The sequence below is a fragment of the Mixophyes fleayi genome, chromosome 2 (assembly GCF_038048845.1).
Source record: "Mixophyes fleayi isolate aMixFle1 chromosome 2, aMixFle1.hap1, whole genome shotgun sequence".
Taxonomy (NCBI): Eukaryota; Metazoa; Chordata; class Amphibia; order Anura; family Limnodynastidae; genus Mixophyes; species Mixophyes fleayi.
Window position 1 is genome coordinate 1797945 of NC_134403.1, and position 72089 is coordinate 1870033.

Genomic DNA, 72089 nt, shown 5'->3' on the forward strand with positions numbered 1-72089 from the left:
CGTTTGGTAACAAATCAGGCCCTGGTTGTTCTCCTCCTTCTTGATTTCTTCCCATGCTCCAAAAACATATTGGTGGTGTGAAAGTGTGGACTTCCTATGCCACTCTGTCTGTGGTGTTGCTGGGGTCCAACTGGGCTTGCCTTCCACCATCCCCTTTTCTTTCTCACAAATGTGCCCTCGAACCGCAGTAGGAGGGTACCTGGGCTGGTACCCCTGCCCTCTCCTTCAGATCAGGGTTGCTGTTAATGGTTCCCCCTGGCCTATCACACTGGCCAGAGCTGCAGGGTAGCGGGTAGAACCTTGGTACTGGATGCTGGGTCCTAACCACAGAACAGTCGGATAATGAATTAGATTGGTCTAATCTGTAGGTCACAGTAATTACAGCAGGTAAGTAGGTGTCGAAGCAGGATCTTGAATCAGTGATATTTTTTAGCTCAGGAAGTCTTAAAATGGAGAGTTCCACACTCACTAGTTTGAGGTACTAGTGATATCCACAAAGTACAGATGGAATAATACTGATATATGGTCAGACAGTCCGCTTTTTATACAGAGTTACACAGATACCCTGGCAGGAGGTAATCTAGCCTCCTGCCCCTCTAACCGATCCAGGTGCTACATGCAGCCTGTCCATAAATCAGTCTGGAGGGGTTTAACATTGGGATTTTTACATTGCTGCTAGTGGCACCATTACACCTGAGGTTTTATATTGAATGTTTACCATCAGGATATAACATTTCTAAAATCTTGCTTTGAAAGCAATTTAACTTGCAAAACTCACATTTATCTGTGATCACTTGCACAGGGAGTCTACCACAAGTATAATTACCTCCTCTTGTCTTTCAGGTTCAACAGATGTTTTGGTCACTAAACGATGAAAAGGTCTAATTAACATGAGATTACCTGTCTCCAGACAGTTGCAAGACCCAAATATGACATACTGTCTCAGAAGTCAATACATTTCCACACATACCAATATAAAAGGATACGTACATTTGCAAAGATATACAGAGGTGCACTGCACTCCAAACTAAAATAAATATCTACAATAAGTTATTTCTACGTGATCCAGCCACAAATAAGCTATTTATAAGTGATCCAGCCTCAGGTAGGTTATCTGGCTGCTGACAAAATGATCCCTCTGTGTGTATGGTAGGAAATATAGATTGTCAGCTCCGCTGTGACAGTGATCATGTAGATGATTAAATATTTTCTGTAAGTTCTGCGTAATACATAGGCGCTATATACATAACAGATAATAATAATGATAAAAATAAAGTAACCCTTCTCTTAGTTCACCTAGACATTGCTGTTTGCCACCGATGAAGTATTATTTGTCATATAACAGGATCTAGGCCCATTGAAAGACAGCACAGTTTAGGTATAGCTCCCAACTGTCCTGCTTATGATCGAACAGTCCCGAATCTCCGACTTCGAAACAGGCTTCTGAGAAGCCAGGTGGGGTTTCACCTAAATTGGGGTGCCTTCCCCAAGCACTTACAATTTACAGTGGGAAGGGGTGTTGTATACATGGATCGCAGACATAGGCAGGCCCACCAGAAGGAACTATCTGGTGGAGCAGGTCCCCCTCTATCAGCCCTCATCACTCCTGGACGTATACTAACATATTTCACAGTCTCGGAACAGCTATTTCTGATCCGTGATTACACACATTTCTGAAACTCCGTTATACACGTTGTTTCCCTGACAGCAGAAGATTGGTGCTTCCATCCATGATCAGCGAGAGGGTCACATATATGATGCCGCATGGACTGCTCATGTGACCAGTGGGTACCCCCGGGGTCTGGTTGTAAATCCATGTGCATCAGAGCTGAGCAAAACAATGTATCACATTTTTTAAATTTGGCACAATTTGTCCAATTCCGTTTTCAAGAAATGTTTTATGTAAAAGAGATATGTGGAGTGAGGCTTAGGGTAAGAGTGTGGATCATTTCTGGGTTCCCTAATATTGTAAATCTGATCCTGGCAGTATTGTGGCTTCTTGTGGCTCTACAATATGCTGGTCATTCAGTGCTGGCCACATAAGTCTGTGTAATATGCTGGTCGTCGCTGCATAGCCAAATATGTCACTATGGTATGATGGACAAGGGCTTGAGGATCAAAAGTTGTTTAACAGCAAAAAGCCATAAGGAGGCCACCAGAAGACCAAATCCAGTTGTAGACAACTTAAACCATCACACATCATTAGATATAAACAGTACTAACATGTTCTCTATTGTCATGATCTGCCTGCAGCTTGCTGCTTTGTATTAGCAGCTCCTGTCTCCAGGACTATTAGACTTTATTATTTGTGTTTCTTTTTATGTGTTGCAGCAGTACCTTTATTCACCAGAGGTGCTGCTATTGTGCCTGCTTCTAGTCCCTTAGGAGATAACCCTGCTGCACTAATTATCCCTGGCACCTGGGTGTTCCCTATGTATACCTGTCTCTCCCAGCATTCATTGCTGGTTATTGATGTTACACTCTGTGGTCACATCCTGTTATTCTTTGTTGTTACTACCTCCTGCTGTGGTCCAGGGTTTATGCTGCTTGGGATCTCTACATACATTCTGCTTACCTGTATCATCTGTGAACCTGGTAATTACCACTGCATTTCCCTGCTCTTGCTGCCTGGAATCTTTCCATACCTCCTGTTTACCTGCAACTGCCGTATACCTGGTAATTCTGCAAAGCTCATTATTACATCTTCTGTTCATACTCTTCAGCAAATAAACATTGAATGTTTTTCACCTTATTCATGGCTCCTTAGCTGTATTCCTGCATTGATTTGTGACAGTATAACCAGCCCACAAAACAGCTTGGGAGTCAGGTGAAAGTTTTTATTCTGGGACCTTTTGTTCTGCAATTCATTTTCATTTTGGAACATGTCTGCTTTACCAGCCTTTGAATTGCCACAACTACGAGCTTTACAGATGAATATAATCCTGCTACGCTCCCAGCTGGCTAAATTGTCTACCTTGCTTATGGACCCACTCAGGAGACTGTCAGGCTCTGTCTCTCCTAATGCAGAAGCAGGTGATTTGTCTCCACCAACCTTCCCTGCTGTGGAATCTGTGCAAACAGCACCTCTTGTGCTCCTACAAATTTGCAGCTTACTAAGAACTATGGTGTAACTAATTTCCGGTTCACAGGTGGTCCACACCCCCATCTCTCCAAAGAGGAACGGCGGCACAGAATAACAAACAAATTGTGTCTCTACTGTGCCAGCAATGTATACTTCTTACAGGACTGTCCTCTCCGCAGACCACGACAGTCTACTGATCCATCCTCTGTTGTTTCCTCTCTGCATTCCGAATTTGTTTACGCTCCACCATTTCTGTTCTCTGGGATGAGACCCAATCTGCCAGCTCTAGCCGCCTGTCGTGAGGCGCCAGCTCCAGCTGCCTGTCCTGAGGCGCCAGCTCCAGCCGCCTGTCCTGAGGCGCAAGCTCCAGCCGCGTGTCCTGAGGTGCCAGCTCCAGCCGCCTGTCCTGTGGCGCCAGCTCCAGCCTCTGTCTCCTGGTCCGAGCTCCCAGCCTGTCTCCTGTTCCGAGCTCCCAGCTTCTGCCTCCTGTTCCGAGGTCCCAACCTCTGCCTTCTGTTCCAAGGTTCCAGCCTCTGCCTCCAGTTTCGATGTCCCAGCCTCTGCCTCCTGTTCCGAGGTCCCAGCCTCTGCCTCCTGTTCCGAGGTGTCATCATCTGCCTCCAGCTCTGAGGTGTCATCATCTGCCTTCAGCTTGGGGTCTCTTGCCACCGTGTCCGGTCCCGAGTCTGCTGCCACCGTGTCCTTCCCGAGTCTGCTGCCACCGTGTCCGGTCCCGAGTCTGCTGCCACCGTGTCCAGTCCAGAGTCTGCTGCCACCGTGTCTGGTCCCGATCCTGCTGCCACCGTGTCCGGTCCTGAGTCTGCTGCCCAGCCTGCCGCCCAGTCCGGGCCTGCTGCCAGGTCGTCTGCCAAATCCGAACCATCCGTTACTGAGGATGCCAAGTCCGAACCGTCACCTTTCTTTGAGGGGCATCCTTCCCAATTTAATGCCCTTCTGAGGTTTTTTGCTTTACAGATCCCCTCCATACCAAGCCTTGTTAGTAGCCCTAAGAGACAGGTACTCATCCTAATATCCCATTTTAGGGGAGAGGCTTTGGAATGGGCAAACCCATTTATTGAGACAGGTCATCCCATCTTATCGGACTTACAATCCTTTACTGAGGCAGTAATCAACAAGTTTGTAACACCTCCTGCTATGCCATCTTGCGGGGCCTCTGCATTATCAGCAGTACCATCCATCTCACCTGGCCAAGAGATACCTTTGTGCTCCTCCCAGTTGGCGCAGGTCCGAACTCCCAGGAAGTCCCGTAAAAGGGGAGGTCGTAAAAAGAAAGGAGGTTCTGCAGTGCTTCAACTTCCATCTGGCATAGTCTCCTTTGCCTCTCTGCCCATAGACAAGGACTTTTCTGCCGGGCCCCCCATTCTGGACTATGATTCCGATGAATTCAGACATTTTTGGTAAATTGGGCGTCTGGAATACGCCCTTAAGGGAGGGGATACTGTCACGATCTGCCTGCAGCTTGCTGCTTTGTATTAGCAGCTCCTGCATCCAGGACTATTAGACTTTATTATTTGTGTTTCTTTTTATGTGTTGCAGCAGTACCTTTACTCACCAGAGGTGCTGCTATTGTGCCTGCTTCTAGTCCCTTAGGAGATAACCCTGCTGCACTAATTATCTCTGGCACCTGGGTGTTCCCTATGTATACCTGTCTCTCCCAGCATTCATTGCTGGTTATTGATGTTACACTCTGTGGTCACATCCTGTTATTCTTTGTTGTTACTACCTCCTGCTGTGCACCAGGGTTTATGTTGCTTGGGATCTCTACATACATTCTGCTTACCTGTATCATCTGTGAACCTGGTAATTATCTCTGCATTTCCCTGTACTTTCTACCTGGAATCTTTCCATACTCCTGTTTACCTGCAACTGCCGTATACCTGGTAATTCTGCAAAGCCCATTATTACATCTTCTGTTCATACTCTTCAGCAAATAAACATTGAATGTTTTTCACCTTATTTGTGGCTCCTTAGCTGTATTCCTGCATTGATTCGTGACATCTATATTGTAAAATTGTTTAGCCTTATGTTTGCCCCCTTTTATACTGGAGCAACACGATCAAATGTGCAAAATGCAATATACAGCACATGTACTTTACTTGTAATTATTCTTCTATCCAATTCCAGGTGGTTCATCCTAACCAGGCATCTGAAACTAAGCTGTATCCCTGGTAGTCTGTTGGCTTAAGAAGGTCCAATATTTGCGGTTCGCTTTTGGAATAATTCATATTTCATCTGGCAGCTTTATTGTTAATCCATTGCCCTCCCAAGATTTCTGTACATTTATTCTAGCACTATAATTCGGGAATTTGTCACTTTGAAGAGTCCGGTTTTAAGGATCACTGAATCCCGAACAGTTTCTGAAAAACAAATGGGACATCCCAAGTACTGTGAGTTCAACTGAAAGACAGATGATTGGAGATTGATTATAATGTTGGTCGGCAGTCAGAGGGGGGAGTTCAATTCCCCTCCTGAAGTACAGCCGCGCTAAAACTATTACTGCTTTTACGATAGTTTTAACCTGGCATTCTTGTCAAGGCCAGCGTCAGAACTACCGTAATAACGGTAATTACGTGCACTATTATCATAATGACGGTAATAATGTGCAGGCCACGTTAACTTTAACAGTAACACGGTCTATTGAATTCCCCCCAGAGTGTCTATATATGAATTCTATGTTCCCTTACATGGCCTAATAGAAGTGGAACTGGTTAATCTCCGAAGTGTACATGCAAAACAACTTTGTCCATATTTCAGTTAGGAGGATATTGTTGACCTTGTTTTCCTGTGTTTTGGAACATCTTTGATTTTGTAGCTTTATTACTATACAGGAGGTTGTGTGCTACTATATTATTTATCAGTTATTTATATGTATACGTATTGTGATGCTGACACCTGGCAGATGACAGACACAACAACTTCTTTCTAGGATAACTATGTTTTTATTGTTCACATTACAAATAACACAGTACAGTTTTTGGATGACACCAGGCGACCCAAGCTCTAGCTAGACAAAGACTTCCTGCATAGTCACCGGCCAACTAACTGAAAATAGTTGCACTGTAGCATGAAATAATACAGGTTTAAATTAAATAAACCTTTCCCTTGAGTCTAATTACTTCATTAGTCACTGTCCTCCACATGTGTATGTTCCACCTAGGAGTGTATATCTGCAAGGATTTAACCCTGTCTTCAGCCTGTACCTGGAGACCCAGCCGGGTGGAGGTTTTTCACCTGTGTCTGAGGGTCTACCAGACCCGAGAGTACTGTGCAGGAGCAGAAATACACTAGGCCTGATGGCATCTCTCAAAGCCAGCCTGCCCTTACACCAGAGCATTTTAACCCTTGTTATGCCAGGAGTCAATTGAACCCGCCTTGGTACACAATGCTCAGTTTTAATTTAAAGATTTAATTTTATTACTTACTTTAATAGGTTGGCTTACATTTTACCTACTATCTTTATCTGTATAACTTCAATTAAATAAAATCCTTGTACCAGATATTACATATAAGTATAAAACCAAAACAAGGGGTGTAGAAAGAGAGATTATAATCTAAAGGATACAGAGATGAGCGAGTCTCCTACAGTTCACTTTTTATCTGCAATATTATCTCAGTAATATTTTTACTGATCCAAACGAAAACAGTTACTGAAAAAGCTGTTTATAGATATCACATGAGAGGCGTAAGAGATGGTTTAACTATGTAGAAATACAGCTCAGATCATTCCTTACCAGGCAGGTTTCATCCCAAATAGACAGATTTCGGACTAAATGAATAAGGAAAAGGGGCCTGATTCATTAAGGATCTTAACTTAAGAAACTTCTTATTTCAGTCTCCTGGACAAAACCATGTTACAGTGCAAGGGGTGCAAATTAGTATTCTTTTTTGCACATAAGTACTGATTGACATGAGAATTGACCAATGAAATGAATGACATCTCGCAATTCTAATATTTACAATTTCTAATAGTTACTGATATACAAAATGAGTGCTAATCGGTAATGATCCTTCACAAATGCTACGGGATTTTGGAGATTAGATGTATAGTGATCTCATTATATACAGAGATTAGGTTTAAAGTAAGAATAGATGTATTTCTCTGAGCGGCTCCAAATCGTTAAGATAAAGAATCCTCATCAATACCTTATTATCTTAAGTAGTTTTTTATATATAAAAGGATCATTACCGATTAGCACTCGTTTTGTATATCAGTAACTATTAGAAATTGTAAATATTAGAATTGCGAGATGTCATTCATTTCATTGGTCAATTCTCATGTCAATCAGTACTTTATAACACTCTGTTTGGCTTTGAATATCACATGTGATAGATCTACAAACACCAATCCCTTGATTGGTATAGAATATCACATGACCTAACACACCTATAAACCAGCACTATATAAGAGCTGTCATTTGTTCCCCGTATTTAGCCTTGAAAAAGCAGCCCAGCGAAACGCGCGTTGGCGTTTCAGGGCTCCTACATCCATCTCCTGCTTTGGGTCAATCTGGATCTTTATTCCCCTGATCGCTCCCCAGTTACTATAGGCAGGGAACTTATCACAAAATCCCGCGATCAGAGGATAAGTACTACCGACCTCACCAAACTCGTGGCATTTGTTTGCCATTTGCAGTGTCAGTTTCTCATTATAATTGAGACAGTTATACTTAGCGCTCCATACTACTATTTGGATCTAAGGATTTTGGCACTACTTATAGGCTATATTTTTGGAGGTCTCTCCTTATATCCAGATCATTTATATGCAGGAGTACACCTGTTTTATTACAGGTTTATTATGACCATAGTGGCACTTTAAACTTATTTAAGTTCTTGTGCATATAGCTGAGTGTTGTTAATTGAGTGTAGGAGCTCTTGCAAACATAGTTTGCATTTTTAACTTGTATTGTATGACTGTATGTTACATATCTGTTCTTTTATTATTTCGCTTATTTTTCTACCCTTATTTTAATGTACACTAATAAAGGTTAATTTTTAAATGATCTCATTGGAGTGCCCCAATTACACCCCTTCTCTCTATTCTATTTGTACAATTGTTATTGTGTAGGGTGCACCCCCTGGTTTGGTATTTTTATATCCCAGGTTTGTTATTCAACACTTATTTACTATTGGAGGAGATAAGTTGATAGATTACATCTTATGATATCTTGTGCGGTGGTAAACCCTTTTTTGTTCATTTTCTGAGTGTCACGTACTTTTATTATTAATCATCTTATATGGTTACAGTCTGCGATTCCCGATGTCATACTTCATGTTGTGATGTCAGTGATCACTAATGTTATAATGGTTGCCCTGTTCTATGTGATGTTATCAGTGTTGTTATTATTTATGTGCTCTTCTGACTGATGTTGTATCACGTTAGCAGCTGAGCTTACCCCAATATAGCTATATTCTGACACATAGAGATTTACACTTGTCTGTTGCAGAGCCGGACTACCTTGTGTCTACACATACACAGCGTTCTTAGTTGTCCTGGCTGCACTTTCTCTTGTACACATATTTCATCCATTAAAGGAGCTCACTTTGGTTTCACTGTATATACGTTATTATACAGTATATATATATATATGGAACAATTACAAACTATGAAAGGCCCACGCTGGTTTGGGGCTAGGACAGTAGTAGACTTTGTGCCGGCTGATGGTAGCTGGATCTGTGTTGTGGACAAGAGCCGACCAGAATTAGTCCTGACATGAGGTCAGGGAAGCCATTCGCAGCCAAGCGATGCTGTCGCTGTTCCGCCATCTGTGTGGCGTGCTGGGCTTAGACGATGCCCGTGGATAACTCACTTTGACTTACAGAACACATCAGTCTGTAATGACTCTACCCCCTGCCGTACTGGCTGATGCCTCATCCAGAGACGACAAATGTAAACCACCTGTCGGTAACACCGGTGTTAGATGTCTCGCTCCAAATTCTTACACTTTTCATGTCTGTTTATTTGATGAAATAATAAATGAATCTTTCTGTACAAACGCCTCTTCTACTGAAATAAAACACCCACTGCCAGGCCACTTTCTGGAATATTTTTCCATTAAACAAGTAGAATAGCTATAAAGAGTTTGTTTTACAAATGTAGCTACAATCCAATTTCTAACTAGTAATTAGATACACTCCCAGCAACATTTATTTATTAGACGCCAAAACGTTCTGCAGCAGCAGAGAGTCGGTATAACAGATCACACAACAGAACGTGGACCTACTGGTATGATGGAGAAGGTGCAGAAATGAGGCACAGGTACAACTTGCACCAATATATGTATATTTATAGAGGATAACATATGCTCCAGCACCTATATGTATAGAGGACTGCATATGACCAGTGCCTTTATATGTAGATGACTGACATACACCCGTAGTTGATATATGAAGAGCCCTATATGTGTGTGTATATATATATATATATATATATATATATATATATATATATATATATATAGCAGAAAACAAGCATGGAAGGACGGCACCTTCAGGTGTACAACAAATATATAGATAATATAGATGATATATGTACAGTCAATAGGCATAGGACAGTCCAGAGGATATTGATGAATATGTGGAACACCTATAGTCAGTTCAAAAGGTGTCAATAATACAGGTAGATCATATACCCCATGTGCGGGATGTATGTAGATAAATCAGCATATAACAGCGTATCAAAAATCAGTGTATAAAAAAGGTCAACATGTATCCTAATATGAGACACCGTGCAGAATAGAGATAGGATGGTGTGCGTACCACAAATAAATAATATAATAGCTTATCTGTACAATAGCCCCTCGGTCAACCTAAGTGGTGGTTTTCCTCGATCGCAGATATACGAAGTAAAATTAGTATGTTCTAATAATTACAGATGCATCATCACTCTCAGCCGCCAAATGTATTCGCAGGAGAAATGTTTAGCTTTTAACCATGGATGATCCGGCTCTCCGCTCTCTCCAGCCGCACTGACCTGACTGAGCCGCAGCCACGCCCCCTTGAGAGAGCGCAGAGCCGGATCTGAACGGGAATTTATCAGAGAAAATGACTTTACCCCAGTCCTCAGCAGTCCAATCCCTGTACCTTCTGCAGAATATCAGTCTGTCCCTGATGTTTTTCCTGGAGAGAAGTGGCTTCTTTGCTGGCCTTCTTGACACCAGGTCATCCTCCAAATGTCTTCACCTCACTGTGCATGCAGATGCACTCACACCTGCCTGCTGCCATTCCTGAGCAAGCTCTGCACTGGTGGTGCATGATCCAGCAGCTAAATCAACTTTAGGAGACAGTCCTGTGGCGCTTGCTACACGTTCTTGGGTGCCCTGAAGCCTTCTTCACAACTATTGAACCTCTCTCCTAGAATTTCTTGATGATCCAATAAATGGTTGATTTAGGTGCAATGTTACTAGCAGCAATATGCTTGCCTGTGAAGCCCTTTTTGTACAAAGCAATGATGTGTTTCCTTGCAGGTAACCATGGTTAACAGAGGGAGAACAATGATTTCAAGCACCACCCTCCTTTTAAAGCTTCCAGTCTGTAATTCTAACTCAATCAGCATGACTGAGTGATCTCCAGCCTTGTCCTCGTCAACACTCTCACCTGTGTTAACGAGAGAATCACTGACCTGATGTCAGCTGGTCCTTTTGTGGCAGGGCTGAAATGCAGTGGAAATGTTTTTGGGATAAAGTTCATTGTCATGGCAAAGAGGGACTTTGAAATTAATTGCAATTCATCTGATCACTCTTCATGACATTCTGAAGTATATGCAAATTGCCATCATAAAAACTGAGACAGCAGACTTTGAAAAATATTTGTCATTTTCAAAACTTTTGGCCATGACTGTATTAGGCACAATATATTTGCAGATTAGGCTACTTTTATGCTTTCAATTAACAGTCATTTTGTAATTTGTACTAATAGTTATGAGAAAGCAGTCTATTAATTAACTAACACTAGTGGAATCACCAGGGCTGCCATCAGAAATTGTGGGGTCCAGTACAAATGTAACAGGAAGGGTCCCCTCATCCTTGACCCATCATCAACCCACTCCCCCATTCCCTCCACCTCGGGGCTGGCAGATGCAGGGGTACCATGGAGCCATAGCACCCAGAACTACCACATGCCCGTTGTCTGTCTCACAAACCTCCCTAAGTGCCCATTATACGCCTCACATGCCCCTTACATGCCAGCCCCCAAACTTCTCCAAATGCAAATTAAATAGATTGAGCCACATTCATTGGTGAGGACAAGAGTTCTGATGCAGCCTGAGATTAATGGTGGCAGAACAGCGTCAGCAGAAAGATGGCTGTAACTGCTGCTTACCGCACTGTGGGCAGAGCAGCTTTATCCAGCCGGGAGCAGGTGAAAATAAGCATTCCATCCATACATTAGTACCCCCTGTACCCTTGATGGTGGCCCTGGGCATCACTATATATGGGATAAGGTTTGGTCAATTGTAACCCTGACAGGGAGAAGAGGGGTTCATACATGGGCATCTCATTGTATCCTGCACCCCACATGGTCATACTGAGACCATCATGGCTATAATTCTGCCCCTATAAGAAGTGTCAGCTTGTACTGAGCAGAGTGTTCTATATATGACAAATGTTATTGTACTTTACGTGTACCATGGAGCACGCCCTCATTCTGATGTTTCATTGTGTGAATATTAGGCCCATGCATGAGATGTTGGCATCTGCCTCTTTATTTAAACATTTCCCACATCTTCCTAAAATACCCTCCTCTCACTGGTGTATTACACCCCCCCACGGCAGTAAGGAAACGTGAGAACATGAAGAGTTTAGTTTATATGCATCTAAACTGAGCAGAAGATGCCACATTGAAATAGTGACCGTGTGGGACAAGAGTGGGGTTACATAAATATAATAACGATTAAGCCTCCCTGGGACCCCCTCGTCAGAAAGATTCCATTGCCCCCCCCCCCCCAGGTTTCTTTAATGTGCCCTGTGTATGACATCGTATCAGGACCAGCAGTGTCCATAGATCTCTATGGAGCGTGCGGCTGATGGTTATGACAGATTAAGAGCACAGATCTGACGGTAACTCTTGTAAGACCTGTATAGTGTGTACACAGGGATCAATATGCTAATTGGGGCTTCTTTTTTTATCAGTCATTGGTAAAATCGTTAAGGATATGGCACAGCGAGAAGTGTGTACCCAGCCTTAAATCTACCCTGGGGTGGTCCCTTCTACAAGGATGTTCTCTAGCCAGGCTGGACCCCTCCGAAACCGGAAACATCTCCCAGTAACTTCCACTAATTTATCAATATCTCACCACACCGAATTCTAGTGTTTGCATCAGGGCATAAAACCTGGCGCTGTATTGCGGTTAGTCTACAATCTGCCTGGAATACCCCCCTTCAGCCACTTCCACTCATTACAATGAGCAAGAATTTGCACCTTCCACAATCATTTTGATTTTTCCAACCCCAGAGTCATGAACTTGGCAATTGAGAAATTAACTACTTGTGGTTATTTTGGGAGGAGGAAAATCAAGACCGACGTTGATCCTCATGCAATAGACGCCATCTTTCCTCGCATCTCTGAAAAATTGGGAGCAATGCAGCAAAAATAGGTGCACATCAAACAGTACTTTGCACCCGCACAAGTCATCTGCAAATGACCTACTAAGGCTGAAGTACTTGTGTTATTTAATATTGACGTCCATTACATTTGAAAGATCAGTTGGTTCTCCTCAGTTCATCAAATATCGTCTTTCACTGATGCCCAAACAGATGAACTTTTTAAGACATTTCTGAAATCAGGGAACATTCTTCTAAAGTAAATTTTATTATATGAGAAAATAGCTGAAAGATACGGAAACAGATTTTAAAGGAAAGTTCCTTGTCTCATAAAGCAGTGACAACCCCATGCTGGGCCGTCTTCTGTTCTAGGAAGCAGTAATCTTCCTATTCCCATCTCGCCGTGCAGCAGAAGATCGGTATTTATGGTACGGTTTTTCCAAACAATAATGGAGAAGACATTGGGGAAATATAACCACTCTGGGATTATTTGGTTCCAGGGAGAATTTTCATTTTTGACAAACAATAAATCTCTCCGTTATTTTTTCTATTTAACATTATCAGTTGGGTCCAATAATTTTTCCAACCCCTGAGTCATGAACTTGGCAATTGAGAAATTAACTACTTGTGGTTCTTTTGGGAGGAGGAAAATCAAGGATGACGTTGATCCTTAGGATTTGAACGGTGGAGTCACAGACAATGGTTTAATGTACGGCAGTCAAGTTTTGGTTGATAAAATCACCATTTCTCATTGAGATCCTGCAACCTGAATCCCACTAAAGTTCTATCATTTCCATTTAAATCTCATTAGCTCAACAGCTAGGAAGATATTACAAGGGTCTATTCAGGGTCCTGCATGCGGTGGTAATCGTTGAAATGATTATCATTAATCCGACAAAGAGGACGCCTAAGAAAAAATTCAGATTTTACAAAAAACGATTGCAATCCATTCAGACATCGCTCCAAACCGACCTCGCAGATCTCCGATCGCACCATCGTGCCGACTCATACGAATACACAGGTGTCCGGCGGGACACTTAATGTCACTGCGACCTCCATCAATGTTAATTTAAAGCAGCAACGTCAGGACCCCACAGGTTAAGTCTTAGACCTAAATATTTGTAATGACAAATCGCTTGACATGAAATGAAGTTATGTATTAATAATGTTTTTAATGTAAATCGTGAGGACAACCAGCTGCCCATTCACATCACATTGTCACTAACACAATAGGTCATGGAGAAGTAGCGTTGGTCTCGCTGCGGTAATAAGATTCGCCTGGTGAAAGCTTCCCCACATAACGCTACCAGTATCACTGAAATCCTACTTCTGGCACCAGGACTGCAATAACACAGGATTCTTTTCTTTTAATGGGGGCTCACACAGAGTGCAGCCAAAAAGTAACAGGACACACGAGGGAGTCAGACAGACGTGGGACAATAAGTAGAGAGGACCCTGCCCACAAGAGCTTACATTCTAAAGGGAGGGGTCGTGAGAGACAGTAGGACCAGCTGGGAGAAAATGGAGATGGCGGGCGAGGAAGAGGAGGTATAGATATAATGGTCTTAGGATCGGTAAGCGTCTGAAGTATTGTAGGTTGGCGGAGAGGCGTGAGGTAGAGCAGGGGTTCCAGCACGGCGGTCATACATATCAGTGTTACAGAGGTCCTATCACTCTCTGTATAACTGTGGAAGCAGCGATGAACCATTATCAGGGTCTTACACACCCTCCCCATCTCTTTAGGGTAATGTATATTGGTTGAAAACTCCAGGAGACACAAGGCTCACTGAGGGTATTATTGGTACCTCCTGACAACATGAACGGTAGCTTTGTCCTTTGTCTAACTACAAATTACAAATTACAATTCAGTAACATGAGCTCAACTGCAACCAATTAATATGTAAAAATGTACTGGAAGTCATCAAAGATTTAACAACCTTCCCATACTCGGGACTGTGCAGGTGATGGGACCTCTTCTGGAAGGACCATGAAAGACGATTCACACCCAACATAAAGAGTTCTACACCATTTGTCTCCTTATAACCCCCGTTTTCCGCAGATATTAGTTAGGTGAAGGTCCATGCAGCTCACTTATCCCATCTCAATCTAGACCTGCTGGTTCCTCTTCCCCGGTGATGTGCTGAACGATGGCACCAAGATGACAGATAATGAGTTTATAGAGGTACCAGGTATAAAGCGGGCACCAGACTTCAGACTCACTGCACTGTGACAGAGATTTAGAAGAGATTAAGGGGGATGGTTCCAGGACTGATGTCACAACGAGTACATGTAAGATAGATGGTCTCAGGCCATCTTACATGAGACAAATGTTAGGAGGTGAATAAATTGATGTGGACTTAACAGACTGATGTAAGTGATGAAACCATCTCTGTACAACGCTGCATAATATGTTAGCACTATATAAATGTTAGGCATTTGACGGAATCAGATTCATGGATAAAACCAGTATCACACATTACATATGGAAGGAATAAGTGTGGATCATGCAGGAACACACATAAATGACCATCATGTATGTAATAAGCATGACTATAATTCTCAGCTACAGTAGGCAAATATTTAATTCACTATATCCAGAACTGTAATACACACGTTTCTTCATTGTCAGCATGATGATTGTTTCTGCAGGACCACAGGAGACATCAGCTGGGGGGGGCCCTGTATTACTCTGTATCATTATCTTAATTATGAAGTGGAAACTCTGACGCAAATCACATACAATGACCTGACACAGACCATAGCTTTGTCCTAATGAGTTTACAAAGAGGTGCGGGGAACACTGGATACATAAAGTAGCGGAACAGCAATTGCAGCTTGCAGTGGGGAAAGTGGGTGTGTCTACTGTAAGGCAGCAGCGGGAGCAGCCGCCAATCATAAAGCCGCCATTGGGGACTGGCGCTTGTGCGCAGCTCTACTCTCATTTACAGGCAGATTCCTTCCAGCTTCTCCACCCAGGAAGCGCATACGTGGTAGGAAGGGCTCAGTTACCATATGACTGTTAACGTGGAACATTGATCCCGTCACGCTATTACAGAGCTCAGAGCCGGATTATCAATAGGGCTAAAGGGGCTACAGCCCAGGAGCCTCGGACAGCTGGGGGGCCCGCCAGCATTCATCGGTTCGGGGACGTCCCCGCACCCAGCCCCGACTCACCTGTTCAAGAATGGCAGGCAGCTAACAGCAAATGTTATGCTGTTAGCTGCCTGCTGTCATTGTAGTACTTACGCGGTGCGCAGTAATCTCCTTACTGAGGAGATCTTGTGAGAGTGAGACTATGAGTCATAGGCTCACTCACACGAGATCTCCTCAGTAAGGAGATTACTGCGCACCGCGTAAGTGCTACAGGGAGTGGTACAACGGAAGGAGGTAAGCTCACGAGGGGGGGAGCCCTCAAGGCTGGGGGGGCCTTCACAGTACCCTTAGCCCAGGGGCCCCCCTTCCCTTAATCCAGCTCTGTCAGAGCTACGTGCAGTCATCTCACTGTACAATGCCCTGGTGTGAACCACGTTCCTCATCCAGTCACTATACACGGACAGAGCGTAATTTCGGCTTAAGAACGCTGCCCTTACTTAGTGCCTTAACGTCACCTACTGTGGGCAGAGCATTTATCCACAAGGATCCAACCGATCAATGCCCCAGGCACCGTCTTCATCTCACTGGTTCTTATCAATATAGGCGGATATTCTGCCCACATATTACGGCCTCCATTGAAAAGTTTCATTGTGCAGATTTATTTCTATCCTTGCAGGACATATTAATCCCATTCAGTTCCTATTCTGTGCCTGTAATGTTCCGTATGGAACAAATGACACCTACACACAGCTCCATTGCTTAACTGGCTCCGGGAATCATACAATAATTGGAGCATGAAATAATCTTTGTGTAACTACTAAGAACTTGTATATTATATAGGATTACCATGAAATAAGAGATCCTGACAAAGACAAGGTTACTCCATCACTGTCTTTAGTGATACAGCTAAAATAAGACTCAGACACTGAGGCAGCCGAGTGTGTATTGTAGATCTCTATGTACACTGACATGGGCTTCTACTGCCCTCTAGGGGACACAGAAGGCATGACAAAACAGAGTTTAAAAAAAGGGAAGAAATGTGGTATAAAACTCCATGTGAATAGATATTACACCCAGCCAAGACCTATAATAAACCTGTGATAGGATGGACCTCCTATGCCAGCCTGTCGTGGTGCTGGGGACCGGCTGGGCTTGCCTTCTCACCGTCCATTTCTTTTTCCCAATTCCGCCTTTAAACACTATAGGAGGAGATCTGCTGCCACCACCAGACTCCTTCACCTAGAACCGCATCCTTCTGGGTAACTCTCACTGCTAGTGCACCCCCTCACTGGGCACCTGGCTAGTGTACCCCCTCACTGGGCACCTGGCTAGTGTACCCCCTCACTGGGCACCTGGCTAGTGCACCCCCTCACTGGGCACCTGGCTAGTGTACCCCTTACTGGGCACCTGGCTAGTGTACCCCCTCACTGGGCACCTGGCTAGTGTACCCCCTCACTGGGCACCTGGCTAGTGTACCCCCTCACTGGGCACCTGGCTAGTGCACCCCCTCACTGGGCACCTGGCTAGTGCACCCCCTCACTGGGCACCTGACTACTGTACCCCCTCACTGGGCACCTGGCTAGTGTACCCCTCACTGGGCACCTGGGCTGGTACCCCTGATCCCTTCCTATAGATCAGGGCTGCTGTGGATGGTTCCCCCTGGCCTATCACAGGGTAGTGGGCAGAACGTTGTTATTAGACACTGGGTCTGAACCACAGAACAGCTGGAGCTGCTAATTGCTCACAAATGCTCCTTATTAGACCGTCACCCACTACTTGAAGGTACTAGCGATGATCCAGAAGCTCAGATTTTATAGACCACCTTACATGGTCACAGGGCTCTTTTTATAGTTTTACAGATCTAACCAGGCTGTAATCCAGCATCCTGCCCCTTTAACCAGTCCAGGCCGATGCGTGCACACTGCACGTGAATCAGCCGGAGGGGTATCACCTTCTTACATTGACGCTAGCGGCAGGGGGAATGTACATCTGCCTTGTCTACGAGCTGCCAGGGAGAGGGGGGCTCAGCCTCCTCCCCTCTCCTGGAGGCAGAAGGTCTAGGGCGGGATATTTATCTTTAAATCTTCCTCCTAATATACTTCCAGGGACCTGGTTCACCCCTCCGGCCAAAAAGAGTACCAGGGCGAAGGCAGCCAGATCCCAGGGCAGTAGGCCCTGGCCTGCCGCTCTCCGAAGCATGCGAGATTCCCCGGCACAGCGTGGCTCCTAGACTACCTTGAATCCAGAAGGTGCAGCTACAGGATCCCTCACCTGCTGGTGGAGCTGCTGGATCACCTTCATCCAGGGATTGCTCTTGGAATCCAGGGGCAGGTAGGAGGAGAGGATAATAATGGACTTTGTCACCAGTAGTGGGGCAGAAAGCAGTGGTAGCTGGAGGGCTGTGAGGGTGGAGTAATACGGGCGGTGATTTGTCCGATTGCCTCCTTCTGTCTAAGTCAGTGACAGTGAGGGAGGAAAAAGGACTGTGATGATAGGAGGAAAAAGGACTGTGATGATAGGCGGAAAAAGGACTGTGATGATAGGCGGAAAAAGGTGTCGGGGATTGGAGACCAGTGGAGATGAGACGTGAAGGATTGTTTAGTGAGGGATAGGGCGGAACTGTAGGATGAGAGGATCCCCTGCAGGGGTATTATATGTGCAGCTGTGAATTAACTAGGCAAATCTGGAGAGTTGTGAAGGTGGACAGAAGAGGTGGGGGAAGCAGAGCCAAGAGTGGTGGTGAGAGGGTGGATGTAGAAAGAGGGCACCTGGTTGGGGCAGGACACGGTGGATAGAGGAGAGATTCAAGCAAAGAAGCAAAAATAAAGGATGAAGAGCATCAAGACTGTGTCTAGAAAGGGGGGGGGGGGGGAGACATCCATTGTGAGAGGCCAAAAGAGGAAGAAAGGGCAAGAAGTTTATCAGAAATTGGGAAGTGGGAACAGGGGGGGCAGTAGGGGGCCGAGTCATGGAGATGGTTGGGGTGGAAAACAAGGAATAACTGACCTTCAACAGAGAAGAAAGGAGATCTCAGGGGAGATGAGACAAAAGGTATAATTGGGGGGGAGGATGCCCATCCCACCCCCTCGGGCATCAGCTCTGAAGTGGGTGAAGAAGGAGCCACTAATAGGAGAGTGCAGCGTGGAAGCCATATCTGTGATGGCTCGAAGGTTACAAGAGTTAGACAAGAAGTCAGGAATAGAGCAGTTTGTTGCAGTTGGATCTACAGGAGAAAGGAATCGAGAGAGGTGGAGATATTGATAGTGGGGGGGGAGGGGTGGGCTGGTCTTGGACGGGAGCAGGGACACGGTGATGGACTAAGAGAGTAGGAACAGGATGGACTATGAAATGAGTAGGCGAAGGGGGCAGGGGTACTAGGAAGAGAATCAGGGGCAGAGAGGACAACGTGTATGTAACAGACTGACATGTACATACTGACTGACAAACATGTACATTGTGACCGTTAGAACCTGCTTGTGAACAGGTCCATAACAGACTCCAAATTCTTTATTTGCCAGGTCCAGGTGATGGGCTGAAAGGTATCTCAAGAAGTGCAGGAGTCTCTGGTTAGATCCGGGCACACAAGCTGCCGCTTGCTGCGGGTAGACAGGGGGTTTATACCTCAACACCAGGATCTACTGCCTGCAGGTGCCCAACGTGATATATTTATATATACAGGGCTCACAATAGTCCGTACCTCTCAAATCAAATACTTTATTAGATGCCCTCTGCAGGATGTGAATATAAAGGGTTTGTAACATCCGTATTACAAGTAGTAACTGTCAGTACTGTGACCCATTATAAGTGAGGACAATGTGACTGTACAGACCACAAGAAACACGTCACCCAACGATACTTCCATATAGCTTCATACATAACAGACACGGAACATCAAACTGTGGACAATCAGTGACCGTCAGCGTTGGTCATTCACACCATGGTTTATACAACAAATAATGACGTACAATGTTGGTTTATAACATTCTGTGATGTGCATCAGTGATTGAGTGGTCGGCCTACGTGTCGGACCCGTCCACAGATGAGACGTCACTGGACCAAACATTCAGAACCCCACACTGTAAACTTGGCTCTTCCTCTCTCACTTATCGTTCAGCCAAAACTAACTTTATGGAAACGCAACAAGCGCCATCGTAACGTCTGGCAGATAAAGAATTCAGGGCGCTCACTGGACACATATCACTCTGTGTAGTGCTCACTTCTTCTGGAAAAAGCCCATTATGGACGGCTGCTTGGTTCCTTTGCTGGCTGCAGACACCTTCTTTGAGGTTTTAGTCTCTGCTTTCGGCTCGGGTTTGGCGGCTGTGGATGTTGCCGGCTTTGCCGTTGTCTGTCTGGCAGCTGTAAACTCCTCGCCGCTGTCGGTGCAGGATTCACTCTCATACACTTTCTCGGTCACTAAAGAACACGGACAAAAAGGTCAACATACAACACGAGATCTCCAGCAGAACCAGCACAGAACAGGGCAGCATACAACATACAACACGAGATCTCCAGTAGAACCAGCACAGAACAGGGCAGCATACAACATACAACACGAGATCTCCAGCAGAACCAGCACAGAACAGGGCAGCATACAACATACAACACGAGATCTCCAGCAGAACCAGCACAGAACAGGGCATCATACAACATACAACACGAGATCTCCAGCAGAACCAGCACAGAACAGGGCATCATACAACATACAACACAAGATCTCCAGCAGAACCAGCACAGAACAGGGCAGCATACAACATACAACACGAGATCTCCAGCAGAACCAGCACAGAACAGGGCAGCATACAACATACAACATACAACACAAGATCTCCAGCAGAACCAGCACAGAACAGGGCAGCATACAACATACAACACGAGATCTCCAGCAGAACCAGCACAGAACAGGGCAGCATACAACATACAACACGAGATCTCCAGCAGAACCAGCACAGAACAGGGCAGCATACAACATACAACACGAGATCTCCAGCAGAACCAGCACAGAACAGGGCAGCATACAACATACAACACGAGATCTCCAGTAGAACCAGCACAGAACATGGCAACATACAACATACAACACGAGATCTCCAGCAGAACCAGCACAGAACAGGGCAGCATACAACATACAACATACAACACGAGATCTCCAGCAGAACCAGCACAGAACAGGGCATCATACAACATACAACACGAGATCTCCAGCAGAACCAGCACAGAACAGGGCATCATACAACATACAACACAAGATCTCCAGCAGAACCAGCACAGAACAGGGCAGCATACAACATACAACACGAGATCTCCAGCAGAACCAGCACAGAACAGGGCAGCATACAACATACAACACGAGATCTCCAGCAGAACCAGCACAGAACAGGGCAGCATACAACATACAACACGAGATCTCCAGTAGAACCAGCACAGAACAGGGCAGCATACAACATACAACACGAGATCTCCAGTAGAACCAGCACAGAACAGGGCAGCATACAACATACAACACGAGATCTCCAGCAGAACCAGCACAGAACAGGGCAGCATACAACATACAACACGAGATCTCCAGTAGAACCAGCACAGAACATGGCAACATACAACATACAACACGAGATCTCCAGCAGAACCAGCACAGAACAGGGCAGCATACAACATACAACATACAACACGAGATCTCCAGTAGAATCAGCACAGAACAGGGCAGCATACAACATACAACATACAACACGAGTTCTCCAGCAGAACCAGCACAGAACAGGGCAGCATACAACATACAACACGAGATCTCCAGTAGAATCAGCACAGAACAGGGCAGCATACAACATACAACACGAGATCTCCAGTAGAACCAGCACAGAACAGGGCAGCATACAACATACAACACGAGATCTCCAGTAGAACCAGCACAGAACATGGCAACATACAACATACAACACGAGATCTCCAGCAGAACCAGCACAGAACAGGGCAGCATACAACATACAACACGAGATCTCCAGTAGAATCAGCACAGAACAGGGCAGCATACAACATACAACATACAACACGAGTTCTCCAGCAGAACCAGCACAGAACAGGGCAGCATACAACATACAACACGAGATCTCCAGTAGAATCAGCACAGAACAGGGCAGCATACAACATACAACATACAACACGAGTTCTCCAGCAGAACCAGCACAGAACAGGGCAGCATACAACATACAACACGAGATCTCCAGTAGAATCAGCACAGAACAGGGCAGCATACAACATACAACATACAACACGAGATCTCCAGCAGAACCAGCACAGAACAGGGCAGCATACAACATACAACACGAGTTCTCCAGTAGAACCAGCACAGAACAGGGCAGCATACAACATACAACACGAGATCTCCAGCAGAACCAGCACAGAACAGGGCAGCATACAACATACAACATACAACACGAGTTCTCCAGCAGAACCAGCACAGAACAGGGCAGCATACAACATACAACACGAGATCTCCAGTAGAATCAGCACAGAACAGGGCAGCATACAACATACAACATACAACACGAGATCTCCAGCAGAACCAGCACAGAACAGGGCAGCATACAACATACAACACGAGTTCTCCAGCAGAACCAGCACAGAACAGGGCAGCATACAACATACAACACGAGTTCTCCAGCAGAACCAGCACAGAACAGGGCAGCATACAACATACAACACGAGATCTCCAGTAGAACCAGCACAGAACAGGGCAGCATACAACATACAACATACAACATACAACACGAGTTCTCCAGCAGAACCAGCACAGAACAGGGCAGCATACAACATACAACACGAGATCTCCAGTAGAACCAGCACAGAACAGGGCAACATACAACATACAACACAAGATCTCCAGTAGAACCAGCACAGAACAGGGCAGCATACAACATACAACACGAGATCTCCAGCAGAACCAGCACAGAACAGGGCAGCATACAACATACAACATACAACACGAGATCTCCAGCAGAACCAGCACAGAACAGGGCAGCATACAACATACAACACGAGATCTCCAGTAGAACCAGCACAGAACAGGGCAGCAGTCTGGAACCATACAATCCAAAGATGGTGAATGGATAAGATCTCGGTTACAGGATATAAAACAGAGTTATAGTATATGGAGAACATTCACAGGGGGTAAAGGTCACCAGTGGAGGACCCCAAGGATCTGTACTTGGACCAGTGCTTCTTAATATCTTTATTGGTGACAATGATATTGAATGGAAAGTATTTTGCAGATGACACAAATATATGCAACAGGGCAGACACCCCAGGAGGGGTAAAACAAATGATTGATGATCTAGGTAGACGAGAGGAATGGCCAAGTGCGTGGCAACTACAGTTTAATGCCAAAAAATGCAAAGTCATGCACTTGGGTCTCAAAAAGAAAAAGGGTAAATATAGTATTAATGTCACTATAATGGAAACTACTGAGGAGGAATGGGATCTAGGAGTCACTATCTCAGGTGATGTAAAGGCAGGTAAGTAATGTAACAATGCAATGAGGAAGGTAAGTCAGATGCTTGGTTGTATAGGGAGAGGAATCAGTAGCAGAAGGAAGTTATAATGTCACTGTATAGGTCATTGGTACGGCCTCATCTAGATACTGTGTTCAGTTCTGGAGGCCATATCTCCTGAAGGGTATAAATATATTACAGACTGCACAAAGAAGGACAACTAAAATGGTGCATGGTCTACAGCACAAAACTTACCAGGAGAGACTAAAAGATCTTAATATGTATAGTTTGGAGCAGAGAAGGAAACAGGGGACATGAGAGAAACTTTCAAATATATCAGGGTTATAACAAGGTGCAGGAGGGAAACATTCTACAAAGAGAGAAGTACTAGAACACGAGGACATGTACTGACACTGGAGGGAAGAGAAGTATTAGCACACGAGGACATGTACTGACACTGGGGGGAAGAGAAGTACTAGAACACGAGGACATGTACTGACACTGGGGGGAAGAGAAGTATTAGAACACGAGGACATGTACTGACACTGGGGGGAAGAGAAGTATTAGAACACGAGGACATGTACTGACACTGGGGGGAAGAGAAGTATTAGAACACGAGGACATGTACTGACACTGGGGGGAAGAGAAGTATTAGAACACGAGGACATGCACTGACACTGGGGGGAAGAGAAGTATTAGAACACAAGGACATGTACTGACACTGGGGGGAAGAGAAGTATTAGAACACAAGGACATGTACTGACACTGGGGGGGGAGAGAAGTATTAGAACACGAGGACATGCACTGACACTGGGGGGAAGAGAAGTATTAGAACACGAGGACATGTACGGACACTGGGGGAAGAGAAGTATTAGAACACGAGGACATGTAATGACACTGGGGGGAAGAGAAGTATTAGAACACGAGGACATGCACTGACACTGGGGGGAAGAGAAGTATTAGAACACGAGGACATGTACTGACACTGGGGGGAAGAGAAGTATTAGAACACAAGGACATGTACTGACACTGGGGGGAAGAGAAGTATTAGCACACGAGGACATGTACTGACACTGGGGGGAAGAGAAGTACTAGAACACGAGGACATGCACTGACACTGGGGGGAAGAGAAGTATTAGAACACGAGGACATGTACTGACACTGGGGGGAAGAGAAGTATTAGAACACGAGGACATGCACTGACACTGGGGGGAAGAGAAGTATTAGAACACAAGGACATGTACTGACACTGGGGGGGAAGAGGAGTATTAGAACACAAGGACATGTACTGACACTGGGGGGGGAAGAGAAGTATTAGAACACGAGGACATGTACTGACACTGGGGGGAAGAGAAGTACTAGAGCACGAGGACATGTACTGACACTGGGGGGAAGAGAAGTATTAGAACAGGAGGACATGTACTGACACTGGGGGGAAGAGAAGTATTAGAACAGGAGGACATGTACTGACACTGGGGGGAAGAGAAGTATTAGAACACAAGGACATGTACTGACACTGGGGGGGAGAGAAGTATTAGAACACGAGGACATGTACTGACACTGGGGGGAAGAGAAGTACTAGAGCACGAGGACATGTACTGACACTGGGGGGGAAGAGAAGTATTAGAACAGGAGGACATGCACTGACACTGGGGGGAAGAGAAGTATTAGAACAGGAGGACATGCACTGACACTGGGGGGAAGAGAAGTATTAGAACACAAGGACATGCACTGACACTGGGGGGAAGAGAAGTATTAGAACACATGTACTGACACTGGGGGGAAGAGAAGTATTAGAACACGAGGACATGTACTGACACTGGGGGGAAGAGAAGTACTAGAACACGAGGACATGTACTGACACTGATGGGAAGAGAAGTATTAGAACACGAGGACATGTACTGACACTGGAGGGAAGAGAAGTATTAGAACACAAGGACATGTACTGACACTGAGGGGAAGAGAAGTATTAGAACACGAGGACATGTACTGACACTGGGGGGAAGAGAAGTATTAGAACACGAGGACATGTAATGACACTGGGGGGAAGAGAAGTACTAGAACACGAGGACATGTACTGACACTGGAGGGAAGAGAAGTATTAGAACACGAGGACATGTACTGACACTGGGGGGAAGAGAAGTACTAGAACACGAGGACATGTACTGACACTGATGGGAAGAGAAGTATTAGAACACGAGGACATGTACTGACACTGGGGGGAAGAGAAGTACTAGAACACGAGGACATGTAATGACACTGAAGGGAAGAGAAGGATTAGAACACGAGGACATGTACTGACACTGGGGGGAAGAGAAGTATTAGAACACGAGGACATGTACTGACACTGGGGGGAAGAGAAGTACTAGAACACGAGGACATGTACTGACACTGGGGGGAAGAGAAGTACTAGAACACGAGGACATGTACTGACACTGATGGGAAGAGAAGTATTAGAACACGAGGACATGTAATGACACTGGGGGGAAGAGAAGTATTAGAACACGAGGACATGTACTGACACTGGGGGGAAGAGAAGTATTAGAACACGAGGACATGTACTGACACTGGGGGGAAGAGAAGTACTAGAACACGAGGACATGTACTGACACTGGGGGGAAGAGAAGTACTAGAACACGAGGACATGTACTGACACTGGGGGGAAGAGAAGTACTAGAACACGAGGACATGTACTGACACTGGGGGGAAGAGAAGTACTAGAACACGAGGACATGTACTGACACTGGGGGGAAGAGAAGTACTAGAACACGAGGACATGTACTGACACTGGGGGGAAGAGAAGTACTAGAACACGAGGACATGTACTGACACTGGGGGGAAGAGAAGTATTAGAACACGAGGACATGCACTGACACTGGGGGGAAGAGAAGTACTAGAACACGAGGACATGTACTGACACTGGGGGGAAGAGAAGTATTAGAACACGAGGACATGCACTGACACTGGGGGGAAGAGAAGTACTAGAACACGAGGACATGTACTGACACTGGGGGGAAGAGAAGTACTAGAACACGAGGACATGTACTGACACTGATGGGAAGAGAAGTATTAGAACACGAGGACATGTACTGACACTGGGGGGAAGAGAAGTATTAGAACACGAGGACATGCACTGACACTGGGGGGAAGAGAAGTACTAGAACACGAGGACATGTACTGACACTGGGGGGAAGAGAAGTATTAGAACACGAGGACATGCACTGACACTGGGGGGAAGAGAAGTACTAGAACACGAGGACATGTACTGACACTGGGGGGAAGAGAAGTACTAGAACACGAGGACATGTACTGACACTGATGGGAAGAGAAGTATTAGAACACGAGGACATGTACTGACACTGGGGGGAAGAGAAGTACTAGAACACGAGGACATGTAATGACACTGAAGGGAAGAGAAGGATTAGAACACGAGGACATGTACTGACACTGGGGGGAAGAGAAGTATTAGAACACGAGGACATGTACTGACACTGGGGGGAAGAGAAGTACTAGAACACGAGGACATGTACTGACACTGGGGGGAAGAGAAGTACTAGAACACGAGGACATGTACTGACACTGATGGGAAGAGAAGTATTAGAACACGAGGACATGTAATGACACTGGGGGAAGAGAAGTATTAGAACACGAGGACATGTACTGACACTGGGGGGAAGAGAAGTATTAGAACACGAGGACATGTACTGACACTGGGGGGAAGAGAAGTACTAGAACACGAGGACATGTACTGACACTGGGGGGAAGAGAAGTACTAGAACACGAGGACATGTACTGACACTGGGGGGAAGAGAAGTACTAGAACACGAGGACATGTACTGACACTGGGGGGAAGAGAAGTACTAGAACACGAGGACATGTACTGACACTGGGGGGAAGAGAAGTACTAGAACACGAGGACATGTACTGACACTGGGGGGAAGAGAAGTACTAGAACACGAGGACATGTACTGACACTGGGGGGAAGAGAAGTATTAGAACACGAGGACATGCACTGACACTGGGGGGAAGAGAAGTACTAGAACACGAGGACATGTACTGACACTGGGGGGAAGAGAAGTATTAGAACACGAGGACATGCACTGACACTGGGGGGAAGAGAAGTACTAGAACACGAGGACATGTACTGACACTGGGGGGAAGAGAAGTACTAGAACACGAGGACATGCACTGACACTGGGGGGAAGAGAAGTACTAGAACACGAGGACATGTACTGACACTGGGGGGAAGAGAAGTATTAGAACACGAGGACATGCACTGACACTGGGGGGAAGAGAAGTACTAGAACACGAGGACATGTACTGACACTGGGGGGAAGTGTGAGGAAAAACTACTTCACAGAAAGGGTAGTGGATAAGTGGAATAGCCTCCATCAGAGGTGGTAGAGGCTAATACAGAAAAGCAATTTGAACATGCCTGGGATAGACATAAGAATATCCTTATAGAAGAATAAGGTTTGAGGTCACCATAGGTTAATAAAACAATGGGCAGACTAGATGGGCCAAGCGGTTCTTATCTGCCGTTGAATTCTATGTTTCTATGTAACATACGATGTCACTAGGCTGGAGCCGCTATATAACTATATATAAGCTGTATTCTACAGAATGGGCCCCTGACCGCGTAGAGCAGGGAGGAGCAATGTGTGACTTCTGTGGCTCTCACTAGGTTACCGCTTTCTGTGCCTTACCCATACAGTCGTCTTCATCCAGGAAAGTTCTGGATTTCAGGACCCGTTTCCTCTTCCTCCTCTTTTCTCCAGACTGCGTCTAATGACAATGAATGAAGGGAGATGAACTCTACCATCAAAATCAATCTGAGATTCTGAGAATTCATTCTGAGGACTCATCCGATAATCTACACAGTGAAAATCTCAGAGAGGACCGCCATCTAGTGGGGCAGATGAGGTATTGCACAAAATTAACTCTTTAAATAATCTATAACCTAGAACCAAAAATCTTGAAAAAAAACAAATACATCCATATATTACAGAGGGTGATACCCTGTAGTGTTAAATAACAATTAGCATTAACCTTGCCATCTATGAGCGTGACTGTACCCAAACCATGCCAGGAAAATGCCCCCACATTACGGAATCACTAGGAACACCAGTGTTGGTAGTGAGCACCCAATAGGCCGGCAGCACAAATACTGGGGAATATATCCCCGTCCTCCACTGAACTCACCGCGACCCTATTACATCCTGTGGTGTGCTCGCTGCCGATCACTTCTAGTGTACACACACCCTGACCTGTGGTGTGCTCGCTGCTGATCACTTCTAATGTACAGACATCCTGACCTGTGGTGTGCTCGCTGCTGATCACTTCTAGTGTACACACATCCTGACCTGTGGTGTGCTCGCTGCCGATCACTTCTAATGTACACACATCCTGACCTGTGGTGTGCTCGCTGCCGATCACTTCTAATGTACAGACATCCTGACCTGTGGTGTGCTCGCTGCCGATCACTTCTAATGTACACACATCCTGACCTGTGGTGTGCTCGCTGCCGATCACTTCTAATGTACACACATCCTGACCTGTGGTGTGCTCGCTGCTGATCACTTCTAGTGTACACACACCCTGACCTGTGGTGTGCTCGCTGCTGATCACTTCTAATGTACACACATCCTGACCTGTGGTGTGCTCGCTGCTGATCACTTCTAATGTACAGACATCCTGACCTGTGGTGTGCTCGCTGCTGATCACTTCTAATGTACACACATCCTGACCTGTGGTGTGCTCGCTGCTGATCACTTCTAGTGTACACACATCCTGACCTGTGGTGTGCTCGCTGCCGATCACTTCTAATGTACACACATCCTGACCTGTGGTGTGCTCGCTGCTGATCACTTCTAATGTACACACACCCTGACCTGTGGTGTGCTCGCTGCCGATCACTTCTAGTGTACACACACGCTGACCTGTGGTGTGCTCGCTGCCGATCACTTCTAATGTACACACATCCTGACCTGTGGTGTGCTCGCTGCCGATCACTTCTAGTGTACACACATCCTGACCTGTGGTGTGCTCGCTGCCGATCACTTCTAATGTACAGACATCCTGACCTGTGGTGTGCTCGCTGCCGATCACTTCTAATGTACACACATCCTGACCTGTGGTGTGCTCGCTGCCGATCACTTCTAATGTACACACATCCTGACCTGTGGTGTGCTCGCTGCCGATCACTTCTAATGTACACACATCCTGACCTGTGGTGTGCTCGCTGCCGATCACTTCTTATGTACACACATCCTGACCTGTGGTGTGCTCGCTGCTGATCACTTCTAATGTACACACATCCTGACCTGTGGTGTGCTCGCTGCCGATCACTTCTAATGTACACACATCCTGACCTGTGGTGTGCTCGCTGCCGATCACTTCTTATGTACACACATCCTGACCTGTGGTGTGCTCGCTGCTGATCACTTCTAATGTACACACATCCTGACCTGTGGTGTGCTCGCTGTTGATCACTTCTAATGTACACACATCCTGACCTGTGGTGTGCTCGCTGCCGATCACTTCTAATGTACACACATCCTGACCTGTGGTGTGCTCGCTGCCGATCACTTCTAGTGTACACACATCCTGACCTGTGGTGTGCTCGCTGCTGATCACTTCTAATGTACACACATCCTGACCTGTGGTGTGCTCGCTGCCGATCACTTCTAGTGTACACACATCCTGACCTGTGGTGTGCTCGCTGCCGATCACTTCTAATGTACACACATCCTGACCTGTGGTGTGCTCGCTGCCGATCACTTCTAATGTACACACATCCTGACCTGTGGTGTGCTCGCTGCCGATCACTTCTAATGTACACACATCCTGACCTGTGGTGTGCTCGCTGCCGATCACTTCTAATGTACACACATCCTGACCTGTGGTGTGCTCGCTGCCGATCACTTCTAATGTACACACATCCTGACCTGTGGTGTGCTCGCTGCCGATCACTTCTAATGTACACACATCCTGACCTGTGGTGTGCTCGCTGCCGATCACTTCTAATGTACACACATCCTGACCTGTGGTGTGCTCGCTGCCGATCACTTCTAATGTACACACATCCTGACCTGTGGTGTGCTCGCTGCTGATCACTTCTAATGTACACACATCCTGACCCCACCTTTGATGTTTCCCTCGGTGTTCCACCACCATAGACAGTTATTCCCTGTCCCAATCACCCTCTTTGACGAGTCCCTGCAGTCTCCTTAGGGCAGTCCAGCACCTCTAATCCCGACCCTGACTATACGGACATTAGCACATGAGCCTCGCCTTTGCTTTCAATACGCTTGCTGTCCCTCCTACACCCAGAGATTTCCATTTCTTTGTTCACAATCTATCACCAGCTCAGGATAACAGGGAAACATGCGGTTAAACCACAGCACCGCTCAGCATGCGGGACAAACATTTCCATTATATCAGGGAGGTAAATAAAGACTTTATACATATTAATGATAAATTGGGGGGGGGGGGGTATTCTGCTTACCTGTAGTTCTGGTTCAGTCTCCATCTTCACAACAGGCTCCTGAGGAGGGGGTGACGGGGTCTTCACTTCCCGCGGGAAGGGAACAGCTGTAGGTAACATTATACGTCATGTAGACCGTATATATTGTTATACATCACCCTGGAATAGTCTTAATAGCGCAGAGGTCACATCTAAGCCTAGGACACCACGCCCAGCCCACTAGCAGTGCCCATAATGTGACACCAGGTCTGGACTAGTAAAGACACCAGTGTGAGGACAGAGAAACTGGCGCCTTACAGGCAGCACAGGCAGATTATACATGAACAGTCACGTTTTGTTTCACTGCTCCTAAAACTTATAATCAAAGAAATGACATGACTAAAAACAGCCAATATCAGGGTACTTGTCAGCCATGATCTAGCAATGACCGACGGGGGCGGCTGCAGGCGCTGTGCACAGAGAAAACCATTTATTTTTTGTTGCTTTCATGAAGCCAAATTGGAGTTGGGACACCCGGTATTATAGATCCATATGGGACAGCCCAGGACAGGACAATATACAGGTGTAACCATAGAACAGGCAGCTAAGCAGCAGATATATAGCCTGTCCCGGTCTGCCCACGAGCAGTGCAAGGTGAGCCAAGCATATAACTCAGGGCAGCCTCAATAAAGACATCTACACCGATATACCAGAGTCTATACTGTATGAATACATATAGGCAACACGGAATACATACATGTATCACGCTGTATAACACACAACCACCAGCTACTTGTTCTGTGGATGTTTAATTCTCAGATGTTTCTTCTCTGACTCCCTCTATTGTATCCGAGGTGAACGATGGAGACGTAGAACAGGACGGTTATATCGCCTACATATGTTATAAGCCACCATCTGTCCCTCACACTCCTCGTGTAATATGTTATAATCTCCCATAGTAAGATATAGGAGAAGGAATATCCTTAGTACGTCATCCGCGCCGAGAGAGAATCACAGACGATATAACACTTCTCTCTCCACGGTTAGTGTCTATATAACATACTGTTACTATAAGGTTATATATCCCCGCGGGACGGGTCTCTCATGACATGTAGTAGGTAGATTAACCCCTGCTGCGCTGTATATCACATTATATACACAAGTAGGGAGCAGAATCTGCAGGGGGAGGGGGACAACAATACAGACATCCTCTATAATCAATGTGTTACCAGCCACAGGTAGGGATCACTGGTCTCTGCTGTGTACCAGTCCCTACAGAAGGCTGAGTACATTATATTACAGCTGTACATAGCAGTCAGACTCTCTGGCTCCAACGAACATTTCCAGCAAACCCCTTGTGACAAGCTGTGAGGCAATGACCTTATCCAGCTTAGTAACAAGTGACACGCCGACACCAAGGTAAATGTTAAGGGGGAGAGCCGTTGGCCCCAGAGCTCTGCCCAATACAGCCCTATGTACCTGCTGCCAAGGACTCCAGCCGTCTCTAAATACCAGCGCTCAGCAGGACAGCGAGGAAAGCAAACAGGCATCAAACGTGAGCTGCTGCGCGGACCTCTCCCGGGCGACAGAACACTGCGTGGTGCCCTGACGTGCAGTAACAGCCACTTACTCTGATGGGATGAATGTCTGTGTTGTGGCAGACGGCGCAGCGGGCAATGTGTGTGTAATGCTTACCGCCCTCCTCATCGCTGCTGTCAGGACGCGGCTGTCTGATCCTCCTCCGCTTCTTCGCCAGCTTGTCCTGCTCGTCATCAGACATTTCCACCCTCTTATTTCTGCTGGAAAACATGAAGAATGATCATTTATATAGCACCACCATACTATGCAGCTCTGTACAGATAATAGGTCATCATTCACGTCAGTCCCTACCCCACAGAAGCTTACAATCTAAATTCCCTACAAGACACAAACACTCATTAGGGTCCATTGTTATCAGCCTCCAATCAACTTAGTAGTATATTTCTGGAGTGTGAGAGGAAACACGAGGAGAGCAAACTCCACATAGATAAGACCTGGTTGGGACAGAACCCATTGCCCAGCAATGTTAACCACTGTGCCACCCTATACATCCTGCTACTCATCTGCATATAAATACTGTGGCCCCATTACGGAGAACACGTCATTAGTAATAATTACAGGACTGGACGGGTAGTATATAAGATGGTTAACCATGAATAATACCGAGCCCAGGAGGTCCAGGGCTCTGCTAGAAGACACCTCGCGGGGCCATCGGCCGTCACATAAACAGTCACCTTTTCTTCTCTTTAACAGCCGCTTTGGGGGGGTCACTTTCTTTGACTTCTTTCACCGGGGGAGACGCCTCAGTCGGCGGCTGTGCTGGGGTCTCTTTGACGGGCTCACTGGTGGGAGCGGTCTCTCTCAGTTTATCTGGAAGTCACCACAGTACATACATATATATTATACATACTGTACATTACAGAGGATCAAAGAGGCGGAAACACAACTCTATAGACCCATCAAATCCATTACTGAGCGACGTGTCAGACGCAATTCGTACAGGCCTGAGACTTAGGAGCTAGCAATCAAACGTAGGGTTACAGGGCTTGGCTAGGAAAGATATTATGTGATATTATGTATGAGGTGTAAGCCTGATTTTCTTTTACATGAACATTTACTGCAATGAATACAAACATAGCATATAACAACAACTACATATACACAGCTGAAGTGACCCGTCATTACCACCCAACATCCTGCCCACAGAGCACCATGAGCCAGTATCACCCAACATCCTGCCCACAGAGCACCATGAGCCAGTATCACCCAACATCCTGCCACAGAGCACCATGAGCCAGTATCACCCAACATCCTGCCCACAGAGCACCATGAGCCAGTATCACCCAACATCCTGCCCACAGAGCACCATGAGCCAGTATCACCCAACATCCTGCCCACAGAGCACCATGAGCCAGTATCACCCAACATCCTGCCCACAGAGCACCATGAGCCAGTATCACCCAACATCCTGCCCACAGAGCACCATGAGCCAGTATCACCCAACATCCTGCCCACAGAGCACCATGAGCCAGTATCACCCAACATCCTGCCCACAGAGCACCATGAGCCAGTATCACCCAACATCCTGCCCACAGAGCACCATGAGCCAGTATCACCCAACATCCTGCCCACAGAGCACCATGAGCCAGTATCACCCAACATCCTGCCCACAGAGCACCATGAGCCAGTATCACCCAACATCCTGCCCACAGAGCACCATGAGCCAGTATCACCCAACATCCTGCCCACAGAGCACCATGAGCCAGTATCACCCAACATCCTGCCCACAGAGCACCATGAGCCAGTATCACCCAACATCCTGCCCACAGAGCACCATGAGCCAGTATCACCCAACATCCTGCCACAGAGCACCATGAGCCAGTATCACCCAACATCCTGCCCACAGAGCACCATGAGCCAGTATCACCCAACATCCTGCCCACAGAGCACCATGAGCCAGTACCACCCAACATCCTGCCCACAGAGCACCATGAGCCAGTATCACCCAACATCCTGCCCACAGAGCACCATGAGCCAGTATCACCCAACATCCTGCCCACAGAGCACCATGAGCCAGTATCACCCAACATCCTGCCCACAGAGCACCATGAGCCAGTATCACCCAACATCCTGCCCACAGAGCACCATGAGCCAGTATCACCCAACATCCTGCCCACAGAGCACCATGAGCCAGTATCACCCAACATCCTGCCCACAGAGCACCATGAGCCAGTATCACCCAACATCCTGCCCACAGAGCACCATGAGCCAGTATCACCCAACATCCTGCCCACAGAGCACCATGAGCCAGTATCACCCAACATCCTGCCCACAGAGCACCATGAGCCAGTATCACCCAACATCCTGCCCACAGAGCACCATGAGCCAGTATCACCCAACATCCTGCCCACAGAGCACCATGAGCCAGTATCACCCAACATCCTGCCCACAGAGCACCATGAGCCAGTATCACCCAACATCCTGCCCACAGAGCACCATGAGCCAGTATCACCCAACATCCTGCCCACAGAGCACCATGAGCCAGTATCACCCAACATCCTGCCCACAGAGCACCATGAGCCAGTATCACCCAACATCCTGCCCACAGAGCACCATGAGCCAGTATCACCCAACATCCTGCCCACAGAGCACCATGAGCCAGTATCACCCAACATCCTGCCCACAGAGCACCATGAGCCAGTATCACCAAACATCCTGCCCACAGAGCATCATGAGCCAGTATCACCCAACATCCTGCCCACAGAGCATCATGAGCCAGTATCACCCAACATCCTGCCCACAGAGCACCATGAGCCAGTATCACCCAACATCCTGCCCACAGAGCACCATGAGCCAGTATCACCCAACATCCTGCCCACAGAGCATCATGAGCCAGTAGTACCAACAAAGACATCGATTGTTGGATCCTTGTGATCAATAAATGTTCTCATATATATATATATAGCACTTTGTTACTTACTCAGAGAAGCCTTCCCAAAGAAATTGTCCATGGCATTGGGTTTAGCAGAGGACTTATTGCTCGTGTCTGGAGCCTGAAGAAAGAGGAAACAGAGGATGGCATGAAGGACATCTTGTTAGTGACCAGACACGGTGTAGCGCTCAGTGATGGTACGAGTCACAACTAGAACAGAACTAGAGACCACTGTGCTCTCTGAAGGTAATTGCACATTACAGCATCTCAGCAATCCCCCCCCCCCCCCCCCCCGTCCCCCCACCCTGACTACAGGCCGGTTAACTGGCACCTTCCCATTATTGGGGTACAACTCCCCTATGAACAGATCCGCAGAGCTATAACCTGGTGGGATTTATAGTTGGGGCCAACATGAATACACAATGCCACTTACCGCAGCTTCTTCAGGCTGAGCCATCGCGGTCTTTTGTACTTCCTGTGGCTTGGAGGCCGAACGTGAAAACATTCCCATGATGCCCCTGGACTGCTGGGACGCAGCTTTGCCGGCTGGCTGTAAGCCCCCATTGACTCTTGGTTTACTAGGAATGGTCACTTCCTCGGCTTCCTGGCAATTCCTTCTGTGGAGCTGAGCAATCTCGTCAGGGGATCTCTGCACAGCGGCCGCACACTGAATGGCGCTAAACCTACAATTCCACCATGCAGAAAGGTCTTGGTTAGAAGCCATCAGCCCCTTAGTCTCTCCATGCATTACCCCACTCTCCAGGCACAGCCTGCTTGGGGTACCTCTTGGTAAGTTGGCTCTCAATTTAAAAACACATAATTATGACCACCCTATTAACATACGACCTGCTATGAACCTATAAATTGATTGAGCAACTTCCATTTCTGTACAGCCTGACCGTGCCTGGGGCCGACGTCTGGTCCCAACTTACTTGCTGCAGTTCTGGAGGTTGTTCTTGATGATGTCATAGTCTGTACTGAAGAGGGGAGCGCTGTCCTTTAATGTGGCTTTTTGGATGCTGTAAACGTGGACATTTGCCACCAACACAAGCTTGGATTTGGCAGCTACAAGTCAGAGGGAGAGAAATGTTATATAGCAGCAGACAGAGCGGAACTCAGGACATGACAACGATCAGGGTCTGTACCTTCCAGCTGCTCCTCTCTCACTACTGCCACCTTGTGGTACTGAAATGACAGATATTACAGAATATTGAAACCTGTGGAAATCTGTTTATGATGCAAGTTGAGTTTCCTGGATATAGGACAAGACCAGCACTGGAGGGGTTAAGACTACTCCTTATAGTTGGTCCAGAGCACGTTAGATCTCTGCTATGCACACAGAACACGCTAACACTGCCAGGGAAACAGATTAGCACATAGATCCATGTACCACGTATGTCACAGCTTTGTGTTGGTATAAAGATAAATACTCAGCTATTTGTTCCACTTAGGAGGCAGCGAGGACCCCATCTGGTGGGGAGACCTTACCGGATGATCCTCGAGCATAGAACAGCCTGTTCTTACTGATCTGTAGACTTGAGCCAGCAATCATCATCATCATTTATTTATATATCGTCACTGATTCCGCAGCGCTGTACAGAGAACTCTCTCACATCAGTCCCTGCCCCATTGAGCTAACAGTCTAAATTCCCTCACATACACACAGAGACTATGGTCAATTTTGATAGCAGCTAATTAACCTACCAATATGTTTTTGAAGTGTGGGAGGAAACCGGAGCACCTGGAGGAAACCCACGCAAACACTGGGAGAACTTACAAACTCCTCACATATAAGGCCATGGTCGGGAATTGAACTCATGACCCCAGTGCTGTAAGGCAGAAGTGCTAAGCACTAGGCCACTGTGCTTATAAAGCTAGATTATTCTTATGTACTGAAGTGTGACTGCATGTTATAGTACATGGTGCTACCTGAAACAGGAGCCACCTTTTAAAAATGATCGACTTCAAAAATATCCTGCATAGCCCGTACGAGTGGAAGCACAGGATCGGGGGGCCACAGAGCTGGCTCCTACGCTGCCAGGGGACTCACGTCTGGTGTTGTAGCGTCAGTAATACCACGTCTGTTAGCGGTACAGCTCACAACTTACTGCTGCGCTCCACACGTTAGACCCTTCTGCTCATATTACACACAACCATCATGCACAGAGCTCATTACTTCTTTCAGGCACATTGTGAGCAAAACCTAAACACTTACTGTACCATAAACCAGAGATATGGATTTAGAACTGGTGTCATTCAGAAATTATCACTGTGCACTCACAGCACACATGGAAGGGCAGGAAGATACGGCTGAGGGAATCTTTATTCCCAATATTCAGCCAAAGGCAGCGTGAACCCTGGATCCTATGACGTATACTTACTGGATAGCCGTCCTGCAGACACTTCCCCGTCACCAGGTAGGTGACATGCACCTGAGCGCTAACATTCTCCTTCCTCTTCCGGGTGACGTAATCATACAGCATCCTGCAAGGACACAACTGTCAGTAATATATATATCTCTATAGATAGACATTACACTGGGGGGAGCGACAGGACCAGAGACTGTCATACAGATCAGTCTTCTTCATGCACACTGTTAACGCTTGATGTTCCTTGTACAAAATCATTTTACTCATTATCAGGACGCAACTAAGGGGCTGTCAGTGTTCTCTTCCTGGATCATTCACTGTAAGCAGCAGTTACTGTGCGCACAGCCGTCATGTCTGTACAGCAGTAAGCGGTGTACTACCAGAGCGGCACCTCCTGATCATACTTCATGTTACTCACTGTTTAGCCTGATTGACGTGGACTCCCAGCGTGTGGCTCAGCCATTTGTAAGTCACCTGTAGAGGCACATTAATAGAATGTACATAAATACACACACACACACATATATACAGACATCTATATATACACACACATTATATATATATATATATATATATATATATATATACATACATACACACACACACACACACACACACACACACCTATATATATATATACACACACACACACACACCTATATATATACACACACACATTATATATATATATATATATATATACACACACACTGCATGCACAATATGACTATTACTGTGTGAGACATACATTTACACACACATATATATATATATATATCTCAGGGAGTAGGGATCAGTGCAGGTCACATAGTTGGAAGTGATAGGAGCAAAATTATAACATATGTACTTTGTCAGGGAGTGTAGATATAAATACACTATATGGACAAAAGTATTCGGATTCTTGACCATTACACCAGCAAGGACTGTAATAACATTGTATTCAGATACATATACTTTAATATGGAGTTGGTCCCCCTATTGCAGTGATAACAGCTTCCACTCTTCCTGGGAGGCTCCACAAGATGTTGGAGTGTTTCTGTGGGAATTTGTGCCCATTCATTCTGTAGAGTATTTATGAGGTCAGACACTGATGTTGGACGAGGAGGTCTGGTTCACAATCTCTGTTCCAGTTTATCCCAATGGTGTTAGATGGGGTTGAGGTCCGGGCTCTGTGTGGCCAGTCAAGTTCTTCCACACTGAACTCATCAAACCATGTCCTTGTAGTCCTTGCTGTGTGCACTGGGGCACAGTCATGTTGGAATAGAAAAGGACCTTCCTCAAACTATTGCCACAAAGCTGGAAGCATAGCATTGTCCAAAATGACTTGGGGTGCTGAAGCATTAAGATTGCTTTTCACTGGAGATAAGGGGCCTAGCCCAAACCCTGAAAAACAGCCCCATACCATTATCCCTCCTACACCAAATTTCACAGTTGGCATAATGCAGTCAGGCAGGTAACGTTCTCCCGGCATCCGCCAAACCCAGAGTCGCCCATCTTACTGCCAAACAGAGAACTGTGATTCGTCACTCCACAGGACACGTTTCCACTGCTCCACAGTCCAGTGTCATGTGCTTTACACCACTCCATCCGACACTTGGCATTGGTCTTGGTGATGTGAGGCTGCATGCAGCTGCTCGGCCATGGAAACCTATTCAATTAAGCTCCCGCCGCACAATTTTTGTGCTTACATTAATGCCAGTGGAAGTTCACAACTCTTCAGCTGTGGATTCAGTAGTGTTGGTGACTTTTACGCACCATGCGCCTTAGCAGTAATTAGCCCCACTCTGTGATTTTACGTGGACTTCCGCTTGGTGGCTGAGTTGTTGTTGTTCCTAAATTCTTCCACTTTCTAATAATATCATTCACAGTTGACCGTGGAATATCCAGCAGGGATGACATTTCACAAACCATCTTACTACAAAGGTGGCATCTATCACAGTACCACGCTGGAAGTCACTGGGCTCTTCAGAACGACCCTTTTTGTATCACAAATGTTTGTACATGGAGACTGCATGGCTGGTGCTGGATGTTATACACCTCTGGCAACGGGTCTGATTGAAGCACCTCAATTCAGTAATTAACAGGTGTGGCCAAATACTTTTGTCCATATAGTGTATATTACACAATACTGTTTTAGGCAGGTGTGGAAAAATGCTGCAAAGTAATCACAATTAAAAGTGTTAATAGTTTATTTTTTTCAATTAACAAAATGCAAAGTGAATGAACAGAAGAGAAATCTGAACCAAATCAATATTAATGTGACCGTCCTTTGCCTTCAAAACAGCATCAATTCTTCTAGGTACACTTGCACACAGTCAGGGATTTTGTAGGATCATACTCTGGTGTGATAGGTTAATCATACACCTGACAGGTGATAATGATCATCGTTTTTATATGTATGTTGAAACACAGTCATTAACTGACACAGAAACAGTTGTGTAGGAGGCTTAAAACTGGGTGAGGAACAGCCAAACTCTGCTGCAAAGGTGAGGATGTGGAAGACAGGTTGACGTCACAGGTCATGCACCCAGGTCATGCACCCAGGTCATACACCCAGGTCATGCACCCTGAGCACAGACACACGGTAGTTACACTGCATCAGTGAGGTCTCTCCCAGGCAAAGGTTTCAAAGCAGATTGAAGATGTGCTGTTCAAGCTCTTTTGAAGCAGCACAAAGTACCAGGCAATGTTGAGGACTGTAGACGCAGTGGTCGGCCAAGGAAACGTAGTACATGTGATGAGACCCATCATACTTACTTCCCTTCGATATAGGAAGATATCCAGCAGAGCCATCAGCTCAGAACTGGAAAAACCAGTGGGACCCAGGTACATCTGTGACACAATGGACCTCCTATGCCACCCTGTCTGCTGTGTTAGGGCCCGGCTGGGCTTGCCGCTGTCCATCCCTCCTGTCGCAGTAGGAGGAGCCTGCTTCCACCACTAGGCTCCTACATGGGCACCTAGAACCGCTTCCTTCTGGGGAACTGTCACTGCTAGTGTACCTCCTTGCTGGGCACCTGGCTAGTGTACCTCCTCGCTGGGCACCTGGCTAGTGTACCTCCTCGCTGGGCACCTGGCTAGTGTACCTCCTCGCTGGGCACCTGGCTAGTGTACCTCCTCGCTGGGCACCTGGCTAGTGTACCTCCTCGCTGGTCACCTGGGCTGGTAGCCCTGACTTCTTGCCTTCAAGATATAACATTTCTATAATCTTGCTTTTAACGCAATTTAACTTCACATTCATCTGAGATCCCTGGCATTAGGAGTCTACCAGGAAGTATCATTACCTCCTCCGGTCTTTCAGGCTCAACAGACTTTTTTGTCACTGAGCAATGAAAAGGTCTAATTAACATGAGATTACCTGTCACCAGACAGTTGCAAAACATACATTTCCATACAAAACACATACCAATATAAAACGATAAGTACATTTGCAATGATATACAGAGGTGCACTGCACTCTTAATTAAAATAAATATCTTCAATAAGTTCTTTACAACCCCATCTATCTATTGTTCAGAGAAGTCTGGCCATAAGTGGTCTTCATGGAAGAACTGTGACCAAAAAGCCATACCCTTCGATGCGGAAACAAGGCCAAGTGGCTCAACTATGCACAAAACTAAAGCAACTGGGGTGCAGAAAAATGGCAGCAGGTAGTCTGGGCTGATGAGTCAAAATTTGAAATATTCGGGTGTAAAAGAAGGCAGTTTGTTCACCAATGGGCAACAGTGAAGCATGGTGGAGGCTCCTTGCAAGTTTGGGGCTGAATTTCAGCAAATGGAGTTGGGGATTTGGTCAGGATTAATGGTGTCCTCAATGCTGATATATACAGGCAGGTATTTATCCATCATGTAATACCATCAAGGAGGCGTCTGATTGGCTCCAAATTTATTCTGCAGCAGGACAACGACCCCAAACATACAGCCAATGTCATTAAGATCTATCTTCAGCATAAAGATGAACAAGGAGTCCTGGAAGTGATGATATGGCCCCCACAGAGCCCTGATCTCAGCATAGAGTCAGTCTGGGATTACATGAAGAGACAGAAGGATATGAACAAGCTACATCCACAGAAGATCTGTGGTTAGTTCTCCAACCTCCCTGCCCAGTTCCTTCAAAAACTGTGTGCAAGTGTACCTAGAAGTGATGCATTGCTGCAAATTTCGGGGTACATGGTGGTCACAACAAATATTGATCTAACTCAGATTTCTCTTCACTCACTTTGTATTTTGTTAATTGTTAAAAATAAACTATTAACACTTCTAAATGTGAAGACATTCTTACTGTGCAGCATTTTTTCCACAACTGCCTAAAACTTTTGCAGATTGTGTGTATGTAAATATATATATATATATATATACACACAGTAGGGATCAGGTCACAGAGTAGGGAGGGGTGGGAGCAGTATATGTGCGTATAATATATATGACACAAGAGGGTGCACAGTTACAGGTCACACGGTTGGGGGGAGGGGCAGGGTTACAGGTCACACGGTTGGGGGGAGGGGCAGGGTTACAGGTCACACGGTTGGGGGGAGGGGCAGGGTTACAGGTCACACGGTTGGGGGAGGGGCAGGGTTACAGGTCACACGGTTGGGGGGAGGTGCAGGTTACGGGTCACACAGTTGGGAGGTGCAGGTTACGGGTCACACAGTTGGGGAGGTGCAGGTTACGGGTCACACAGTTGGGGGAGGTGCAGGTTACGGGTCACACAGTTGGGGGAGGTGCAGGTTACGGGTCACACAGTTGGGGGAGGTGCAGGTTACGGGTCACACGGTTGGGGGAGGTGCAGGTTACGGGTCACACGGTTGGGGGAGGTGCAGGTTACGGGTCACACGGTTGGGGGAGGTGCAGGTTACGGGTCACACAGTTGGGGGAGGTGCAGGTTACGGGTCACACAGTTGGGGAGGTGCAGGTTACGGGTCACACAGTTGGGGGAGGTGCAGGTTACGGGTCACACAGTTGGGGGAGGTGCAGGTTACGGGTCACACAGTTGGCGGAGGTGCAGGTTACGGGTCACACGGTTGGGGGAGGTGCAGGTTACGGGTCACACGGTTGGGGGAGGTGCAGGTTACGGGTCACACGGTTGGGGGAGGTGCAGGTTACGGGTCACACGGTTGGGGGAGGTGCAGGTTACGGGTCACACGGTTGGGGGAGGTGCAGGTTACGGGTCACACGGTTGGGGGAGGTGCAGGTTACGGGTCACACGGTTGGGGGAGGTGCAGGTTACGGGTCACACATTTGGGGGAGGGGCAGGGTTACGGGTCACACAGTTGGGGGAGGTGCAGGTTACGGGTCACACAGTTGGGGGAGGTGCAGGTTACGGGTCACACAGTTGGGGGAGGTGCAGGTTACGGGTCACACAGTTGGGGGAGGTGCAGGTTACGGGTCACACAGTTGGGGGAGGTGCAGGTTACGGGTCACACAGTTGGGGGAGGTGCAGGTTACGGGTCACACAGTTGGGGGAGGTGCAGGTTACGGGTCACACAGTTGGGGGAGGTGCAGGTTACGGGTCACACAGTTGGGGGAGGTGCAGGTTACGGGTCACACAGTTGGGGGAGGTGCAGGTTACGGGTCACACAGTTGGGGGAGGTGCAGGTTACGGGTCACACAGTTGGGGGAGGTGCAGGTTACGGGTCACACAGTTGGGGGAGGTGCAGGTTACGGGTCACACAGTTGGGGGAGGTGCAGGTTACGGGTCACACAGTTGGGGGAGGTGCAGGTTACGGGTCACACAGTTGGGGGAGGTGCAGGTTACGGGTCACACAGTTGGGGGAGGTGCAGGTTACGGGTCACACAGTTGGGGGAGGTGCAGGTTACGGGTCACACAGTTGGGGGAGGTGCAGGTTACGGGTCACACAGTTGGGGGAGGTGCAGGTTACGGGTCACACAGTTGGGGGAGGTGCAGGTTACGGGTCACACAGTTGGGGGAGGTGCAGGTTACGGGTCACACAGTTGGGGGAGGTGCAGGTTACGGGTCACACAGTTGGGAGGTGCAGGTTACGGGTCACACAGTTGGGAGGTGCAGGTTACGGGTCACACAGTTGGGGAGGTGCAGGTTACGGGTCACACAGTTGGGGGAGGTGCAGGTTACGGGTCACACAGTTGGGGGAGGTGCAGGTTACGGGTCACACCGTTGGGGGAGGTGCAGGTTACGGGTCACACCGTTGGGAGGGGTGCAGGTTACGGGTCACACCGTTGGGGGAGGGGCAGGTTACGGGTCACACAGTTGGGGGAGGGGCAGGTTACGGGTCACACGGTTGGGGGAGGGGCAGGTTACGGGTCACACGGTTGGGGGAGGGGCAGGTTACGGGTCACACAGTTGGGGAGGTGCAGGTTACGGGTCACACAGTTGGGGGAGGGGCAGGTTACGGGTCACACAGTTGGGGGAGGTGCAGGTTACGGGTCACACAGTTGGGGGAGGTGCAGGTTACGGGTCACACGGTTGGGGGAGGTGCAGGTTACGGGTCACACGGTTGGGGGAGGTGCAGGTTACGGGTCACACGGTTGGGGGAGGTGCAGGTTACGGGTCACACGGTTGGGGGAGGTGCAGGTTACGGGTCACACGGTTGGGGGAGGTGCAGGTTACGGGTCACACAGTTGGGGGAGGGGCAGGTTACGGGTCACACAGTTGGGGGAGGGGCAGGTTACGGGTCACACAGTTGGGGGGGTGCAGGTTACGGGTCACACAGTTGGGGGAGGTGCAGGTTACGGGTCACACAGTTGGGGGAGGTGCAGGTTACGGGTCACACAGTTGGGGGAGGTGCAGGTTACGGGTCACACAGTTGGGGGAGGTGCAGGTTACGGGTCACACAGTTGGGGGAGGTGCAGGTTACGGGTCACACAGTTGGGGGAGGTGCAGGTTACGGGTCACACAGTTGGGGGAGGTGCAGGTTACGGGTCACACAGTTGGGGGAGGTGCAGGTTACGGGTCACACAGTTGGGGGAGGTGCAGGTTACGGGTCACACAGTTGGGGGAGGTGCAGGTTACGGGTCACACAGTTGGGGGAGGTGCAGGTTACGGGTCACACAGTTGGGGGAGGTGCAGGTTACGGGTCACACAGTTGGGGGAGGTGCAGGTTACGGGTCACACAGTTGGGGGAGGTGCAGGTTACGGGTCACACAGTTGGGGGAGGTGCAGGTTACGGGTCACACAGTTGGGGGAGGTGCAGGTTACGGGTCACACAGTTGGGGGAGGTGCAGGTTACGGGTCACACAGTTGGGGGAGGTGCAGGTTACGGGTCACACAGTTGGGGGAGGTGCAGGTTACGGGTCACACAGTTGGGGGAGGTGCAGGTTACGGGTCACACAGTTGGGGGAGGTGCAGGTTACGGGTCACACAGTTGGGGGAGGTGCAGGTTACGGGTCACACAGTTGGGAGGTGCAGGTTACGGGTCACACAGTTGGGAGGTGCAGGTTACGGGTCACACAGTTGGGGAGGTGCAGGTTACGGGTCACACAGTTGGGGGAGGTGCAGGTTACGGGTCACACAGTTGGGGGAGGTGCAGGTTACGGGTCACACCGTTGGGGGAGGTGCAGGTTACGGGTCACACAGTTGGGGGAGGTGCAGGTTACGGGTCACACAGTTGGGGGAGGTGCAGGTTACGGGTCACACAGTTGGGGGAGGTGCAGGTTACGGGTCACACAGTTGGGGGAGGTGCAGGTTACGGGTCACACAGTTGGGGGAGGTGCAGGTTACGGGTCACACGGTTGGGGGAGGTGCAGGTTACGGGTCACACGGTTGGGGGAGGTGCAGGTTACGGGTCACACGGTTGGGGGAGGTGCAGGTTACGGGTCACACGGTTGGGGGAGGGGGCAGGTTACGGGTCACACGGTTGGGGGAGGTGGAGGTTACGGGTCACACCGTTGGGGGAGGGGCAGGTTACGGGTCACACCGTTGGGGGAGGGGCAGGTTACGGGTCACACCGTTGGGGGAGGGGCAGGTTACGGGTCACACCGTTGGGGGAGGGGCAGGTTACGGGTCACACCGTTGGGGGAGGGGCAGGTTACGGGTCACACCGTTGGGGGAGGGGCAGGTTACGGGTCACACAGTTGGGGAGGTGCAGGTTACGGGTCACACAGTTGGGGGAGGGGCAGGTTACGGGTCACACAGTTGGGGGAGGTGCAGGTTACGGGTCACACAGTTGGGGGAGGGGCAGGTTACGGGTCACACAGTTGGGGGAGGTGCAGGTTACGGGTCACACGGTTGGGGGAGGTGCAGGTTACGGGTCACACAGTTGGGGGAGGTGCAGGTTACAGGTCACACGGTTGGGGGAGGTGCAGGTTACGGGTCACACAGTTGGGGGAGGTGCAGGTTACGGGTCACACATTTGGGGGAGGGGCAGGGTTACGGGTCACACGGTTGGGGGAGGTGCAGGTTACGGGTCACACGGTTGGGGGAGGTGCAGGTTACAGGTCACACGGTTGGAGGGAGGTGCAGGTTACGGGTCACACGGTTGGGGGAGGTGCAGGTTACGGGTCACACAGTTGGGGGAGGTGCAGGTTACGGGTCACACAGTTGGGGAGGTGCAGGTTACGGGTCACACAGTTGGGGGAGGGGCAGGGTTACGGGTCACACAGTTGGGGGAGGTGCAGGTTACGGGTCACACAGTTGGGGGAGGTGCAGGTTACAGGTCACACAGTTGGGGGAGGTGCAGGTTACGGGTCACACAGTTGGGAGGTGCAGGTTACGGGTCACACAGTTGGGGAGGTGCAGGTTACGGGTCACACGGTTGGGGGAGGTGCAGGTTACGGGTCACACAGTTGGGGGAGGTGCAGGTTACGGGTCACACAGTTGGGGGAGGGGCAGGTTACGGGTCACACAGTTGGGGGAGGGGCAGGTTACGGGTCACACAGTTGGGGGAGGGGCAGGTTACGGGTCACACAGTTGGGGGGGGGAGCGCGGGGCATGCCGGGTAGTCTCACGATCTTGTCGTGGTCGGCGATCAGCTCGTCGATGTTCTCCAGGTACAGTCCGTCCATCCTGCCGGGTCTCGGGGATAACGCGGGAGATGAGACGCGCTGAGCTCGCGACAGCGCATGCGCAGAACCTTCTGTGTGATTGGCTGTACGGAGAACCTGACAGAGTCTCCGACCAATCAGCTCCGGGCGCCGCACACGTGCATCGGCCTGACCACGCCCTTTCCTGTGTGATTGTCTGTTGTGGGAGGAGCTAAATATTATTAACTCCTTCAGTCCCAGAGCCGCGACCTGTAATGTGTCAGATGTAACCAGTGACCTGTTCTCCCCTCTCAGTCATTCACTATGTGGTGTCTGCTGTGTCACTGGGCACCTGGCTAGTGTACCCCCTCACTGGGCACCTGGCTAGTGCACCCCCCTCACTGGGCACCTGGCTAGTGCACCCCCCTCACTGGGCACCTGGCTAGTGTACTCCCTCACTGGGCACCTGGCTAGTGCACCCCCTCACTGGGCACCTGGCTAGTGTACTCCCTCACTGGGCACCTGGCTAGTGCACCCCCTCACTGGGCACCTGGCTAGTGCACCCCCTCACTGGGCACCTGGCTACTGTACCCCCTCACTGGGCACCTGGCTAGTGTACCCCCTCACTGGGCACCTGGCTAGTGTACCCCCTCACTGGGCACCTGGCTAGTGTACCCCCTCACTGGGCACCTGGCTAGTGCACCCCCCTCACTGGGCACCTGGCTAGTGTACTCCCTCACTGGGCACCTGGCTAGTGCACCCCCTCACTGGGCACCTGGCTAGTGTACTCCCTCACTGGGCACCTGGCTAGTGCACCCCCTCACTGGGCACCTGGCTAGTGCACCCCCTCACTGGGCACCTGGCTACTGTACCCCCTCACTGGGCACCTGGCTAGTGTACCCCCTCACTGGGCACCTGGCTAGTGTACCCCCTCACTGGGCACCTGGCTAGTGTACCCCCTCACTGGGCACCTGGCTAGTGTACCCCCTCACTGGGCACCTGGCTAGTGTACCCCCTCACTGGGCACCTGGCTAGTGTACCCCCTCACTGGGCACCTGGCTAGTGTACCCCCTCACTGGGCACCTGGCTAGTGTACCCCCTCACTGGGCACCTGACTAGTGTACCCCCTCACTGGGCACCTGGCTAGTGTACTCCCTCACTGGGCACCTGGCTAGTGCACCCCCTCACTGGGCACCTGGCTAGTGCACCCCCTCACTGGGCACCTGGCTAGTGTACCCCCTCACTGGGCACCTGGCTACTGTACCCCCTCACTGGGCACCTGACTAGTGTACCCCCTCACTGGGCACCTGGCTACTGTACCCCCTCACTGGGCACCTGGCTAGTGTACTCCCTCACTGGGCACCTGGCTAGTGTACTCCCTCACTGGGCACCTGACTAGTGTACCCCCTCACTGGGCACCTGACTACTGTACCCCCTCACTGGGCACCTGGGTACTGTACCCCCTCACTGGGCACCTGACTAGTGTCACCCCTCACTGGGCACCTGGCTAGTGTACCCCCTCACTGGGCACCTGACTAGTGTACCCCCTCACTGGGCACCTGGCTAGTGTACCCCCTCACTGGGCACCTGGCTAGTGTACCCCCTCACTGGGCACCTGACTAGTGTCACCCCTCACTGGGCACCTGGCTAGTGTACCCCCTCACTGGGCACCTGACTAGTGTACCCCCTCACTGGGCACCTGGCTAGTGTACCCCCTCACTGGGCACCTGGCTAGTGTACCCCCTCACTGGGCACCTGACTAGTGTCACCCCTCACTGGGCACCTGGCTAGTGTACCCCCTCACTGGGCACCTGACTAGTGTACCCCCTCACTGGGCACCTGGCTAGTGTACCCCCTCACTGGGCACCTGGCTAGTGTACCCCCTCACTGGGCACCTGACTAGTGTACCCCCTCACTGGGCACCTGACTAGTGTACCCCCTCACTGGGCACCTGACTAGTGCACCCCCTCACTGGGCACCTGGCTAGTGTACCCCCTCACTGGGCACCTGACTAGTGTCACCCCTCACTGGGCACCTGGCTAGTGCACCCCCTCACTGGGCACCTGGCTGCTGTGCCCCCTCACTGGGCACCTGGCTAGTGCACCCCCTCACTGGGCACCTGACTAGTGTCACCCCTCACTGGGCACCTGGCTAGTGTACCCCCTCACTGGGCACCTGGCTACTGTGCCCCCTCACTGGGCACCTGGCTAGTGCACCCCCTCACTGGGCACCTGGCTAGTGCACCCCCTCACTGGGCACCTGGCTAGTGCACCCCCTCACTGGGCACCTGACTAGTGCACCCCCTCACTGGGCACCTGGCTAGTGCACCCCCTCACTGGGCACCTGGCTAGTGTACCCCCTCACTGTGCACCTGGCTAGTGTACCCCCTCACTGGGCACCTGACTAGTGTCACCCCTCACTGGGCACCTGGCTAGTGTACCCCTCACTGGGCACCTGACTAGTGTACCCCCTCACTGGGCACCTGGCTAGTGTACCCCCTCACTGGGCACCTGGCTAGTGTCACCCCTCACTGGGCACCTGGCTAGTGTACCCCTCACTGGGCACCTGACTAGTGTACCCCCTCACTGGGCACCTGGCTAGTGTACCCCCTCACTGGGCACCTGACTAGTGTACCCCCTCACTGGGCACCTGGCTAGTGTACCCCCTCACTGGGCACCTGGCTAGTGTACTCCCTCACTGGGCACCTGACTAGTGCACCCCCTCACTGGGCACCTGGCTAGTGTACCCCCTCACTGGGCACCTGGCTAGTGCACCCCCTCACTGGGCACCTGGCTAGTGCACCCCTTCACTGGGCACCTGGCTAGTGTACCCCCTCACTGGGCACCTGGCTGGTACCACTGACCTTTCCTTCAGATCAGGGTGCTGTGGATGGTTCCCCCTGCAGGGCCCTCTTACCCACATTATGGGCTCCCGGGCAAAGCAGTGCTCCAGGGCCCCTCCATATATATATATATATACGTAAAAAAAAAAAGTAGTGCTATAGAGAGAGAGATAACACTTTTTATTATACTTACCTTGCGGTCAGCTGGTGATCCGGCTCCCTCCCTGGTCTCCTCCTCCGTGCTGCGCCCTGCAGTTGCTGGTGGTGCAGCTAAGGGTGAGTGAGCAACTGGTGGTCACTGGGAGGTGAGGTGGTCCCGGCAGGTAAGATACCGAACCATAAGCTTTCATTGTTTTTTTTGTTTGTGCCATCTGCCCGGTCACGGTTGTATATTGTTTCTGTAGTATCCGGCCGCCAGCCCCTCCGCAAATACTGTGCGAACGGGAGGAACTTGGGTGGGTCTGTGTGGCCGCCCGAGAGGTTTCTGTAAACTAGATAAGACAGCCATAGGCAATATGTTCCTTTTGACGGGGCGTTAGATAGGGACCCAACATTCCAGGATCCAGAAAATCAGCAACTGAGCTTAGGACACGAGCAGCAGCAATAAATAGTGAAATCCGGAAGAACAGGTAGGAGAAAGCAGGACAGTCCGCAAACTGTACCGATTCTGGTGGTCTTTCCCAATTTTAGGGACCGACACACTGACTGTAGGGACAGTTGAGAGGTATGTCCGGCTTAACACAGCTCTACTCATTAAGGGGAAGCTGCATGCACCCAACAGTGCACACAGAACTGCCCATGTATATGTTGGGGATAGGAAGAGTTGGGAGAGCAGCCAAGCACGGTCTACAATTACAGCCACGACCACAGGCGGCGTGGCACGGCGAACCTTCTCTAGAAATCCTGTGTTAGGTTGTCTCACATGGCCTCTCCCTCCCTCTCCGCATTTATGGCTTAAGATCTTTTTACTGCTAATAACGTCTTTTGTTTTGAGATCTTAATACTGTAATTAACATGGCTGTATTGCAAATAATGTAAACTGATGTGAAAGTAAGAGCCAGTACATATTGGTGCTTTTACGTGCATGTAACTGGTGCTGCACTCTGCAATCTAGGCCTACATGTGGGCTTTGCTTGAACCAGATAACTACTTCTTGTCTTGTCCTTGGAGTATGTTTTAAAAAAAATGTAAAAAGTAGATTGAACACATTTGTAGATGTTTTGTACTTGGGATCTAACATACAATAGTAAACGCTTTGCAGCCGCCAGTCTGTGCATCCCATAAAGCTGTTATTAGCTCTTCAGTTTTGCTGTAGTTGTTTCTATATATTGTTTATCCAACCATAAGACCTTTATTTTCCTTTAACTGTCAAACATCAAACAAACCCAGTAGTGATGCCCAGCTGCCAAATTCTATCGTCCTGGTGCGAGACGGGAGGGGGACGAGAGAGTGGACTAATATTTACTGGAACACGTTATTCATGTCAGCTGAATTATCAGCCTCCACTAGAGGGCAGCGGAGACATTAATATCAACACATAAATCGTGTTCTCAAAATAGGGATAAAAGTGCAGAAAGTGTATACAGCAGAGATGACCGGACTCAGTTCTCAAGAGCTACCAACAGCTCATGTTTTCAGGATCTCTTCAATTATATACAGATGAGTTAATCTATCTGGCTGGAGCTGTAATGATCCCACCTGTTGGTAGCTCTGGAGGTTTGAGCATCTAATATACAGCATTCTCTGGCCAGTCTGCGAGCACTGATCAGTACAGTCATCTACCTGAGCGACGAGCGCAAGCCGGACAGTCTCCATATTGATGTATAAACTAGATCCATCCCTTGGAAGCTGCCATGTTAGCGTCTCTAACACAGCAGACATGTTGGCCATAGAGCTAATCTATAGGGTTATGTCTATATATTCACATTTTGGACATTATAAAATTGCCTTTTATATTATAAATGATGAACATGTTTTACTATTATTTGCAGCACTTGTTTGTTTATTGTTTATTTTGGAAATGTAAGTAATTTATTCATCAGTATATATCACACTCTGGTACACACTTCTGATGCACTTTATTTGGAAGAAAGTAATTTTTTTTGTACAATTTATAATCACCTGATTTAATGCATACAAAGCACCTCCCTTGTTTCACTGATAATTACAACAGATGGATTGTAATAATCATGAATCTTCAGGACAATCATGTTTCAGCAATCAGTGGAGTTGAATTATTGAGTTATTGAGATTGTAATACAACTATGAGACAACATAGACCACATGAAGCAACTTATTAGAAAGATAATTCCTGTTGCAATAGTTCTTTTACTATTTGATTAGTAAATAAGTCATTTTTGTCAGTTATGCTTCCTTTGACCCCTGGAGGTAAATGTATCAAGCTGAGAGTTTTCCGGCGGATTTCAAAAGTGTAGATGTTGCCTGTAGCAACCAATCAGATTCTAGCTGTCATTTTGTAGAATGTACTAAATAAATGATAACTAGAATCTGATTTTTTCAAATCCGCCGGAAAACTCTCAGCTTGATACATTTACCCCTAGGAGTCTGTTTCCACTAAACCTTAATGTGACAGAGGGTGCGAGTGGATCCCACCAGTGATGATCCTGCAACGACCTCCAGTAATCATGGAGTGAGTACCGAGTAGGGTCCCCATTGTATATGATAACTGGCGCTGTCCAAGCATCACATCACCCGGCCATGTTCATCGTAGTTATATTATGTGACGAGGTCCTTGTGGGTGAGGACACAGAAACAAATGGAGCAACGAATTGGGCACCAGGCTAAATAATGGCATTGACTTACAATAGATAAATCTACATTGTGTCACATTCCAAACAAAAGGAGAAGTCCTGATATACGGAATCTCAGATCATTATCTTCAATCTTCTTTTCACCAGAATCTTCCGTAAGTGTTTGGGACGCAGCATCTGTAGGAAGTTAAATTTATCAATAGATTTCATTATGATGGAAGATCCATGTAAACTGAACAGTACAGGGTGACCTAAGAAGAAGTCAAACCTGAAGGGCTATACTGAGCTTGTGCTGTTCGGTGTAACCCTATCCTATACAGTTTGTTAACCGGTTCCACTTTTAGCACTGTAGTTTCAGAACAATCAGTTTAGAGCAAACAGGACCAAAGACCAACCAGACCTATAGGATTTATTTAATTTAGTTTGAGTGGTTCTCTTGTATCTGAGACAGAACATGTTTTCCAGATCTCACAGGAGAACTTGTGCATTAATTTGTCGCTGGCTCATTTTAAGGGTGCCTGGCTACAAGCTGGGTCTCCCCATGGTGGGACATATAACAAGGCCCCTGGGTATTCTTACAAGAGCTTACATTATGACAAAACCTGATATAGGGCTATGTGATCGTAAAATGTTGTGTTTTGTTCCATTTGTGTAAACACTCCCCAGATACACCTCAGATGAGGCTGGTAACCACCCTATGAACAGTACAAGAGACAGCTGGATGATGGGGTATAGGGGCATCTCATACTATTGTTTCCATCTCTGCTTCTTCCTCTAATCTCCCTGCTCTGCTACCAATGTCCATGTGTAAGTTCCTTGTGCTCCTCGTAGTGTCTTACAGCCCCTTCTGAGGGGTGACTGATCTTATGTCATGGTCTGTAACACAAAGACTACAAGGCGCTCCAGAGAGTATGTCAGGGGCAATGTCCTCTGTAGAGGAGATGTACAATATGCGGATTATATCGCTGTAAAAACATTACCTCTAAATAAAACCTCCCCCTGCCTGAAATGCCCACTAATATGCTCTCTGTAATGCCCAGTTATAATCCCTCCATAATGCTCAGTAATATGTCTTCCGTAACGCATAGTAATAATCCTTCCGTAATGCCCAGTATTAATCCATCTGTAATGCCCAGTAATAAGTTCTCTGTAATGCCCAGTAATAAGTTCTCTGTAATGGCCAGTAACACGCCCTCCGTAATGGCCAGTAACACGCCCACAATAGTGCCCAGTAATATGACAGATGTAGCAGCACCCTGTAATATAACTAATAACAATCATTGTTTTCATCTCTTATTTATCGTATGATCTGTGGCTTCCTAATATTCAGGATTCACCAATTGCAGAACTGATAGAAGGAAATAGTTGTGTGGGGTAAAACATGTCAGGAAGGGCCTGTGGCAGAGCGTTTACTTACAGCAGTCCCTCTGCGCAGTCCTTCGGGCCTAGTGAAGACTCATGAGTGAAACATTCAAGACGGCAGTATCCCAAAAAGTTATCACATCCCCAAAAGGCCGGAGCGGCAGCGTTACCTGCAAATCAGGAGATGTTTATATCTGTTTCATTTTACAACAGTGACAATTCCTGCTGAAATATGACCGTTCCTCACCCTTTTATATACTGTACTATGAGATTCCCATGTATGCTGGATGTAATTCTCGGTATCTTTTTATTTTGTATGGTTATTGCTGCACAGTTCCACTTCTTAATCTGTAGTCTAGATGCAATTCTCAATATATGTTGTTATTCCATATGTATCCAATGATGCACAGCACCACCTGTCATTCAGAATGCTAGATGTAGTTATCAGTATATATCATTCCTAATTAATGCACAGATACACAGTACCACTTCTCTTAGCCCACAGGCTGCATTTCATATCTGCTATATGATATATACACAGAATAACAGATATTGAGAATTAGACTCAGTATCCAGAATAGAAGTGATAATGTGCTGTTGTCCATAAAGGACAGATACCTAGAACTAGATACATACAGGGATGACAAGCAGACCGCCGGAGGGGAGGGTTCAGTTAGAGCATTGGTAACACTGAATAGGAGCAGCCGGGGGGGGGAAGGCTGAAGGTAAGTCATATTATGTTGTCGTTAGGTTACGTGCTTAGCCAGAGTGGGACTGTGGGGGTAAGTGGTGTAGTTTTGGAATGCATGTGGGATCTGAGGGCATATGGGGACATTTTATGACAACTGGGCGGTCTGAGGATATGTGGGGGATTGTGTGGTAAGTGAGGGCATGTGGGGAGGGATATTTTGGAGCAGATGGAAGGTCTGAGTGACATTATGGGAATTTTAGGGGCATTTTGGGATGAGTGATGTGGGGGTGCCGAGGTCGTTTTGGTGCTGTTTTTTCATTACTAGAATGAAGGATAGAATGTGTCCCTTTGAAGTAGGTCAGTCTGGCAATCACTGATCTATACTGTGACAACAACAGGCATCATTAGACATATAAATGTGTTCTGATCTTGGTGTTAGAGCCCACGACCACCTAGATGAGCTTATAGAACAGGTAGGGTAGAGATCTTCACCTTTCCCGTAGAGCTTTATGTGCTCACAGGTACTTGGATGTCCCCAGGACTTAGGCTCAGAGTAGTAAAAGCTCATCCAAGATGGCCGCAGGGCAGATGGAACTGGGGGCGCGGGTGGTCAGAGGCAGGCCAAGGTCAGGGGTCCGTAGCAAACAGCGAAGTCCAGAATACCAGCAAAAAGGTCAGGGTCACAGGCAGACAAGCAAGGTCCAAGGTACAGGCAGAGGGTCACAACAGCACATCAGACAAATAGATATCCAAGAGCAGGTCAGCACAGGACTGGAACGCTATAACCGGCAGGGAGGCTAAGCCTTAAATACTGAAAGTAGCCAATCAGGGCCTTGCCCTGAAACTATCCCCAGGCACTGTCTAATTACTTAATACAATAATTACTTAGCCCACAGGCTGTGTTAAGTTACTGTGTGCGGAGAGCCTTGGCACCCTGGAAACGGTTGTACCGGAACCGGAAGTGACGTCCCGGACATTAAGGAGATGGCCGGGATGCCAGCAGCGGAGAGAGAGAGTCGCAACGGCTATGGACACCGCCGCGGCTCGTAACACCTGGGAGTGTCCCACTGGCCACTTCATGTGATTCGGGATGTGTGGACCTGGCCTCAATAAATACCTGGTGTTCTGGTTCCACCCTCCGTGGATCTGTACTGATAGGACGGGCTCGGGTGAGGGCGGCTGCAGGAGCTACAGACACCCCACGGGCGCTGCTGTTACCAGTTACCAAAGCAAATCGAAGTCTGGAGGAAGAGCCTGAAAGAGCCCAGCTCAGGAATAGATTATATTTCATCAGATAATTATATAAACTAAGCTAATGGCCAGTATACAGGAATACATTATGTAGTATTAGGAAATAACAGACTTCCCTGTAGCGGTGTTGTCAGTCTCCCAGACCTCCATGAGATGGTTGTGATCTCCGCTTACTGTTCTATAAGACGTCCAGCTCATATTAGAATATCTCAAAGGCCGGCTGTGGGTAAATACAAGTGCACACACTGTGACCACAGCACAATTAACATCAAACACAGAAGATTGGGGTAAGGACAATAGTCCGGAATGTGAAACGTGTAAAATCCGGGCACCTAAAGGTGGACTGTGGAGATTGTAAAGCCAGTAAGAAGCAGCTGAAGAAGTGATCAGCAGGAGCCCAGTAGTGCTATGACGGAGGATGACTACACTTCAGGCTAAACCCCAGAGTAAGAGAGAACCGTGGCTGATGGACGCTATAAAGCCTCAGAAGGAAAAGGTGAAGAATAGACTTTGACAGCACGTTTAATCTATGGTAACCTCAAGCTGCAGCTTCTATCAGAGGACTGAAGGTTGTCTTCCTGTCCAATCTCCCCTACACTCACCACAAGGACACCAGTAAACTATCTACCAAGTCTTGTATGTGAGGAAACAAAGGGCGGCAATGTTGTGACATTCTAGTGTGACAGCTGCATCGTCCACACTTACAGGAGGAAAAGTTACTCGGGAATTGTATTAGCTGAAGAGCAAAGAAGTTGTCCCACCGCCAAGCAGGACTGACATGTGACCTGCACCTTCATCTAGAACCCTGAAGCAATACAGAGGTTAAAGAGCAGCTCGCTAACAGCACCAGACTGGTCCGTGCAGCCAGATGACGGAATGACCGGTAATAAGCATGATGACTGACAGAGACCATGTCGCTCAAGGTAGATCAGCCTGAGTAACAGGATAACAAGCGAAGGATCATTGAAATGGAATTATCTGATTCGGTTATCAGAGGAGAGAGAGAAGAACCACCTCAACCTTCAGAAGAAATGGAGCAAGAGCGAAGCCTGGCCTAGATGGTTCAGACAGCCAGAGTCATGTATGGGACAAATCGCAGCCACTACTTATTGTGTTTTGTTGTTTTGTTAATTAATTTGTGTGTTCTTGCCTTTTTTAAATAGAAGACCAGACACTAGAAACTGATAATTGATGAGATGTGTGTGCTGTTATATAGAGGTATACTGGCTATGTGATGTGTGTGATGATATATGGAGATATACTGGCTATGTGCTTGTGTATTGGCTATATAGAGGTATGTGAGACTACCATCTATCATACCACTCGTTCTAAGGTGAACAGTCAAGAAAGGTTACTGTAAGAAACTATTGGTAGAAAACTGAGTGCTCATAAGAACTGCAGATGTTCAGGACGTAACATACAGTCAAGTCCATAAATATTGGGACATCGACACAATTCTCTTATTTTGGGCTCTATTCACCACCACAATGGATTTGAAATGAAACTAACAAGATGTGCTTTAACTGCAGACTTTCAGCTTTAATTTGAGGGTATTTACATCCAAATCAGATGAACGGTGTAGGAATTACAACGGTTTCTATATGTGCCTCACACTTTTTAAGGGACCTTTTTAACCCAGCTATGGTATTATTTATACATCTTGCAATGCTGGATATCACATCTCCAAGGTCTGTATGTGTAAAGAGGAACAGGAAGATGTTCTGCAGATCTCCAGATGTTTTCAAAGGGGAAGAAGAAGTAAAAGTGGATGTTCTGCTAATAGGCAGCTGAGGTTCAGAGCCAGAGCCAGCGTTATAAACATGTAACATGTTCTGTACTTACAGACATCCCATGCGGCAGCCAGGAGCACCAGAAGCACCAGGAGTACAGTGAGAGTCCTCATAGTGATCTCTGCTCCTCTCTGTCCAGATGACTTATAAGCTCTTATCACATGGGGCCGGCGTTACAAGGGTTAAACAGCCCAAATTACATTTTCTGGTAGATAATGACCTGATTGAATTAGAATCACATGAACTGGACGAGTCAGGACAGGGACTATTACATCTAATACGAGTAAGACAGCCGATCAGGAGACCAGCAATGTCAGTGTATAATAGGAGGAATGTGATCGCAGGAGTCCTCTATCTCAGGGTCAAAGAGATTTTATATATCTAGTTGGAAATGTGTTATTGTCTTGTATATAATGTATATATACAGGTACAGCGCCTATTGTTCTAACTAGAGATGCTCACTGACCCCCATGTTTTGGTTTTGGTTTTGGTTTTGGATCTGGATTATCTTCGGGTTTTGGTTTTGTCAAAACCGCCCTTGTGTGCTTTGGTTTTGGATCTGTATTTTTTTAGAAAAATTTCTAAAATATGCTAAAATCACATAATTTTTCTCTTTTTTTATCCTACATTATTATTAACCTCATTAACACTAATTTCAAGTCATTTGCAGTCAATTTTGACCACCTCACAGGTCACAATATTATTTTCATACACTTTCAAACAAAGATTGCAGATTTAGAAGCCCGAGCCAGCCAGGCCTATGATTTCTATTTCAGCATTTTCAATTTGCAATGGAGCAATGGAGCTCTTCTCTTTGGGCCTGATTCATTAAGGATCTTAAATGAAGAGGATCCTTATTTCAGTCTCCTGGACAAAACCATGTTACAATACAAGGGGTGCAAATGAGTGTTCTGTTTTGTACAGAAGTTAAATACTGACTGTTTTTTCATGTAACACACACATACTTGATAGCTTATTTGTACACTGAAATTTAAAGTTGATATTTGTGTGTTACATGAAAATACAGTCAGTATTTATCTTATGTGCAAAACAGAACACTCATTTGCACCCCTTGTAATGTAACATGGTTTTGTCCAGGAGACTGAAATAAGGATCCTCTTCATTTAAGATCCTTAATGAATCAGGCCCTTTGTGTGTAACCTATATAACGCAGTAGAATTTGGCTGCAAATTCTACAGCCTGCTCGTCTTCCTATTCATCGATGACTCTTAGCAATGGAGCACTCGTCTTTGGGTGTATATTAGACAGAAAGAAAGCCTGCAAGGACTTGTAGATTACTATTTCAGCAATGACAACATTACCAACGCAGGTCTTCTCTTTGGGTGTATAACTGTATATTAGACCCTACACTTAGTAGTGAAAATTAAGAAAAGATGCAATGACAAATTCAGCAATGGAGCTTTCTCTAACACTGCCACCACCCTCCTCTTTCTCTTCTATCACTTTGTCTGCCCAACTGTTCTATACTCTGTCCTACCCCTTCTCTGTCCCTCTCTCAAATGGTGCTAGATCGCCACGGAGGGCGATATTTATTGATTCCAAAACCCCCGAGATCCGTCGACGTCACAATGACATTTTGCCTCGTTTTGGAATCCGAAATAGTGTGAAAGTACCGAGTCGGCTCAGTACTCAGATCCCCTAAGTTCGGGTGGGCTCGGTTTTCGGGAAACCGAGCCTGCCCATCTCTGGTTCTACCATGTCTCTTCCTCTGTAGATATATATATACCCTTGATATATATGAAGTCTTCCTTATATCCTCCACTCCCCTCTCTGCTCCAAGCTATACTTGTTTAGATGCTTTAGTTTGTCCTGGTAAGTTGTGTGATTTGTGCTTCTTTAGGTGCCTTTCTTTGCTCTAATTTATGTCTCTCTGGAGGTACAGCTTCTAGTATCAGACGGCCCTTCATCATTGCTGTGCTACATTGTTTCCAACCTTTGTCTCCTAAATTAGTGACCCTGAGATCCCTTTCCTCCTCTGTAGTTAATATTCTACTGTCATTAAATCCATATTCAACCTTTGGGTTTTTGAAACCCAAGTGCATGGTTTTGCATTAACTGTAGTTGTCACACTCTTGACCATTCCTCGACCATCAATCATTCTGATGCACCCCTTATGTGTCTACGCTGTGGGCATAGCTGTGTGTCAACTGCAAAACGCAAACTTTACCTTCAAATCAGTGGTAATGCCACCAATAAAGATAAATAAGTACAGATCCCTGTACTCGACCAATAACTTTTCTGGATGTTTTCCATTTATTACAACTCTCTGTCTGTCTTTTAGTATCTTATCCATTGAACCACCTTTAAATCTAATCCAATGATTACTAATGAATGTAGCAGTCTTTGGTGTTGGACGGTATAAAAGACCTTACTAAAATCTACATCTACAATTTCATGTTTATCTATTACTTTAGTAACTCAGCGGAAAACGTCAGTTATGTTTGGTCTCCCCCCCAGTTAATCCCTGCGGGGGGTCTTGTAAGTTGCTCACTTTCAGCAGAGTTCCCATTAATCTCTCCACTACCAATGTCAGACTCACTGGTCTGTAGTTCCAGAATCTTATGTTGGAGGATCACATTCACTCTCTTCCAGTCCCCTGAACTATTAATGGACCTCTGCAAGTGACCTATGTACCTGTGTGGTCCGTACCCTACTGCAAGTATTATAGGGCCTGATTCATTAAGGATCTTAAATGAAGAAGTATCTTATTTCAGTCTCCTGGACAAAACCATGAAAACATGTAACATGAAAAAACAGTCAGTATTTAACTTATGTGCAAAACAGAATGCTAATTTGCACCCCTTGCAATGTAACATGGTTTTGTCCAGGAGACTGAAATAAGAATCCTCTTCATTTAAGATCCTTAATGAATCAGGCCCATAACGATTTACTACCCCCAACAAGACCCTCACCCACTGCCTTCAGTCTTATTATTTATTAGTGACTGTGCCGTCGTATCCCCAGCTTGGGCATCTGTCTGCCTCTTATTCTTCTTTCCTCCATCTGCTCATATTTCTTAGGAGACATCTGTTTTGCTTTTACAATACTTGTTACCCCTGGTGGGAATTCGCTTCTTTCTCCTTGTGCTTTTCCTGACTTGTTTGGTGTCTCCACCTTTCTAGAGTCACATATTTCCCACCACCTAAATCCAACACCTTTGTGTTCGTGTGGTACAAGTTACTCTCATATTGGTGATGACTGGATCCTGGTTCCGCACTTACATCCCATACTCTGTCATGACATATACCTCACCCTCAGTCTTCCTCCCCTTCGGGTCACTCACTCTTGTTTCTATCCCTTCCATCAGTTTTTTTGTTCCCCTTACACTGACTCATCCCTGTCTGTCACCCACATTTGTTTACTTTCTCTCTTTAGATTGTAAGCTCCTGCGAGCAGGGCCCTCTTCCCTCCTGTCCTCCTCCTCGTGTTACCTTTGACCTCTGCATACCAGCTACGTTTTGTACGTCCTCAATGGGCTCTTTGCCCTCGGCCTCCACCCCTCCCTCGTCTTCACACCTCTATTGCTGGCTCTGGTTGTACCCACACTCCTGGGCACAGGCTCAGCTTGCTCTGGTTCATCCTCCAGCTCTCCTCCTTCCCCTTTCCAGTTATAGTGCTCATTGCCCTGTATGGCTGTTCTTTGTAGCTGTGTTGTGTACTGCAATGTGTTTATTGTATTGTCCTGTAAAGCTGCATTCTATGCTCTCTGTACTGCGCTGCGGGCCCTTTGTGGCCCCTATAAAGGATAATAATACAACAATACTAACACTAATGAGCATTGATAGTAAAACAATAATATTATCAACTACACAACCCTGAGGTTGTAGATAAAGGGCTGGAGATAGGTTTTGGGTCTACAGACAATTTCCAGCCTGCTGTCCCCAAAGGCTGGCCCACCAGGAGGCATAGCGCCAATGGGCTGTATGGTCTATAGGGGCGGCATGCAATGTTTATGTTCTATTTCCAATATTAAATATGTTAAATAGTTATATCTACTGTCCACAGAATTAATATTCCATATTGATGGCCCTAATTATTTCTATGTGTTCTGTGCATGATGCACCAAATATTATACACGGGAGACATTCTTTGCTGAATGCTTCCAGATAATTATACCCAGTGTTTCTAGTATGTTTTCCTGCCAGTGTGCAATGTACATAGTAATGGCCCATTGGGAATACACAAACAAATACATTTCTATTGGATTAAAGCGTCTCCAGCTCTGTAGGTGGACAGTGAGTACAATCGCTCAGTATCAGGCAGAACCATTACTCAGAGTTTGAATGAATTACACAATACTAGAAGGACAAATGCTGGTAACGATGTAACACATGATCCCTGGTAGGACAATGTGTCATTGGTATTGGCATACAGGATAAATGGATGACCTCAGTGCCTTCTGTGTAAACAAGGCCAGATGGATATCAACAGAGGATCATGACGCAGTTTACTTAAGTTATGATGTGTATTCCTTTCCCTTGATGATCAAAACAAGCAAATTATCAGAGATGAGTTTGTCTGGATGCCCATACGGCTCTTCACATCCTCTTCCTAACGCTGTTTATATTTTCCTGGGCTGTTTCCTGCCCTTAGCCCCTGTTGTCCTTGGCACGAGACTTAGACTTGGTTTACAGAGTCCTTTCTCTGTCTTGAAATCCTCCTCATCCACTCTTTTCTGGTTTCTTTTTGCACTTGACAGGAGAGCGTTTTCTGTCATCTCTTGTGTTTTTCCCACGTTCATTTCCTGTTATGAGTGGAAGGTTTCCTGACATTAGTAAACAGTAGCTATTTGCTGTTGGGCCAGAAAGATTTCCCTATCGGTCAGCACCACTGTCTTTTGTTCTGTGCATTATCTGCTGGATGTCAAAGGCCACTGTTTATAGATTCTTTATGACCCGTCAGACTTGTTGTTCAACACCAAGTCCATCACCTCCACAAGTGTTACATATGTGAAGGTAGAGGATAAGACTAAGCTGTGTGTGTTCCGGGACAGAATTCTCAGCCAACATAGAACATCAACCTGACATGCTGACTCTGATATTTCTGTTCATGGAATGAATATTGCTGTGGGCTTCCTCCTGCATGGACCAAGGTGCTCACTGGTGACTACAGCAGGGGGAACGTAACAAACGCATGCAGATGTCTTACCTTCTAAACGATGACCTCCTACCGTCCACATCGGGTTCACCCCAGCCACTCTCCGTCTCAGCACCATCTTCAGTGAAGGTCTGACTCTTGGACCCTGCAGGGGGATACCCTTAAAGGGATAGGTGCCTACAAATAACAAACAGTTCGATATGTTACTTGCCAGTGCCCACCTTACCAATGGTCACCAGCTACTTACCTGGGAACAGATCAATACCGCTCCTACTTATCTGCTCTGGGCCACCCGTGTCAGCCAGAACATAGCCTTTCCGCAGGCCTTTTGGTGCCCTTTCGGACAGATGAGAGGGGTCTTATATGCCACACTCAGCCTTGCACCATACTACCCAAGGAACCAAGTGTCCCTCCACATAAAGGGCAGAGTGCCCTCCTAAGACTACCAGGACCTAGTGTCCTCTTCAGTACCAAGGGCCTAACGCCCTTCTAACCACAAGGGCGTATTGCCCAACTATAAACTGTAAACGCCTACTGCCCTAACCAATACAGGGAACCTAATGTCCCTCTAACCACAAGGACCTAATGCTCTTCTAACAAGGACCTAGCGTCCCTCAAGCAATTAGGGTCTGCTGCCCTGCTACCCTATCAGGAGCCTCACGCCCCACATCACTCAGAGGCCTGTGCCTCTCTACACCTTTGGGCCTGTGGCCTGCCTCAACTCTATGGGCCTTGCGCCTATCACAACTCTAGGGCCTTGTGCCCTGTTTCTGCCTAATGGGCCTTATGCCCAGCCTAACTAATATGCCTTTATTATTATTATTATTATTATTATTATTATTACCATTTATTTATATAGCGCCACTAATTCCGCAGCTCTGTACAGAGAACTCACTCACTCAGTCCCTGCCCCATTGGGGCTTACAGTCTAAATTCCCTAACACACACACAGACACAGACTAGGGTCAATTTGTTAGCAGCCAATTAACCTACCAGTATGTTTTTGGAGTGTGGGAGGAAACCGGAGCACCCGGAGGAAACCCACGCAAACACGGGGGAACATACAAACTCCTCACAGATAAGACCATGGTTGGAAATTTAACTCATGACCCCAGTACTGTAAGGCAGAAGTGCTAACCACTGAGCCACTGTGCCTAGGTTCTATTTATTGGGCCTTGTGCCCTCTCTCTATTGGGGTTTGTGCATAGATCTAAATATTGCGCCTTGTGCCAAAAAAATACTACTGGGGCCTTATGCCCCCTCCTGAAACAATGGGTAGGGTCGCTCTCAGCCCTTACAAGGGCACCCCAATGGTTGTATCTTCTTTTACTTGATTGCGGCGTCTTCTGCCTTCTTTCTGGCATCTTCCTTTCTTGACTCGCCATCCTCTGCTTATGGCAGGGTAGCTCCTGGTCCTTACAAGGACTTGCCGCCATTTCTGCTGGCATCTCCTGCCCCTTTCACCGCTGGATGTCCCATGACTTCCTTTTCCGTCTGTCTGCCGGCGTACTGAACCAAAAATGGCTGCGACCAGTGGCTTAAATAGCCGCCGGCGCGCTGATGTCACTTGGCATCACCACAAGCCCTGATTGGCTCGCCGCAGCGACAACAATTCAATCGGCCGGAGGTAAGCCAGGATTGGCTCACCTTTCCGACCGCCGATTGGCCAGCAGGGGAAAGTGAGCCCCGATTGGCTCACTTGACCACTGCTGCTGGGACCTGTCCAAGAGAAGAAAATGGATTTACCTGTGCAGGATCACTGGATCAGTAAGCCAAGACTTCTTCTCTTTTGTATAGGCCCTTCTCCTCGCCCTCTTTCTGGGCACCGCTGCTGCTGGGCACATCTCCACAGAAGACATCTCCCTCACTTGTTCCTCAGCTCCCTCAGTCACTGGAGACTCCTTCATTGATTAAATGAGGAGCACAGGATTCGAGGTTGACAGGAGATCTGTCTCAGTAGGGTGGAGGCTCATGGGACAGCAGTGCAGAGGCAGTTTATGGAGCAAGTACTCCCCTGCTCCTAACAGTAGTTGGATTTCACCTACAAGGCTGGACCAGTAAGGCCACCAGACAGCATGACATGTACACAGTTTTGTTGTATCTTTGAACAAGAAATGGTCATTCATGGTGGAAGGTCCAGCGATATGGTCCATGTGATATAATCACCACTGTATATCAGCTCTCCAACACTGGTAAGAGAGCTGATCCTTAGAAGAAAAGTTTATTCTTCAATGGAACAAAATAAAAGCTCAGTACAACTGTCTGAATTATCTCCAACAATTGTACAATTCAGGAAATTAAAACTTCAGGCGAGGACAAGTAGGTAAAATTGCATTGAAGACAGGAATTTCTGCAAGGGTCCATGCTTGTTGAGCGATATACTCAACAATCACTTGTCACATTGTCCAAACTCTAACAGCCTCTTCTGTAACTCACAGTGTTTGGCTGCATGTCATTACAGCATTCACTACCAGCAAAGCGATATTGGGAAACAGCAGCAGCAGCTTGTAAAGAAGACTTTTAGGCCTGAAATGTGATCTAACCTGATTTAAAGCTTAAAATGACTAAACAAAAACCTATTACCTTTTTTAAACATTTTTTATAAGACTGAAAATAAGTGTGCCCCAGCACAAGTGCCAGTTATATACCTCACAACTGTCCTGATGTGGGCAGGACAGTCCAAATTCAAATTCCCGACTGTCGGAATGTTGGACAGCCGAGCAACAATGAATAAGAGCCTTAAAAACTTGTATACACAGGTGGAAGTAATGAGGGGCCTAGTGCTGGGCACGCACCTGATGTGTGGCCATAGCACCATTGTGCCCCATTGTCACACGACCATGCCCAATTGTCATATATCCATGCTCCATTGTCATGACAACACACTATGTCCATGTGATCGCCGGTTATACAGGCGATTACATGGATTAGGGTGTTAAGATGATGTCAACCGCAGGGGTGCAACATATTCTATCTTTTGATGGGAAGAGCTCAGTGGTTAATGGCTATTTCAAATGTAAACATAATGTCAAACATCGCATGTTATTTATTTCACAATTTGTCACTTTTTGATATACAGGTAGTGGACAAAGAAATGTAAACACCAAGCTAAATGAGGGGCAGCAAGCATATTGAAAGCAAGGGCCTCCACACAGGTCTTAATGATCCAAAAACTATCCCAGCAAGGTCAGGATGTATAAAAACGCTGGACTGCTCTGGGCACCCAAAGTTCTGGTTAATATGGGGAGAGACAGGAGCAATGGTGTCTAAGACAACGTCAGTATAGATCTCAGATCAGCAACGGGCTATAGTGTGCAGAACATATACTCAGCATAGTGATGTCCGTTCAATGTGACAGGCAACAGACCAACGACAGCACAGCAAATGTCTGCAAGTGTCAACCAGCCAGTTCCATCAAGAAAAACTACACAGAGCTGTAAATCAGTCAGGTTATTATTATTAATTTATATAGGGCTAAGCATATTATCAGCACTGTACAGAGAATATATAATCACATCAGTACCTGCATCATGAAGCAACAGTATAAATATCCAACACACACACACACACACACGTCCATTCTGTCAGAGGCCAATAAACGTACCAGTAGGAATTTGTGCTGTAGGTAGAAACTAGGGAAACCCGCTCAACAACAGGGAGAACATACTCAACACAGACAAGGCTGCGAGCCAGCAATGCTAACCACTCTGCCACTGGTTGTGGTACATAAACAACTACTCTCGCCTAGCAACAGAGGTTTTCAAGTTCACTGGTGCGACAATCACAGACAATGGACTACCGAGCAGGACGGTAATATGTCAGGGGAATCATCCTTCTCCATGTTCTTGCCAAACCCAAAGAACTCTACGGTCATGAGAGCTTGTTTCCAACAGAGAAGAGAGGTGCCGTAATGTTGTGGGTGACATTTTCCTAGTTTTGGTGCAGTCATTCCCTTAGGAGGCTAATTAACCTTAATGATCTTCTTCACCCCATGTTGCAGTGCTTCTTTCCTGATGATAGAGGTATCCTCCAGGATGACAATGCCCCCACCACAGAGCGTGTGATGAGCATGACTCCGGTGTTATCCATAGGTCATCCCCAATCCAGCATTTATGGGGTGTTCTGGAATAATTTCCACCACCATCAGCCAAGCGTCAGCTCCTGCACAATTACAGACATTGGTAGATGTCCACATTCTGCCTGTAACACACATTACTAGCAATTATATAAGGAAACTTCTGCTTAGTGATCCTTTAGATTACCAGGATACCTCTATTGAGGACTGAAATAAAATACAACGCTCCCCTCCAGCAGCAACAACAATTATGGAGTTGCCAATGTTTTATATTTATTAGTTTTGAGTTTGTTTTGTTGTATACATCTTTCTACTGTCAGCCCTATGTTTAAGACACACCCTGCTGTGAAGATGGCCAGTTATCATTAGTTTTGACTATTTTCGAGACACCAAGGACTAGATTTACTAAGCTGTGGGTTTGAAAAAGTGGGGATGTTGCCTATAGCAACCAATCAGATTCTAGCTTTCATTTATTTAGTACCTTCTACAAAATGACAGCTAGAATCTGATTGGTTGCTATAGGCAACATCCCCACTTTTTCAAACCCGCAGCTTAGTAAATCTAGCCCCAAGGCAGGCAAAACTAACGGAAATTGAGTTTTCAAGTGGATCTAAAGAAGTGTTTCATGTTGAGTACGGGTCTAGGTGCGCTCTCCTCTAACAGACAATACACTGCAGGATACGTCCAGTATGTATGTGGAATATAAAGTCCAAAAAGAACACAGAGAAAAAAAAAGTATTCAAGGATTGTCATCCGTTGTAATATAGTAATATTTTGACAAAAAATGTAAAAAAAATTTTTTTCACATTTTGTTTTTCAATTAATTACATTTATTAGGATATTATTAATCTCTACTGTAGATAAAATGTATTTTTACAGCTGCTCCTGATTACAAACACATGTTCTAGCTGTATACACAGCGTCACTAGTAATCAGCACTTACACCTGACCTGTAGCTGGTGACCCGACAGAAAATCACCTACCTTAGAGATGTCCAAGACTTGAATTGGACGCTGCTGCGTGCGCTGGTGCTTGGCACGCCATTACTGTACATGGACTATGTGCGTACGCCCTTACTGTACATGGACTATGTGCGTACGTCCTTACTGTACATGGACTATGTGCGTACGTCCTTACTGTACATGGACTATGTGCATACGCCCTTACTGTACATGGACTATGTGCGTACGCCCTTACTGTACATGGACTATGTGCAGACGCCCTTACTGTACATGGGCTACGTGCAGACGCCCTTACTGTACATGGGCTACGTGCAGACGCCCTTACTGTACATGGGCTACGTGCAGACGCCCTTACTGTACATGGACTATGTGCAGACGCCCTTACTGTACATGGACTATGTGCAGACGCCCTTACTGTACATGGACTATGTGCGTACGCCCTTACTGTACATGGGCTACGTGCATACGCCCTTACTGTACATGGGCTACGTGCAGACGCCCTTACTGTACATGGACTATGTGCGTACGCCCTTACTGTACATGGGCTACATGCATACGCCCTTACTGTACATGGGCTACGTGCAGACGCCCTTACTGTACATGGACTATGTGCATACGCCCTTACTGTACATGAACTATATGCAGACGCCCTTACTGTACATGGACTATGTGCAGACGTCCTTACTGTACATGGACTATGTGCGTACGCCCTTACTGTACATGGACTATGTGCAGACGTCCTTACTGTACATGGACTATATGCAGACGTCCTTACTGTACATGGACTATGTGCATACGCCCTTACTGTAAATAGACTATGTGCATACGCCCTTACTGTACATGGACTATGTGCAGACGCCCTTACTGTACATGGACTATGTGCAGATGCCCTTATTGTACATGGACTATATACATACACCCTTACTGTACATGGACTATATACATACACCCTTACTGTACATGGGCTATATACATACACCCTTACTGTACATGGACTATATGCAGACGTCCTTACTATACATGGACTATGTGCATACCCCCAGCTCCCCCCTTCTGCCCATGGCATTGTAGGCTGTAGTAAGGGTCCTTTGCGCTTGAGGATGAATTGGATGTTGCTGTGTTCTCTGGCGTATGGTCCGCTTCTGGGCATGTACAGTGCAATTCAACACAAAATTCGGACACGTATCAGCATTTACGTTCTTTAATGAATCAGGCCCCGAATGTTGCTACTAATCTGAAGTTTTGAAGAATAAAATTCACAGAACACTTGCTGTCAAACCTGCTCACAATCCATCCTAACAGGACTTACATTATGGACCAGGACCTGCACAGAACATTTAGAATATGAATGATACCTTTGAGAGTATTATGGCATGAAAAAACAAGAATTCAGGGACATGATGTCTATAAAACAGTTCAGGTGTCACTGAGTGACTCATCATTCAATGTTGTGACTCTTCTGTATTTCTTAATGTTAGTGTAACACCTCCGCAGAGTGGAGATTAAAAATAAATATAGAAGCCAGCACTGGCTGGGACTATATATCACAGAGTCCCCGGCGGCCGGAAAGATATTGCGCAATCGCACCATAATTGACAAGTGAGTGTGTAAGTTACACTGGGGAGAGAAGGAATAACACCAGAGTGAAGGAGATGAGACAGACCTATGTGAGGAGGAGGAAACTAATAAAGACAGATCTGTAAGAAGACAGACATTACATATAATATATATGTTAATGAGATTGAACTATTAAGAGATGTATATGTAAAAGACTGTATTTGTGGAGCATTTACGAGGAAAAACATCTGATAATAGAAATATATGCAAAAAGAATTATCTATGAAGCCAAAGCATATGTAAGGAGTAACATCATTTTGATAAAAACAACCCTCTAGAAAAAGAAACAGTGAGTAAAGCGTTATTGGGATAATCAAACTCTGGTTCTTGTGAGTAAACCTGGGAAGCTGTCTGTGGCCGGGTCCTGAGTACCGTGTGGTGGCCATTTTGAAATGCACTCCGATGCCGGGAGGGTTAATACACAGCGCCGGAGGGGTTAAATCACCGGCACTAGGCACCGCGTGAAATGTTAATTAAATGGGTTTTTTTTTATTAAAGAAAAATAGTTTTTATGTGTGTGCTACAGTGCTGGCTGGGTAGCACACCCTTCAACCTCAGGCAGCCAGCTTCAGTGGCTGCCAGAGGGACTTAACAACCAGCCTCCTAGAATCAAATGGGTCCAGGAGGTACAGCGCCTCCTGGGGGTCCCAGGGTCCCTAGTTGGAGCTCAAAGAGCTTCAACTAGCGACAGGGCAGGGACTGCTACCCCGGGATTTGGCAGTTTTCCCCTGGTACTATTTTCGACCAGGGAGCAGAGCCAGACTCTGGAGCAGGGTCCCTGGAAGTAAGACAGAGAGGCACCAGGGGAGGAGAGTGGGCTGAGCCCCCTCTCCCTGGCAGCTCGTAGACGGGGAGTACACCCCCCCCCTTTCTGCCACTAGCAGTAATGTTAAAGGTGTTAAACCTCTCTGGGCTGATTGACGTGCAGGCTGCATGAATCAACCCAGATTGGTTAAAGGGACAGGAGGACAGATTACCTCCTGCTAAGTCTCGAATGTGTATAAAAAAAGGCTCTGGTTTGTATTAGTAGTTGTTCTTCTTCTGTCATCTGACCTGCTCACTGGTACCTTTAACCAGTGTAAGAGCGAATATACATCACTTGCTTCAAAGACCTGCTTGGAAACTTCTCTATCCTGTGACCTACAGATTAGACCCAACCGTTCCCGGCTGTTTCTGAGGTTTGGACCCAGTACCACCACTCTGCCCGCTACCCAGCAGCTCTGGCCGGTGTGATACGCCAGGGGGGGATCCCTCTACAGCAACCCCAATCTATAGGATGAGGCCAGGAGTACCAGCACCTGCATCAGTGTAAATATTTATTTCAGAGACTGTGATATAGATATATTATATATATCATCTTATTAATATATTCTATATATCATTATAAATACTTTTTCAGAGACTGAGTTATATATCAGTTAATTATTTCATCTGCATCATTAGTGTCAGGCGCCATCCCCGTTGTCCCTCTGTCCCCTCTGCAGGGACGGCCGCCTGATAGACTCGGCCGGGGGCATCCTGTTGCCAAGCAACACGCACGCAGCGTCCCCATCCGTCCTCTGTCGGGCGCGCGCTCTGACCCGTCCCATTGCTAGGTAATGGGACCCATCCTATCCGATGGTCAGCATGTCTGACCGCCCCCCTTGCTCCTCCGCCTATCCCAGCCTTCCTGCCTTTATTTAAACTCTGCTCTGGCACCATTAGGTTGCCAGAGTATCAAATCTCCTGCCTCTAGCGTTATTACATGTGTTTTGTTCTTGTTGTGACCCGATCTCCCTGACCATTCTCCTGATCATGCTATTTGTTCCTGTTGTGACCCGTCTTGTTGACTATTCTCCTGGATTCTGCTCCCAATTATGCTCCTGCGACCTTGGCCCACCTGACTGCTCTTCGGATCACCCTTTTGTACCGCCTTTCCTGATTGGCTTCTGAACCAGACCATTTGAACTCTCTCTACCACTACACCGGCAACTGGCTAGTGGGACCGCGACCTGCGTGCCCTGTGCAGCTAAGCGCAAACCTCCTTGCGGGGGTCCCTGGTGAATACCAGGGGCACGTTAGACTCCGCACCCGCTAGTTCAGTGGCGCTAATACCGGATAGTGGAGCCTGAGCATCTGTAGCCTACAGCCAAGCCTGACAATTAGTAATATTGAATTCACATACATATGTGGTGAAAATAACTAAACGAGAAGTGGCTACTAATGGTATCATAAGGGCACCAATGACAGCCTGGCCTGGAAGAGAAGGATGTTGCAAGAATCAATACTGTGACCTGTGAAGTTTTAAGTGTGTTATAATATTAATTAGTTAATACTAAGTAAATAATGTAATTTAGTATTTATTTCAGGATATTATAAAATTATTTAGCGTGATCTATATATAGATGTTAGACATAGTGATATTTTATAGTGAGGTAGGAATAATTAATAGAGGGAATTTTGCAGTCTATTAGAAATAGACTATACCATACACATTTATTATTACCGTTTATTTATATAGCACCACTAATTCCGCAGCGCTGTACAGAGAACTCACTCACATCAGTCCCTGTCCCTTGGGGCTTACTGTCTAAATTCCCTAACACACAGACACAAACAGAGAGAGAGAGAGAGGGAGAGAGACTAGGGTCAATTTTGATAGCAGCCAATTAACCTACCAGTATGTTTTTGGAGTGTGGGAGGAAACCGGAGCACCCGGAGGAAATCCACGCAAACATGGAGAGAACATACAAACTCCTCACAGATAAGGTCATGGTTGGGAATTGAACTCATTACCCCAGTGGTGTGAGGCAGAAGTGCTAACCACTGAGCCACCGTATCTATAGTGAGTCTAATACTTAACCTCATAAAAGTGTTTGTGATGTTAATTATTATTTATTCCCTAATTAAATTCCCTATTTAATATATATATATATATATATATATATATATATATATTTATATTTATTATGTAAAAGAACCATCTTATGGTGTGTCCGGTGTCAGAGTTTTGGGAAGTGTGTGGACACAGAGGGTCACCCAAGTCGCCCCTGGTGGTCATTACACCCACGTTCACACATATCCAGACTAAGAAGGCTGGTGGAGGCACTGCGCATGAAGCAGTAAGTCATACGCACACAACGATTTTACACGTCCACCACTAGCAGGAGTAAG

The 72089-nt window shown here is 47.1% G+C and overlaps 1 protein-coding gene and 1 long non-coding RNA gene across 3 annotated transcripts; both read right to left on the minus strand.

The window, feature by feature from the left end:
• Positions 1-19642: 19642 nt before the first annotated feature.
• On the minus strand, positions 19643-46565 carry POLD3 (DNA polymerase delta 3, accessory subunit). 2 transcript variants are annotated; one of them, XM_075198323.1, is made up of 12 exons: positions 46443-46565; positions 37940-37995; positions 37534-37636; positions 36298-36337; positions 36085-36217; positions 35586-35835; positions 35201-35273; positions 32955-33090; positions 32377-32477; positions 30724-30809; positions 27923-28001; positions 19643-20148 (listed from the first exon to the last, which is right to left on the minus strand). In XM_075198323.1, exons 1-12 carry the CDS (start codon positions 46497-46499, stop codon positions 19946-19948), a joined length of 1317 nt encoding a protein of 438 aa, XP_075054424.1. In that variant the 5' UTR covers positions 46500-46565; the 3' UTR covers positions 19643-19945. The 2 variants fall into 2 exon arrangements, with proteins under 2 accessions (XP_075054424.1, XP_075054423.1); XM_075198322.1 differs by having other exon boundaries at positions 32377-32480.
• A 4795-nt stretch (positions 46566-51360) lies between these two features.
• On the minus strand, positions 51361-57301 carry LOC142139999 (uncharacterized). Its single transcript, XR_012688266.1, has 3 exons — positions 57217-57301; positions 53488-53602; positions 51361-52247 (listed from the first exon to the last, which is right to left on the minus strand). It is a non-coding gene; the product is annotated as an uncharacterized LOC142139999 (long non-coding RNA).
• Between the last annotated feature and the right edge of the window lie 14788 nt (positions 57302-72089).

What these genes read in the sequence shown, in the direction of transcription:
- POLD3 (XM_075198322.1), bottom strand. Translation starts at nt 46,499, where the DNA reads ATGGACGGACTGTACCTGGAGAACATCGACGAGCTGATCGCCGACCAC. An exon ending in CAGCAGCGATGAGGAGGGCG is followed by an intron (nt 30,810 to 32,376) that starts GTAAGCATTACA and finishes TGTTACCTACAG; the next exon opens with CTGTTCCCTTCCCGCGGGAA. An exon ending in AGACTGAACCAGAACTACAG is followed by an intron (nt 28,002 to 30,723) that starts GTAAGCAGAATA and finishes CATTGTCATTAG; the next exon opens with ACGCAGTCTGGAGAAAAGAG.